Source organism: Furipterus horrens, unplaced genomic scaffold, assembly GCF_987537825.1.
Source record: "Furipterus horrens unplaced genomic scaffold, mFurHor1.1.pri manual_scaffold_5, whole genome shotgun sequence".
Taxonomy (NCBI): Eukaryota; Metazoa; Chordata; class Mammalia; order Chiroptera; family Furipteridae; genus Furipterus; species Furipterus horrens.
Genome location: NW_028327175.1, coordinates 133478703 through 133549970, shown reverse-complemented (window position 1 = coordinate 133549970; position 71268 = coordinate 133478703). Strand labels below are relative to the sequence as shown.

Here is a 71268-nt window from a genome sequence, read left to right as displayed (position 1 = left end):
CTTCGTTAGCCCGCACGTTTGCGGATTTAGCGTTCTGTTCAGATGTGCGTCTCAGGGCTTCTTAAATGTCCCCTAGAACTCGAGAGCCCTGTCTGTCCTGTCCCCCTAAGGGGCTCCGCGGGAGGACGGTGTGATGCGTGGCCGGCCCCACGTCGGGCTCACCCCCCTCACAGCTCTTCAGGCCAAGCCCAGGGAGGGTGGAGCCCACAGGGGCGCAGGGCAGGGCAGGGCAGGGCCGCATCCAAGGGGCTCCAGGGCAGACCGTGGAGCAGCTTTCCAGGCTTCCCTGATACGAAATGTGAAGGTCATCCTTTCGTGTTTTCCAATGAACTGAAAGTAAGGGGACGCCACCAGATCAAACACCAGCGTCGCTCTGCTCCACTGGGGGCATGGGACGGAGCGGTGGCGTCACCACCGGGAGAGCTTCCACAGGGACTTCTGCGCAGACACGTGAGTCCCAGCCGCCCGCATCTGTACGGGTTGGTGCCGCCCTCTCACACGGGGGTTCTGCCCACGCTTCATCGCAAACGTGCCACGGGGACAGCAAAGCTGTCTGCCACTCAGCAGGCTCAGAAAGGAAGGGGCAGCCGTGCGCGTGCCAAGAGGGAAAGTCTGCGCCGTTGCTGTGCGCACAGAACAGGGCCAGCGACCAGCGCAGCGCCAGGGCCGCGTCCGGGGAGGGCATCTCCCCACGAGCCCTCCAGTGAACCCATGATTAGGGACCTCAGCCCCATGAAATGACCTCCTTGTACATGTGAAAGAAAAACACGCCGTGACAGAAACCAAAATATCGGGGACCAGGAAAGTCTATCAGAAATGCAGTTACAGGCATCGGAAATCCCAGGGGAGCGCTCTGTAGCGGTCTCCTCACTGCCGTACCCCGGAAACTAGTGCAGCACATTAAATGTCAACTGTAATGGGAAAGTACAAATTTTTAAATGCAGTTACAAAATTATAAAAAATAAAATAAGTACTTGTAGGAACTGTTAAATCCTTTGTATCTAAAAACCTTTTAATTCCCTAATTAGGGTTTTATTATCTAAATGTCTATATCACTGTGCTTTCTGCTCTCTCTGAAGCATTGTAAAGCATCTTTCTTATTCTAGAACGGTCATGAGCACATCGTAAATTCAGTCTAACAAAGGGAACGGGACGCAGGCAAGAGGTTATTTCCAAGTGCAGGTCTCACTTATCGGAATAATCACACCACACCTGAACTGAAGGGGCCTCCAAGAGGGGCTCCCGGCCCCTCTCTGCCAAGCAGGAAACGAAGGCACAGGAGGGTGACTGACCTGCACCCTAGTTACCCAGGCAGGTGGCGAGGGGCAGAGGCAGGACCGCAGCACCCCTGGCATATGGCACCTCAGCCGTCTTCGCCTCCGGTGCCCTGGCCCAGCGGCCCAGCCTCAGGGGGCCAGACCTCTGCCGGGGTCAGCAGTCCTCACTCGGAGAAGAGGAGAGAATGCCGCCGTTTGGTGGCAGAGAGGAGGGCGTGCTACCGGTCCTTCTGCAGGTTCGCCAGCTACCCCGTCCCACCGGGCCGCCACGTCTGTCCCGGCCCGCAGGCCAGCTACGTATGCCCCGTCCCGAGGGCCTCCCGAATCTGCCGCGTCCCGCGGCCCCCCGCGTCTGCCCCGTCCCGCAGGTTCGCGCACCACAGCCAGGTCTGCAGCACCACAGACCTAACCGACAGGACTGGGCTCTAAGTCCTGCTACTGTCACTGCATCAAGCACCAGAAATGACCCTCAGGCCTGGCAGCAGAAGTCAACAGGTGCAGCCTCCATGAAAGACCCGACACCAGGACACAGGCTGCCTGGCTGTCACCTGCTGGCTCTGGGACAGACTGGGGTGGCTTTTCAACAACCGAGCAGCAGGTGACCTGGCATGGCAGTACCAGCAAGGACCTGAGAGATCAAGGAACCATTTTTAAAATCTTTTCAAGACAGAATTCACCATGAAACTTGATTTTTAAACTAGACTCTTGCATAATTTCATGTGTAATCTGCTAACCACACAAGGAAGAATTTACAACTAAATTTATTTGGAAGCCTGGCGGTTTTCAGGAAGTCACCCTGGACAGGCAGTGAGCCTGTCCTGTCCGCGCCCTTGGTGGCACAGCCGCCTACCTTGGCACGGTCCCTCCTGTGACTCTGAAACAAGTGCACTCAGACCCTCCACAGCACCAAGAGGCATTAAATGCCCAACTGCGCAGCATAGGAGACTGCGGAAACCCAACACCTGAGGGGTGAAATAACTAAAATGTGACAAAGGTATAAGCATCTGTGTGGTTCAGAAAACAGGAGTGACTGTAGACCACAGAACTAGGACTCTCAATTACCAGACACTCCCAGCTGGCAGCGGCAGCAGTGGATGACTACCCCGGCCAGAGGATGCGGCGAGGCCACAGGCCTGGCAGCAGTGGCCCCTGCAGACACAGGAACGCTACCAGCAGCCGGGCACCCAGTCCTCCTGCATGTGTTAGGAAAGCTGCGTGGCCCCAGGCAGCAGGTGGGCCTCAGGGGTCCCTGTCGAGGCAGGGTAGAGGGGGCGTGCTGATCCTGTCCCTGTGCAGGTGAGTTCTGCGGGGCGAAGGGGCAGGGGAGTCCTTTCCTGATGGCTTCTACAAGGCAGGGCCGCGAGGGGTTCCAGGAGGACGGAGGGCCCGGGCTTGTGCTTTCTCAAGCCTGCTGCTGACTCTGTGTGGATCCCTAGGACAGGTGTGGCTGCAACCCTCCTGCGTGTTCACCTGCACGTGCTGTGACCTCTTGCACAGGCCGGCCCTGGAGCTGCGTCAGGGAGGCGGTCCCGTCCCTATAGAGAGCCCTGCGCTGTGAACGCTCCTGGCCCCCTAGCGAGGCATCATCCCTCCATAGAGAGACCACCTTGTTGGTCACTGTTCCTGGCGTTGGGGCCATGGGTGAAGGGGAGGGGCTCTCTGGGGACATCTACCGCAGGGCTGTGGGGCAGGTGCCCCAGCCCACAGGCCCGTAGTGACACGAGAGTCAGGGTCCTCCATGGCCGGACACCATCCTCCACATGTAGAGAGAGAGCCCTGTAGCAGCTCTTCCTGGTGTCTTCACTAATGTATATAAAATTATGAAAAGCTCTTGTATATTACATTGAAAACTATGTCAGCTGCTCAGCTTTTTTCTATTTATTAAAACTTTTCAAGCAGTAAAAGCATTTTACTTGTTAATGAGGGAAAGTGGAGAAATTAATGACAGAGAGCTCAGATCCACCAGGACGTCTCCTCTTAACTGCGCGCAGTTTAATATCCGTGCCGGGCTTCAGTGAGCAAACACAAACCGACTTAATGATTCACATCAGTAGATCATTTCTTAGTTCAATGCCCTCTGACATTTTGGATCAAGAACTCTGTCTTTGGGGGGCTGGTATAATTTCTAGAACTAAAGTTATTAATATTAGTAATATTATGTTACGTTCAAGTGAATTTAGATAAATGTATCATTTGCCCGAAGTTAGATCCACGGTTTCATCTGCTCACTGAGGTGAAGGGAGTGCCCCCTAATGCAGCAGGTGGCGGAGCCGGCAGGCCTCCCAGGTGTGCGGGGCCTGCACGGGACAGCAGCAGGGGTCTCGGCTGCCCTGCGTGCACCACAGGTGGTGAAATTAGAACTCTTCTTGTCAAATACTCATTGAGCTTTTCTGTCACATTCGCAGCAACCTGGTGCTCAAATGAAGAAGAGACATGACTACCCTCAGAGAGACAGAATGTTGGTAAATAATTGAGAGAATAGAAATGTACAAAAGTCACAGAATGGTGACAGGAAGCTCTGGCGTTGGAACACTGTGGAGGATTCCATGGGGAGGAGACAGCGGACCTCATTGTTTTCTTGTCCCAAGACATCCCTCCCCCCACCTGCCCTTAGGCTGAGTGGCAGGTGCTGGTCCCCCAGTCTGACTTCTGATGGAACTGGGGTGGAGGTGGGTGTCTGGCTTGCTCCCAAGAAAGACTTTTCCTCCCAGATAAAATAAGGTGCACGAGCCAGACACGCTCAGCTCCTCCGTCTCTGGACACACCTGTGCAAAGATGTGATTCCAGGTGCTAGGCAGCCATTTTGTGGCCATGAGGGAGGAAGGAGCTGGAAGCACTTCTCTCCCGGTGAGGAGGGCAGGCAGAGCCAGGTGCCCACTGGCCCAGCCCCAGCCAGCCTTCCTCTGAGCACCTGGGTGTGCGCATCACACGGGCCACAGCCACAAGCCACCTGCAGGTGGTGAGCTCATGTTTCCATCTGTTCTGACTGTGAAATGCAGGCTTGTTTTAGCAAATACAGAAAATTACAAAGGCAGTGACAACCACTCATAGTTCTGTTACCCAAGAATAAATCATGAACACTTCAGGGTCGTTCCTCCTGGCTTCCCACCAGCCTGTTTGAGACGGGCTCTGTGCTGGGCTTTATGAGCCTCAGCGGGCCTCCTGAGCTCTTGTCTCCCACAACAAGCGTTGAGAGCGTGACTTCAGAGGCCTGTGCTGAGTGGAGGGGTCGTTGCTTTAACCTGTGGTGTCCTGGGGCCGTTCCTGGTGGCCACGCGCCTCCTCAGTGAGCACCTCCGTGAGCCTGCGTGACCGTGGCCTCCAGGGGCGCCCTCCTGACTGCCTCCCTCTCTCCATGGCGCCCGGAATGCCCTGCTCTCTCCCACGGAGTCATTTTGGAATCCAGTGTGATCATGTGACGCCCCGGGGCGGGAGGGTAAGGTGAGCGCTTAGGACAAGAAGGCCCAGTTCTGACTCTGCTGCCCACCCCCCCATCCTTGCTCTGTGCCCCTGGCTGCCCTGCATGGCCTGCTCTTTATACTGAGCTGAGGTAAGGTGGGCAAGCCACCATCTCCAGTGCTGGGTCCCGGGGTGTGAGGCCTAGCCCTTCACTTTAGATGTATTAGGGTACACCACTTCACCGCTCTGTGCCTCAATTTCCCCAGGCACCCAATGGGGCCACAATAGAATTTTCACTGCCTGGGGTCGTTGGAGGTGTAAAGGAGCCCATCTCGTGGAGCAGGGCCCACCCGCAGCAGGCATGGCCACGTTAGCTGCTACTCCTTGTGGTGGTGCCCTTCCTTCTGTGACCACTTGCTGGCCCCTAACTAGCCTCTGGGTCCCTGCTGCCACCACCTTCCCCTGACACTCCCATGTGCTCCAGCCATTGCCTCAGAGGCCTCTGGGGGACAGTCCCCTGGTGGGGTCAGGACCTCCTCTGCGCTCTGCCAGATGGACTCTTGCTGCGCACTGGCCCTAGGCATGTCTCGAGAGCGTCCTCCTTCAGTGGCGGGGTCTTCTGAGCCCCTGGCCCTGTACCTGCCCGTTGTCCCTTCGTGCCCTGCCCATGAGCCACCGTAAACGCCTTTCTTAATGATGGAATGAACGGTGGGTTTGGGGGCCGGAGTGTTTGTGGCTTCTCACGAAAGGTGATGAGGATTTGGAGGCTGGATGTGGAAATCGCATGAAGTTCAGGGGTTACTGTAGCCCCTGGCCAGGGACTGGGAGGCTGCTTGCTCAGCCTGCCACCCTGGATACTCTCCCCCTGCGCTCAGGGGGGGGCCCTTCTTTTTAATGGAGACTTTCCTTCTGAGCAGCACAATGGAGGGGGAGGTGCAGAGGTCCCCACACCCCTGCCCTGCACATGGTGTGCTTGTTCCCACTGGGGGCACGTGGTGATCCCTGCAGCCCATGGCTTCCGTCCCAGCTCACTCTCGGCGAAGGCATCTGCTTCTTACTCAGCAAAGCCAGCAGCGTTGGAAGGCTGGCTCTGCCGAGTCCAGTTTGTCCTGAGCCACCTTCACTTTTCCACAAAGTACCTCTGTGTCCCTGCAGAGCATTGGGGCCAGCTGTCCCTCGGGCTTTCTGGACTGGGGGACAGTCTGTGATCCTGCCCTTCCTTGCTGTGTTCGCAGCTTCTGCAAAGCATGTGAATGAGGGCCCGTCCTTTCTGGGACGCGTTTTTCCTGGGCATGGCATCCTGTTGTCCGTGGGTTGCCTCTGTGTTTTACCTATCCCTGTTAATCCGTGGTCCCTAGCGCCGGGGAAGGGCAAGGGTCCTCCACGGCCTGTTACCCAAATGCCGGAGCAGCTCACAGAACACCTCCGCAGTCTCCGCAGCCCCACGCTCGCCAGTGAGCCAGGGGAGCCCCTTCAGGCGTCCCAGCGGGTACAGAACGCACGCTGTGCCCTCACTGCTCTCCCCGGGGGCCCCCTGTCCCCCACCTCCTTGTTTAAATGCTGCACTCGCTCTAACGTCTGTCCCCTTTCTCACGGGTGGTGCCTGTCTTGAATCTGAGCTGGTTGTTACAGTCTTCAGTGGAGTTTTTGTTCGTGCTACCAAATCAAATCTGGTCACATCTGTAGGATCCTGACACATTGTTTCAGCATGTGTGTGTGTTGCTGCTGGTGTGTCCACCGTGGTAGAAATACCTTGTAATTCCCTCTGATATTCCCAGTCCTTGAGAACAGCCCACAAATGAACTTGCTAATGAGTTCAGTCGTCGTCGGCAGCCGTCCGTCTCGAGAGACGATGGTGTAGCTTCTTAAGAGTCTATCTGCACCGCCGAGAATGGCTGTGCAGTCCAACTCGGGAGTGACACGGTATCTGTCTCCTCCCGTGTTGAATCGACATCTTGCGATGACGCTGGAGTGTCCTCTCCAGTGAAGCTGAAGCTACAGAGCCTGGGCAGGGTGATATGGAGGGTCTGCTGTTGCCCATGCAGCAGACCCCCCCTCTCTTCGCAGCTGAAGGGTCCAAGGGAAAGACGGAGTCAATACAGCTTGGCTTCAGGTGCGCCGCAGGAGTTGCCGGTGTTGACTACAACGTCAAACCGCCTTAGGGACTCCGGCTCCGGATTTTCTGTCGGGGTTTACTCCCTTAGCCTTTCCCCTGAAGAGGTATGCCGCAAGGCAGCGGAGGTTTTTTGGAGTCAGAGTTTTCCTTCTCTGATATGCCCTGACTGGAAGATCGAACCAGCGACACTTAGCTCGCAGGCCGACGCTCAATCCACTGAGCCAAACCAGCCAGGGTAATGAGTTCAGTAAACGTTAAATAATTAGGTAATTGGTGTTCTAAATGATATAGATCACGCAGAAGTCTTTGCATTTTTATGTAGGTGTTTACAAAGTGTTTTCGTGATAATTGGGGAGGGGGTTGCTTGCGGTTTTTTGATAGAATAGGAACTCATTATTTTTCCCAATTACAATAATGGGGTAGAAACCTCTGCAACGTGAAAATTCCACCTACAGCACATTTCCGGGAACGAACGAACTACCAGGTGTGGGGAGTGCAGGTTGCCTGGGTTCCTTGTTCTCAGTGTCTTTTGCGAATTGGACTGAACTGTGGATGTTCCAAGAGCTCCCAGCTGAGACTCTCTGCTACAGAGAGAAAACTGCATTCGGATGTGGGCTGGGGCCTTCGCCTTCGGTCAGTGTGACTTAGAAGACGTCCTCACGGGTGCGTATGACTACCTCCTTCTGGAAGGTGCTCTGGACTTGCCCTGGACGCGTGCTCAGAGAGAGGCAGCCCACCTCGCTGCCATTGCTGTGGCACCCGTCTGTTCTTCTCCTGCTCATGGGCCCGGGAGCAGGCTGGGTGCACCGGCCGTGTCTTCAGGACTCCAGTCCATAAGTCTCTGAGAAAGTGAAAGCTTATTTGTTGGTGATAAATGGCCAGGTATTAAGGTGGCCCACCTTGGCTAACTGACTGTGATGGAATGGAAGGCAGTCTCGGCTTTTGGCTAAATGTATAGTACAGGGGCCGGGCTTAGTGGCCATGTTATAGGATGCAGATGGGAGGCTTGGTGGGTGTTTTTTCTCTGTGAACTTGTTATCCCTGAAGCAGTGAAGAATATCAGTATTTTACAGCCTGGCCCAGAATTTTCGTGTCTGGGAAACTTAAGGACAGGCCCCAACCCTCCCTTCGGCTCTCTGCCTTTCTGCTGTCCTTGACCTCGTTGCCTGGTGGGAGATGTGACATTTCTGCCTGAGTTAGCTAATTTCCTGTTTTTCCCACTTTAAATGGCGGTCTCTCTCCTGGACTCTGCCATCTGAGGTTGGAAATCGAGTTAAGCTGTGTGACTGGCAGCGCGTCTCCTCTGTGACTGCCTGTGACTGCTGCCCCGTGATGGGCCCGAGGAGAGGTGCCCGCCGCGCCGCCTCCGGCTTTATAGACTCCGCACTCGCCCTTCTGTGAAAACAGAGGCGAGGCAGCATCCACATGAAGTGTGTCTGATCCTTTTGCCCCTGCTCCCTCTCCTCGCCCTCTCTCGTTTTCCATTTCCATCCCGGACACCCTTCTTAGGAGCTGCCCCACCTGCTGCGGGCCCCTCCACTCTGCTCCGGGCATCTGCTCTCGTCCCGTCGCTGGGACAGGGTGCTCACCGTCCTCGCAGTTGGCACTAGGGCTTCTGATCAGCGGAGGGGTGGCTGCGTGACTTCCCAGGCAGCACCCGTTGGGAGGGGGCTCCGCCCCCACACCACCAGCTGGTGTCTTCGTCTACCCCTCCCCATGAGCTGGCGTACGTACCTGCATCCCCGGCCCTACCCCAGATGATGGGCTGGTAACCAGGGTGATGAAGCGAACGTGGCCTGTTGACTGTACTTCGATGGCCTGTCTACCTATGTACTGCAGCTCCAGGCCTTGTTCAGGTGATTGCTCCCAAATATTTAATAAGAATGAATAATTGAATGTACTTTCCTTTTTCCTTTACCCCGGGGTCCCCTAAGATCTTTGAAGCTAAAACTAGTTTGGGCCCTTAAGGGATTTGTAGAAATTAGGTATGTCTGAGAGTGGAAGTGGCTGGCAAGGGGAAGAAATTGAGTCCTTAAGTAATTTGCTGTTCCCAGTGATAATTAGGAGAAACCCCTGTTCTAGCTCCACCTCCCAGGCTTTTTTTATTTTTTAACCATTTTAGGGGTTAGGAGCTCCTGAGGTAATAGCAACTAATTTTTTCCATGTGATCCCACTGTAAAGTAAGTGGCCTTGGTGTGTTGGGTTGCTTGGAGGAGTTATTAAATGGTCAGTTCTGAGAGAAATGTGGGCTCGGAGCACGCTTTGCCACACTTCATTTTAGGTACCAGGGATGTCTAAGAAAACGGAAAAGAGTACATCCTTTTAAGTTTATGATTGAAATGAACACTTTGGTTAGGTCCTTTAAAAAAACTGCAAAGTTTTAAAGTCTTTCTCAAAATATCCATTTTTGCTCTCCAAAGTGGTCCTCACACTGCCCTTAATTTGCCTTTTGAAAGGACAGGGTTTCACGGGACACTCAGGTTCGTGGGGGCAGACAGGCACTGCTCCTGGGACCATTGGCACGCAGGCCTGTGCGTGGCGAGATTTACTGTCCATCCCCTTCACGTCATTCCCCTAAGTATTAATTTTAACGCCACTACTAAGAAACTGAACAAAAGTGGAATTATGAGTTCAGTAGGATTCTATGAAAGGTCAGTTGTTAAAAAGGCAGACTCTGACATTCTGTGATAAAGGCGCCTTCATTAATCATCCTGAGGGGGAGCGTGGCGTGTTCCTGGCTCACAGCGCCGCACCCGGTGGCGGCAAACTCGGCCCAGCATGCGCGTTTCTGTGGAAAAAGAAGGACTTGGTGGAGCCTAAGATAATGTAAGGAATTTATCTTTGCAATGCGAAGATGTGTGCATAATATAAAGAAACCTGATGAGCTACGCTTTGCCACATTGGAAAAGGAAAGACACCTGTTAATTTTAGAGGCACATTGTTATGGAGGCATGGGACGGACCCAGCAGCTCTGTGCAGCATCGCCGGGTGCTGGCTTGGGGAGCAGTGTCCTTCGGGGGGTGAAGGGGGTGCCATTGCCACACGTCCTGTCATCCAGAGGTGCAGACACGCTGTCCCTGTCTCTTCTGTCCTCTGCATGAATGGTTCACCTTTCCGTACATGTGGGTTCTGTCTGCAGAAGCATCAGCCGAGTTTCTGACTCAGCTACTCTCTCTCCACATGTATGGCAGCCGCGTGCCTACTGTGTGCACAAAACTTAGACGTGTCACATCAAATTACATGAGTTCTCTGTGTCCTGCTGGTTTAGGGTTGAAATTCAGTACAGATGCATAAATTATTGGGCAGCTAGCTGGTGGCCCTGCATCTACTGGGCCTGTTTTATCACGGCCTGCTGGCTATTTTCCTTCTGCCATCAAGGCACGGAGTGGTGAGAGCTACAGTCTGCCTGTAGCATCCCTTTGTGTGGCTGCACTGGGATTTCACTGTCAGCATCTGGATGTGGGGCTCACCCAGAACACCCAGTATCTCCTCTCAGAAACAGGTATTTTCAGGAGGTTTTCTAAAGCTGATTTCTGGACACAGAATGCTGCTTTTCTGCCCATCTGGCCGCATGCTATCACAGGGATGTGTTGGGAATGGGTGGCAGCTGTCTCATTGGCCCAGGAGGTCCTTTCTTCCGGGTTTTTGGGGGGGCAGGAAGGTGACCCCAAACATCTGTGTCCAAGTAGTGCCTTTTTATTTTAAAGGATTCAGGAGTGTGTGTCTGCTGTCCTCAACCTGGGATTCTCCAGCCTCATGGCACCTCACTTTCCTTCCTTGGTTATTAGTTCCTCCCTGTCTACTGCAGATGAGATAGGGGGGCCAGGCTGCATTGTGAAGGGGGCGGTCTGCTCTGGAGTCCCTCCCAGCAGCAGGCAGAGCAGGATGGGTCCAGGAGAGGGGGTGAGGCAGAGAGTGAGGAGGGCAGGAGAGGCCCCGACATACCTGGTTACTTGACCTTGGCTGTGCGTGCCCAGAAGGGGCTACTCTGCTACATTAGCCCGAGTGAAGGGGGCAGGAGCTGCCTGTCCGTTACCTGTTCTGTGCTCGCCCGGGGTGTGGTCACGCTGCATCCGCAGGTGCGCAGGCGGGAGCACAGAACTCAAGCCCTTTGCCCCAGTCCCACGTCGCCAGACTACGGGCTCTGTGAATGCAGGCGGTGAGGTGCTGCCCGGTCTGTCGGCAGAAACCCCCACTGCCTGGGGGTCCACGGCCACCGGAGGAGGACGCCCGTGGGGAGCCGGGCTCCCTTTTCCCAAGCCCGCGTGGATTCACGGCTACAAGCGGCATAAACTGCTACGTCTGCAATGTTACAGTCCTCTCCTGATCGTCATAGTCTTTGCTTAGTGGCTGTTCGTGCTACATTGACCAGGCCCATGGGCTGCTTAACATAAATGATTACATTTGCTTACGATTAAAAGCTTCCTCCATTAGCAGCGCCACACCCCGCACTTGTAAATGATTTGTTGCTGAAGCCTTATACTTCATTAGCCACGTCGCCAGCCCTGTGTCATCAGCTGAGCGTTGTCTGAAAGTCAGGGGCACCTGTAATGAGCTGTGTAATGGGGACACTCCCATACAGCAGAGCGTGGTCGTGTCTCCTCCGAGCAGTGTAGCATGCAGACACCATGCCGGGGAGACACGGGGGACCGGCGGGGCTCCATCCGCCTCAGAGTGGTGGGTGAATAAAGCGTTTTATTACTGGAGTAAGACTCGCTGTAAAAGGTTATATACCATTTGTGACCAAAACCCTTCAGGCACTCTGTCACTGTCCCCCTTGAACTTTACAGCTGATGTGGGAAGCATCACACAACCGTCTGCGTGCGGCATTTATACGGTCACCCGGGGGGCGGGGCGGTGCCCCTGTGCCCACCTGGGCACCCTCGCCTGCGCTGGGTTCGACTCTCCCCACTTCTCAGTGATGGGAAGCCCTGATGTCCTGTGTACGGTGACGTGGGGATTATTATCAGAGGACACCAAGCAAAGAGACAGAACTTCCCGGAAAAACTACATTAAATGTGATGAGCACTTTTGTGACAAATGTAAAATTCTTAACCTTGAAGGCAGTTCTACCTGGGCCCGGAGGCTGGGCTAGCTTTTCTCCTCTGGTAGCGGGAACACAGCGTGGCTTCCTTATTCCAGAGGGGCCCCCATCCGCGGTTCCGGTCTCCCAGCTTTCAGATACCCGTGGTCATCCGCAGCCCAGAAGCATCTCCATGTTCCACCCACCCCTCCTCACATTGCGTGGGCACTGTGCCATCCCACGTCCCAGGCTGGGTCCTCTAGTGTGGTGCAGTATTTTGAGAGGGAGGAGACCACATTCATATAATTTTCATTGCAGTATATTCGTATAACTGTCCTACTTTATAGTTACTGTTAACCTTTTACTGTGCCTAGTTTATGAATTAAACTTCATGTTTAATGTATGTATAGGAAAAAGCAGTACTTCTAGGGTTGAGCGTTATCCATGGTTTCGGGCATCCACCGGAGGTCTTAGAATGCACCCCCCGTGGATAAGGGGACAGTGTATCGATGGGACCAGGTTTGCTTTGTGAACCACGCTTGGTGATGGTGATGCTGGCTGGGGCCAGGATAACACTGGATGGGAGGCAGAGAAGATGGGCTAAGGCATCCTGACCCTGCTACTCACTAGATGGGGACCCTGAACGAGGTATATGGCCTGTTCTGCTCACTTTGCTAAAATGAAGTTAAGGCCAAAACACACGATTTGGGGAGGAGCACGCAGGAGCTCAGACGCACTCTGGGCTAAAGCTGCTTGGTCTGCAAGGTCCCCGGTCATCCCCCTGCGAGCGTCTGAGTGTCCCCCATGCTGTGCGTGGTCCAAGTGCCGCATGCAGGGTCAACGTGGGTCTGTGTTTCGGTGGAGTTTGGATTGTGGGGTCGGCCAGCCCCGGGCTTGCAGAAGGACCCGTGGGAGTAGCAGCAGAGTCCCCGTGCTGCCCGGGAGGTCGCGGCTCTCCCAGGTGGGGGCTGTGACCTCAGGCTCCACTCTGTCCCCCGCACCCGATGCTCTGTTGGATGGCATCTCCTGTGTAGGCTTTAAAGCTCTTCACTATTACAGGAGGGCATTTTTAAATCGGAAACTTTGTGGAGGTGACTTCCTTTTAAATGGAAGGAATCAGACACTCTTGTTTCTGTCACCTGTGGGTCACTCACGTGTGGAGAACCGCAGTACAGTTCAAGGTATTAACCTGGAAATTACCTGCACGTGGCTGCGTCTGATCCGCAGGCCCTGCTGGGCTGCAGCCTCAGCTTGGTCGTCAGGAGGATGGGTCCTCCTCATGCCCTTGAGGACAGGCGCTCTCTGGTCCCAGCCCCTGTGGTTGAGGACGACCCTCTGCTGCTGTGCGGTGTGTCACGTGGAAGGTGATGTCCTGACCCTTTGTCTCTCTTTTCTATGCCTGTTGCCCTCTGTACCTGGAAAAGGCCTGAAGCAGCGACCGTGAGGGCTGGGCAGGTTTGGGCCAGTCACAGGGCTGCATGTACTGGAGGCCCAGGGGACAGGAAGGCCTGGCAGCCCACAGAGGGGTGGGGGAGCCGGTTCCTCCCCCTGCTCCCCCTCCTCCCCCATGTCACCTGCTGTACCTCCTCCACCACTGTTGCTCCTCCTTCTCTTCCCCACTGCCTCTCCGAAACCCCATGGCTTGTGCCCCACCAGCCCTGCGCTCCATCCCCTGGAAGATCCCACCCCAGCCCCCACTGTCCAGCACCGCCCCTGCCCTGGCTGTCCAGCTGTCCCTCTGTCCCCGCTGTCCAGCTGTTCCTCTGCCATCCCTCCGCCCCTGCCATTCAGCCGTCCCTCTGCCCCCACCGAGCCAAGCACTGCTCACACCTACCTTCTTGTCTCACTTTGCCCTTCTCATCGTGGCCGCCATCCATCACCTGCTGTCCTTTGTGTGCTCCCCCCTTGCTGTGGCTTCCCCGGGCCCCTTCCGAAGTGCTTTCCCACTGTCTCTCAAGTACCTGATGCCCTTCAAGATACTTCCCACTAGGAAGCCTCTGGGGCCTTTGCTCACACCTGCGGCCGCCCAGCTGTGAGTTCCACCGGGCACAGGTCTGCCCTGTTCTCCCCTGCAGCCCCGCGTTCCCCACGGTGGGGAGGTGCCTGTGGGGGTCACTAAATACTTAAAATGCAAGTGTCTGGCCACTGGCCACACTGGGCCTCGAGGGAGACCGTGTAAAAACTGGACAGTTAGGAACCCTGGTGTCTTCGTGCGCACAGTTGGCCGGCACTGGGCGGCACGGGAAGCATGGAGGCCAGAAGGCATGGAACATGTGGCTCCCGGTGCCACGGGTGTGGGCCGCTCTGTGCTCCCTGCTTGGCGGGCGACTGGGGATCCTGGGGCTGGGGTCCAAGGACCAGCACCGACTTCCTGCAGGAGCTGTGGCAGGGTCCCGTGTCCGGCACGGACTGAGTGACAAGTTCTGCAGTCTGGTGGCCGCGGCGATCAATGCCAGGGCCGTGCCACGTGTCTTCCTGGCAAGAAGTGAGGGACTTACAATGCTGCTTCCCTCGCGTTGTGCCCACATGCATGTCGGGAACCCCCGGCTCCGTGTGAGGTGGTCCATGCAGCTGGCATTTCCAGGTGGGAAACCTGGACAAAGGGTTATGGCACTCTCGATGGTCCCTTTTCACTGGAATCAGATGCCATCCAGTGAACACCAGCCACCACTGGCCTTGACTTCCTTCCGCACGCTGTCTCCCACCCTTCCTCCAGCCTGTGTTTGGCACCCCAGTCTGTCCCCTTGGCCTTTCCTGGCCCCCTAGGGGCACGTTGTCTGCTGCTCCCAGAAGAGTGACTATTCCTAGCCATCTCCCCATCCCCAGCTTGTGTCTCCACCGTGGGCCCGGGAGGAGGGGCCTCTTGGTAGCCAGTGGCTTTGTCCAGCACAGCGCACGCCTGCCAGTGAGCCACAGGGGCTTGGAAGGTGCCACTGAGAGTCCCCGACGCCTTGGAGCCCTCAGGAGGTGCGACATCTCTGAGGAGGTTCCGAAAGCACAGGAGGCATGTGGACACTGGGTGCCCCAAACCGGGGGCCCGGGGGCTGTCTCCCGTCGAAGGCAGGCGAGGGGCAGCCTTCTCGAAGGAAACCCCACTGCAGTCTGGGTGCAGGCTCTTAGTAGTAATAAAAGCCCTTGTGCAGATTTACTGGCGCAGGAGTTTGAATGGTAATACTGTGGAATATGGGTTATTTTGTGTTCAAGAGCTACATTTATCACAAAAATGATGACATACAAATCACTTCAATATCACAAAATGTTCTTGGTCAAAATTTGCTTGAGGCAAGTGATGTCTTTGAGTAAACAGTATATGAAGACCATATCTTAAAATGATAGATCACCTAATTTTGTTCTGAGAGAGGTTTTTGCTGCAACAAACATCTGTCATTGAAATACCAATTCAGAGATATGGAAGCCAAATTGTGGAGGTTTTCTCGGATCTGTCCTCCTGACTTGGGAATGCGGCCGTGCTGCGTTGTGAGTTTCCGGGATATTAAGCTGTGTGCCGTTTAAGGTGTTTAAAACAAAATAAGCGGCGTGGAGCAGCAGCCTCCCTGTAAAGGTAGAGCCACCTTGGACGGCCCGACGTCAGGACGGGGCTGGGGAGCGTGGGCTCCTGGGGGCCTTCAGCGCATGTGCGCACGAGGTTTGGGCCCTGGAGCCAGGCCCCTCGCAAGCGAGACCCTGCACTGCGTCCTCCAGGTTTCCTGTGGGCCCTTTGGTTCTTTTTCCTTTTTTAATGACTTTGATTATAATGTTAGTCCCAACGTGGGAAGTATCACTTTGGTGCCGTCCTGACAGGGAGTGGGGTTCACAAAGCAGGACAGTAGTGGAGTCACAGGGCCATGGGCCTTTGTCTCGGTGCTGTCACTGCCTCCGCGTTGGGAGGTCTTACTTGGAGTCCGGCATGGGGACACATGTCCTGGGGTTTGAGAGAGAGACATTTCCAAGGAACCCACCACAGAACTTACACTGTGCTCCACTCCAGGTTAAAAAAATTGATCTTGGTCCAAAACTTGATATGACAGTTGAAAAGAAAAAAACAAAAAACGAAAAACAAAAAACTGCAGGCTCCCTGAGATGCTTTGGTAGAAATTCTAGAAATTTGCCACCAATGACCAATTTTTGGACTTGTTTTAAAGTCCCTTTCAGAGCCCCCAGGGTCAGGACAGCCTGGGAAAGATGACAGAGCAGCTGCAGCGGGGCTCCCGGGGGTCCTGCAGGGGGCGGGGGTGTCAGGAGTGTGGTGGCGCTGGCCTGCTCCTGCTCGTCTCCCCTCCTTGGCCATTGGGTTACCCTGCCTCCTGACTGAAGTCACCAGGGGCCACTTCCTCCCTGCAGGCGACTGGAGCCGCAGCAGCTGCGTCTGCCTCTGTGGTCTTCCTGTTCCGCTGATCAGATTACACCCTGGAACCAGGTCTCAGGATGTTCTGCTGTCTCCTGTACAGGTCGCTTTTCACACATGGCCTTTGTGCCCTGTCACTGCAGCGAGAGACGCCTGGATGCTGCCCTGGGATCCATCCTGTCCTTGTAGACTGCGAGCCGCAGGGTCTGGCCGCTGGGCCCCGCTCCAGTCCTGTCACTAGCTTGCTTTGGTCAGTTCCATTGTGCCTGCTTCCCAGCGTTCAGACGTCTGGAAGACACCTGGCCGAGAGTGACGGTCACGGGGTCAGTGGCAGTGACCACGGTGGCTGTGCTCACCGCATTTGGCGTTATACTGCGTGCGACCTGAGAGCACAGCACAGCCCAGCCTGGAGGCAGTGGCCCGTTCATCAGGGTTTACAGTGACTGGTTCACTTGTCCAGGTGGAAGGCCAGTGTCCCGGGCGGTGTGCCTAGGTCTGCTGGCTGTTGCCCAGTTGCCTGGACAGCTGGCCCTGCTGCCCTGTGACAGCGCTTGGACAACAGGTGATGGGCACGCTGCTGCCGCCTCCGCTCGGCCCTGTGAGACCGGAGGGACTGAGGTGGACCAGCAGTATCTGCAGATGGGCCTGAAGGGAAGGGTGACGAGGAGTTTGGGGCTGGGCGGGGCCGCTGGAGGCATCCGCTCTTAACAGGGAAGCCCAGGTGGTCAGAGCCGCTGCACCTGATGTGCGCGTGTGGGCTCTGAGTTCCTGTTCAGAAACTTTAAAAGGCAATAAAACACGCACAGGGCTTGCTTTTCCCCTTTTGGTCCTGAGAGGGACAGTGTTAGGAGCATGTCCTTTGTCCCTTCCTGCCGACTCCTCTGCAGCTGAAGCTGAAAGACGTCTCCTTTCCCTGAAGGGGCAGCAGTGGGGGCGGGGCACTTCCGTTTCTCTGTTCCAAGTTATTCCGTCCCCTCCCATCCCCCCCCAGACCACGCCACCCTTCTCGAGCCCCCGCACACTGGCCGCTGCCGTCTGTGCTTCGTTTGAATATCGTCATTGGTCTCCCTGTCGCTAGTAACTAAACCAGAGTTGAAACAGTGTAAGAATCTGAGGTTTGGAGTGGGAACAAAGGGCATTATGTTCCTTTGTATTCTTAACTCAGATTTTTGTTTGGACAAAGAAACCCATCAAATCCCCTTACTTCCGTGGCTTCGGCAGGTGGGGTGGCCTGTCTCCTGGTCTCCTGCACTCGGGCCTTCGACCGGGCGGCTCCAGGGTGGCAGCCCACCTGGGTGTGCCGTGTGCAGGTGCTCGATGCTCAGGCAGAGCCAGCGGCTCCCGCCAAGGTGACCCCGCGCCCAGGGGCCGCGGGACAGGACCTGCGGAGTCTGTTTGTAAACCGAGTTATTTCATGAAATACTGTCTGAACCGATCACTAGTGAAGCTGATGAAGTGAATAAAAATACTGCGGTGAGAATTATTTTAGTGCAACGTAATGAGTTCTGTTTTCCATATCTGGCAGATATTAACTCCTAAATCTAATCTGCAGTGCTGGAAATCATGCCATTTTTTATGATTTGTTTAATTTTGACTGGAAAAAATTGACTATTCATCGATTATTGACCTACAAGTATTGAGGGGAAAATTTAGTTAATAAGAATTTTCATGAGGTGTAAATTTAAATGTATGAGGACTCTGCGTGTTCTGTAGCACTACAGACATTAATTTGAAAATTCTATAAGAGCCTGCGGGCCTGGCCGTTATGGTTGTTAATGGGCAGACGCGTCTGTTTACAGAGCACGGGTGAAGCTGTTGCTGTGTTTCCTCCGCACCCCGGGTCGCACACGGCCGAGGGTGATTAGCGTGTCCCTTTGGTCATCATGTCTTTTCCTGGGACGTGGCCCTCGCACACCTAAGAGTCACAGGTGCGCCATGCGCTCGGCTGGGAAGCCCTTCCACCGCCTAGTCCCCCAGTTTGAAGGGGGCTCCCAAGAAGTTATAAAAAACGAAGGCTTCTAATATTGAAGTTGGAAAATACGAGTGACATTCTTCACACCTCAACTGTCAACATTTCAAATCAAATCACCCAGCCTCCTTCCTTCTTCAGTGATACAGGCAGCATTTCCTGTAATAAAAACCCCAAAGTCTAATGAGAGGCCTTGGGGCAATAATAAATGTATGAATTCATTATCACTGAGCACTGCAGTCTGCGGGGCAGGGCAGCCCACAACCCCGGCTCCCAACTTCACGTGGTCCGGGTATTTTATGACAAATGTCCCCCATTCTGTTTACAGCATGCCACTGCTATTTGAAGTATTGTACATTCCTGTACTACACGAGATGGGCCGCATAATGGAGGGAAAATCAAGGAGGCAATCTTTCATTTTGTTCTTCTATGAAAAATTCAAAAGACTGGAAATGCACCCAGAGAAATTTTGCAAGCATATTATTTTCCAATGTTCTGATCAATTTGTCTGTCAACCATGCTGCGAGGTGGATGGGGCTGGCAAAAGCAATTTAGTGTGTGAGGTCCAAGCAGAAGTATTTCAGGGGCTGTTTCTTTATATATTAGAGGCGCCGTGTGCTTTATTTGCTGGTCGTATTATGAAGAGAAATTGCTATCGATTATCTAGATGAGCTATGAATATCTGATAAAATATTGGTCTTACAGGCGTGCATCAAACTAGAAATTAACCTCTTAATGCATGCCACAGCCTTGCGTGTGATGGCGGGCCCTTGTTAGGGAATTTCCCCTTGAACAGCCCCCCGTGCATCTTCATTGATGGCACCCCAGTGACACTCTTTGGGACTATCTTGCATATGAGCATCACTGACCCTGCCAGACTTTAAGTTATAATCTTCCTACAGGAAGTGCACCTGGGATGGATAAACCTATCCAAACCGTGCTTACAGAGAGAGAGAGAGAGAGAGAGAGAGAGAGAGAGAGAGAGAGAGAGAGAGAGAGTGTGTGTGTGTAATGGGGCCGAGAGGGAAGTTTTAAATAAAGGGCTTTCATGTCATTTCTAGTTAAATTTTTATTTGGGATTTGTTAAGATCAAATTATGTTAGGAGTACTTCACTTGAAGATGAACATACAATTTCATGAAACTTTGTTATGGGAGACCTATAATTCTATAATTACTATGGGTACTCCTAACACTTCTTCACATCTTCAATGAACACATTAAGGTTATTTTTCAGAAAGGGTATAATTCAAGGAAATTAATTTAAATCAGTTGGCTTACAAAAACCTGTTTAAATCGAATTAGCCCACATCAGTCAAAGTCTTCCTCCTGCCGCAGCTTTACTTAGAAGAACTAGGGGTCTTCTGGGTGGCTGGCTGCTCTTCCTGTGACAGCAGCCTCCTCATAGCTCTCCTGCTTCTTGGGACTTACCATTAAGTAACCCAGCTGAGCAGGCTGGAAACTTACTCCACACAGATGCTGATGAATGGAGATAAACTGTAACAAAGTAAATCAGAAGTCTTTCCAGTCAGCGTGGATATTAATGTTAAATTGCACTGGTATGGAACAGGGTCTTGAACCACAGTTGCCAATTAATTGTGACGCTTTGGGGTAGAGCCTGTGCCACCTAATAGCTGATGCAGAGTGCGATTGGGTAGCTGGGGTTTGCTTTCACTGAGTGCCTCATGTTTTAGTGTGTGTGTGTGTGTGCATGCATGCACCACACGCGTGTAGCTAAATGATGGGCTGACATTTCTCGTGTCATATGCAATCTCCTATTAATATGTGTTCAGATTTGTTCAGTTTTTTTGTTTGTTTTGTTTTGTTTTTGGTCCTTGTGTGGTTTGGAGCTATTTCAGGCAACATTAACTATTAATTGTGAATATCTTTATATAGGTATCTTTGTGTACTTGTGCAACTCTATGTAGAACAAATTCTAGGGAGTAGAATTAAAAGTTTAGATGTTTTCACATTATCCACATTAATTTTTGTGTTGTAATTGATGCTGAATCTCCTCTCTCATGTTTATTGATCATTTGTGTTTCCTTAATGAAATGCTTGCTTATTTTCCCATTGGATTGTATCTTTTCCTTATTTATTTGTAAGAACTTTCTGCATATTAAATAGTCATTTCTATTTTGACTTTGTCAATGGAAGATTTTTTTAAGAAAAATTTTTAGGTAGTCAGATTTTATTTTGGAATAATTTTATATTTACAGACTAGCTTCAAAGATAGTAGAGGACGCTCCGATCCACCCTCCTCTGAGGCTCTTTCAGTGGTAACAGGTTACCTGACCGCAGTGCGTTTGTCAAAGCGGTAACAAACTTAACGTTGGTGAAATTGTCCATTTTAAAGTCTGTTTTCTGTGGCTTCTGACGACCATGGAATCCTTACAAAGGCCTTATTTACCTTAATTTTTGTAGCCCTGTATGCTTATTTTCTACCTTTTTTTTTGGTATTTTCATTAGGATTAATTTGAAATGTATTTTATTTTTTAAGGAGTTTGGTCAGAACCCATCTTTCCTGTCATTTAAATTCTTAAAACTTTTCAATATTTTTTAAATTACTCAACTTTTTGTGTATACACAGTTACAAAGACAAGGAAAAAAACTGGTTACTTTAGTAGGTTATCTAATCCTTGATCATATTTTTTTTTTTGGCACTATCAAATGTGTGTATATTTTTAAAAGAAGAGTATAAAGTCTAGTTTATTTAATATTTGCTGTAAGAATTCTAAGACCGGTAGATTAAGATTATTTTTCCTGGATCCTGAATGAAGGGTGGTATAGTTTTGCTGGTTGGATTTTCATATAATTAAGCAATTCTAGGTAATCTTAAAGGAGGCGAAGGGCCCTGAGCAATCCTAGGCCTCAGGTTCCAGGGGGAGCCAATGGCAGTGTGCCCCCAATACCAGTGGGTTAGCATGGCCGCCTCCAGCCTGCGGGTCTCCACCTGCGCTCAGGACTTCGTAGACAAGGAGGACCAACTGTGGGCATTGTTCTGTTGCTGCTTTATGTGAGGGGCGTGGGTGCTTCCAGACTTGGTGTCCGTGGGGCCCCAGAACCACCCCACAGGTGACAAAGGACTGATGACTGTAAAGCCTCCCTGATGCCGAGGGATTGGCTGAACGTGTGGCTTGCCTGCCGCAGGTGACACTGCTGTTCAGGTGCAGCCACTCTCTTCCCCTAGGGACTGTCAGCAAGGAGTGTGGGCACGGCCTGCAGCCCCTTGAACTGCTTGGGAAGTAGCAATGGGAAGCACCCCTTCCGAGGACGTAAACGCAAACTTTCTTCCCCATGTGGAATCAGTAACTGTTAGAGGAAACAACTGACCTGAGCCTCAGTCCGGGCAGAGCAACCATCTTCACTTTTGGGAGATTGTTTATTCATATCTTTTCATATTTTTTCCCCAGCCTCGTGAGGTATAACTGATACAACTGCAAGACGTTGAACCTGTCCAGCATGAAGACTGGATACGCACTTTGAAAGGATTCCCCCATCGGGTTAATGAAGACATCGTTCAGATCACACGTTTTACCTGTTGGTGTTATTGAGAACGTTGGAGCGGTGTGTCCCATTGCTTTGCAGATGCTAAACATCCCGGAATTAAGTCCCCCTTGATCCTGGTGTATGATCCTTTGACTGTTTGGCTGAATTCTGTTCGCTTATATTTTGTGGCAGAGTTTCATTTGTGTTCACCGGGCTATTGGCCCTGCCTTGCTTGGATAGCAGGGTAATACTGGCCCCGTAAAGATCAGTTTGGAAGTGCTCCTCCTCTTCAGTTTCCTGGGAAAGTTTGAGAAGGATCAGTACTAGCTCTTATTTAAATATTGGGCAGAATTCACAAGTGAAGCCATCTGGTCCTGGGCTTTGTTTGCTGGGAAGTTTTTGATCCCTGATTCAATCTTCTCACTACTAATTGTTGGTTTAGATGTTCTGTTTCTCGGTGATTCAGTCCAGGCAGGTTACATGTTCCGAAGAATGTACCCATTTCTTCTACGTTGTTGTCATACAATTGTTCATAGTAGTCTTTTATGGTCATTTGTGTTGCTGTGGTATCGGTTGTAATATTTAGTCTCCATTTTTTATTTTGTATCTTTTTGTTCCTTGGTTAGTCAGGCTGAATGTTTGCCTTTGTTTATCTTTTTTAAAAACCAGCTTAGTTTGTCTTTCTTATTTATTTTTTTCAATCTCTATTTCGTTCATTCCTGCTCTGATCTTTATTTCCTCCCGCCCAACATTTTGGCTTAGCTCTTTTCTCTGCTTCCTTGAGGTATAAAGGTGAGTTAAGTGCAGCTTTCGTTTTCCCCACGTAGGCGCTTATTGCTATAAACGTCCGTCCTAGGGCGGCTTCTGCTGGGTCCGGCAAGCTTCGGTGCCTTGTATTCCTGTTCCCGTTTCTCTCAGATGGTTGGTTTGTTTGTTTTCCTTCTTTCTTTGTTGACCCGTTGGTAGTTTATTAGCATGTCATTTAATCTCCACATATTTGTGAAATTTTCACGGTTCTCATAGCTGGTTTTTAGTTTTATACCTTTACGGTTTTAAAAGACACTGGATATGATTTGGCTTCTTAATCTTACCGAGACGTGGCTGTGGCCGAGCATATAGACCAGCGGTTCTCAACCTGTGGGTCGCGACCGCCTTTGGGGGTCGAATGATCCTTTCACAGGGGTCGCCTAAGACCATCGGAAAACACATATATAATTATTGTTTTGGGGATTAATCGCTATGCTTTAGTTATGGTGGGGGTCACCACAACATGAGGAACTGTATTAAAGGGTCGCGGCATTAGGAAGGTTGAGAACCACTGATATAGTCGGTCCTGAGGACTGTTCCAATGAGCTCGGGAAGGATGTCTGTGCTGCTGCTGTGGGCGGACAGTCCCTATATCTGCAGGCCCTTCCATCTGCCGTCTGGTTCCAGCCCAGGGGTGGCTTCACCCTGCCCAGATGGTCTCTCCTTTGTTAGAAGTGAAGTCCCCGCTATGACTGTACTGCTGTGTTTTCCCCTTCAGATCTGTTGCTTTTTGCTTTACATATTTAGGTTCTCCTTTGTTGGGTGCATAAATATTTACAAATTTTATATCATCTTGATGAATTGACCTCTTATTATGTAATGATGTCCTTCGTCTCTAGTATAGACCTTGACTGAAAGTGTTTTGTCTGACCTAAGAACAGCTGCCCTACACGCCTGATTTCCACCTGCACGGAACACCTTTCCCTCCCTGCGCTGCCGGCCTTCCTGTGTCGCCAGAGCTCAAGCGGGTCCCTTGAAGGTGGTGTGTAGTTGGTTCTTGGTTTCTTTTTTTTTTTTAAAAACCCATTTAGCAACTCTGTATCTTTTGGAGAATTTAGTCTATTTACATTTAAAGTAATGACTGCTAGAGATAGACTTAATGTTACCATTTTAATTGTTTTCTGATTGTTTATTTTTAATTATTTTTTTCCTCTCTTGCCTTTTTTTATGATTTGATGATATTCTTTACTGGTGTGCTTAGATTCCTTTCTCTTTATCTTCTTGTATTTATAATAGTCTTAAGTTGATAACTCCATTTTTGAAGTTGGATTCTAGTTGATTATAAACTTTATACTTCATTGATCATTTTTCTGAGAAATCTTAGAAAACTTTTGCGAGGACATTGGTTATTTACTATTTTGATTCACATGGCTTGTGCCATATTTTGCAAACAGGATTTCAGTAGTTTGAATATATACACACATACATCATTGTTTGGGGTAAAAGGGACATTTTCCTCTGTAATAATATCAGCAGACAGACCCAGGTTCTAACCCTAAGTCCTGCCCCCATCCAGCTGTGCAGCCTGAGGCAGGTTATCACAGGAGTGACTTGTGTGGGCTGTTGGAGGTCCTACTGCGTGCTGCTCTGATGCTGTGCGGGCTGCTGGAGGTCCTACTGCATGCCGCTCTGATGGTTGTTTGTAGACATAGCACCTGCCGCCCGTTATCATGACCCTCCATAGAGCAGTTGTTCCCTTAGCAGCTTCAGAACTTGTGAAGGTTGGTTCACCTCCATAGCTATTTCGAAGCCAGCTTTTCCTCTGATTCCGGTCAGCTCCCCTACTCCGGGGCTCTCCCTCCCAGCAGGTAATGGTTGTGCCGGGGGGCAGGCCGGGGACCCCTCGGGTCCAGGGGGAGTGGAGAGCCGGGAGCATAGGGTTGGGAGCGCGGTCCTGCCGCAGCCGCAGACTCGCGTCTGGCCTCGGGGCCTCCAGTCCCTGAAAATGGCAAGTGTGGTCCAACTATAGTTCAAGTCAACTATAGTTCAACATCATGAAAAATAAACCCATCATTGAACAGATACGTGATATGTTTATATTACAGATAAATGTCTTATGATGAGAAAAAGTATTTTCTATAAAAATGTGCTGCCTTGTGTGTACATTATTTCATATTTTTGGTATTGTGTCTTTGGGAACAATACTAGAAACATAATTTCCAGGTCAAAGGTAATTGCATATATACATCTGCTGGATATTGCCAAATTACCCTCTGTAGGGGTTCTGACAATTTGTATTCCCATCAACAATGTGTGAGTTTGGCCGATTCCCCACAGCCATGCTAACTAAATAGGGCTGACACTCTTGAATGATACCAATCTAAAAGGCATGAAACCATAGGTTCTTGTACTTATAGTTTGTTTCTCATTATTATTGTTTCAGTCAAGGTCCAGCCAGGAAAAAAAGACACCAGACGAATTATTTCAATAGTTAACAAAATACAGGTAAAATGTTAAACACAAATTGGTGGACTAACAGGCAAAACAAACAAGCCATGGGATAACAGAAAGATAGTAAGTCTAATCAGCTATATTAAAACTTTTTATATTTGAATATATAGAGTGACTTTGGTTTTTTAACTGAAGCCTAACTTCTTTCCATGACTGTCCACAAATCATCGTATTGCCCCCCACTGACTGACCGGCTCAAATTCTGACATTTAGCATTTTAATCGCACTGAATAGAGAGGCTTCTTCTATCCTACGTAACCCATTTAGATTGCCTTGAACATAAGGTTACAGCTAGGTAGAGGGTCTTCACTGAAATCTGAAAAAGATATTGATTTCACAAGCTTTGTTTAAATCAGCATGCCTGTCTCAAGTTCCTAAATTTAAAAAAATTTGTTCCTGAGAGGTCTCTTGACAAATTAGGAGGCAGGGTAGTACACTCCACAAGCCAATCTTGTCCCAATTTCAGAGAGAATATAGAAAACAACCCTGCTGGGACTTTGGTCTTGGGATTCTGGCTTCCAGAACTGTGAGAAAAATCAACGCCTGCTGTTTAAGTCTGTGGTATCCTGTTATGGCAGCCCAATCAGACTAATACACTATCTAATATGTATAAAGCACCTGTCACAGAATGGTGCAAATTAATTAATTTCCTTCAGTATCTTCCACACTTCAGACACAAATATCAGATTTCCTCTTACACTTTTCCATCCAGATATTATACCATCACAAGCATCTCAAGATCAGCGTTTTCTAAGATAAATTATTCATCTTTCTCAAACTTCCTATTCACCTAGACTAGAAAACTTCATAATTGTATTTCCTTTCTTGTTTGCACCTCAAATCTGATATGTCTTCAGGTCTGTCCATTTTGTCACCACAGTATTTCTTCTGGACCCTACTTTAAACATTTCTTCCTACTTGGATATTCTAATTGTCCTCTTGACTTTCAGTAACACCAAGTGGTCTCCTTAATACAAGTCTATCTTTCAAATAATTTGGAAAAGTTTCTCTAAATTACCAACTTAAAATCTCTTCCAAAAACATCATCAACTTTCCAATTTTGGCAGATCTGGAATTGTTTGGTCATAAACTTGATATATTTTTTAAAAATGTGTGTTTAAAAGCTTGCAATGTCCTGAACGCACTCCAGATGTGGTTTTAAAGAGAAAAACCGAGTTTGGGGCCATTTGAAAGTTGGAAATGACATTAGTTTTCTAAAGTTATATACATTCTATGTGTATGTATTTTAGAATTCAAAGAGCAAAAAAAAGAATATGGGTCGTTGAAAAATAATCATTCAATTTAGGGGAAGGTGAGGTAAGTGGCTTTCCAGGTCCCTTCAGACCTGGTGCCATTTTATACATTTACTCTTTCATTAATTACTCAAGTCACTCAATAAATATGTACCATGTGCAAGGCCAAAGAATGAATTATTCAATGAGCAAGGATCTCCAAGAGAATAGAAAAGATTGAAGAAGAGGGATAAGGGTGGCAGATGGGGGAAGTTCTAGGTGGAACTCTCTTGCTAGGTAGGCATAGTAGCTGACAGCCAGGCTGGGAACTTTCTAGAACTACTTACTGTCAGAACATGGAGGCAGCTGGACTGTCCATCTGAACTTTTGATGTATGCAAATAAACTATGCAAATTAACCTGGTCCTAGCCACTCCCATAGGAAATAAAAATGAACTTTTGCTCATTTCCCAAAGAAATGTTGATGGACCTAGCATGACATATTGACTGGTCTGGTGGGGGAAAAGCAGGGAGATGTAAATAACCTGCTGAATGTGTTGATGGGTAAACTCACCCTAACCAAAATGTGTGTTTAGCAAAGTGTGGAGATGGCACCTGCAGACACACAGGTAAGCGATTCCTACGGACCTGCGTGTGTGATTGGGAATTTCCATTCCTGCTTCCTTCCCCCTTTCTGCCTTCTCCTTTTCTCTTGCTCCTACAGGCCTCCATGTGTGACCAGGGGTCTCCACTCCCCCTACTTTCCCTCTCCTCTTTTCCTCTTTCCCCTTTCTCCTATGAGCCCTCAAGGTGGACCAGGAGTCACCTTTCCCCCACTTCCCTTGCTCCTACAGGCACTCAAGTTGGTCCAGAAGTTTCCTCTTCCCTATACCCTCTTCCCCCTCAATAAACCCATTGTCTAATCTTACAGTGGTTTCTGGGTGATTTCTCAGAGCAAGGCTACCTGACATTCACCTCTTTCTCTAACTTTCTTCGGGTCCTTCCTCTTGGCCTTTCTCCATTAAAACTTTCAATTGAATGACTACTACAAGCCAAGAGCTCACAGTGTAGTAGTAGAGAGGAAGGAGAGACTGAAACATGAATCACTACAATTCAGTTTAAAGGAAGAACATCTAAAGAAGGTTCAAGGCCAACTTCCTGGAAGCCTAACTCAGAATATAGTTCAAAGCAGAATAAGCAGTTACAGAGCAGTTTGGAGTTGTTGTCATTCAGTGTGAGGCAGGGAATGAACCCCAAAGCAGGAGATAAAACCCTGTAGATCCAATTAACAAAGTGGGTCTGTTCTGGGATAGTTTTTCTTCTAGCCATATGGTTATTTTTCACTGGATCATCACCTTTTAACCTATGCTCTAAAAACCTTCCTGCACCCAATGATATTTAAAGCTCTCCTGGAGGCCCATTCCAGCCTGATCTCCCACAACACTCTCAGATGAAACTGGAATGCTAATAAGACAGCTACTTGCTGCTGTTCCCTGAGATTCTTCTGTGCTTCGCAGCTTCCACTGCATCATATACTTCTGCCTCTCCCCTTGTTTCTTCCTGCTGCCCACGACCCCCACCTCCTCGACCCCCTTGCACACAGTTACACACAGAACCTTTTTGTACTTAAAAATCTAGTCCAGGTGTGGCAAGATGATAAGAAGGGTTGGGACTTTTAAAATCTGGATTTCTGGTTTCTCTTGAAAAATCAAAAGAGCTGGCATATGTGTGTCTGAATATCTGTGTGGCAAAAATTGGCTGAAACTGAGTCAGGTTATTTTAAATGGACAGGTGCATTCCAGTTTACATGACTCATTTACATTAGCTGCCTGGCCTCACCAGCCTTTTGGGTTTGTATTCTCTAACCTAATAATGTTAAATAAATATCATCCCCTTTTTAAAATTTTACTTTTTAATCCTCACCTGAGGATATGTTTATTGATTTGGGGGGAGTGGTGGTATTGATGTTAGTTGCCTCTTCTACATGCCCCGATCAGGGATAGAACCTGCAACCCAGGTAAAGTATCACCTTTTTAAAGATCCCTTCCTTCTTTTCTGTACCAGATGTTGTAAGTTATTCCTTTGAAAGGCAATCACACTGTATTCATCACATTTTAATGTTACTTTGAGTATAATTTGCCTTTTCTACCAGTTTTTTATATACATGGCGGTGCTCAACAGATATTTATCATACTTCTCAAAAATATGAAATTATTTTACCTCCCTAACATGGGGAATAAATACTGTGTTTGTGGCCATGGACTTCTATTTTTAAGAGATACTCCTACCTGTCAAAAAATTCATACAGGTTTTTAAATTTTCCTTAGAAACTTATTAGGTGATTCTTGGCCTTTATAAGTATCCCTAAGAATCCTGACTCAGCAAAAACAAAATCTCACCTTTAAATTTATGGGAAGTAGTACTTTTGCCACTTAACAATTTCAGATTTGATTTAATAGCTTTCTCTGCCTCTCATGATCTAACCTGATCAGTAAATTCTAAACAATGTCCAAACACATGCTAAGGCTTCTACCTGCATTAGGTCATTTTAATTCCCTCCACAACTCAACCATAGGTATCTTAACCAATTTAGTCAAGAACAAAAATTCAAATTGCCCCGTTGCTAGATAACCAAGATGTAAATCCAAGTAGGTTGACCCTCAAGGCCCCAAATTCTTCATCATTAAATCCTGTCCATCCTTATCAAAGATTAATATTATGTATGTATCTCGGACACCATTTCACATAAGCACATCACTGCTCTCAATAATGGGTTATAGCAGTGGTTCTCAAAGGGTGTCCTGGACTAGCATATCACCATTGCCTGGGAGCTTGTTAAAAATATAAATTATTTTATTGTCCAGACTTACTGAACTAGCAATTCTGGGAGTGGACCAGAAATCAGTATTTTAGCAAGCCTTCCAGGTGATTCTGATGCACGCTGAAATTGAGAATCACTGGGTCAGAGGTCCCTCCTTTGTGCCCTCATAGTACCCTCTGCTTTACTCATTTACATAGTTTTCTAATTCTTCTACTTAATTACACACTTAACCTAAATTCCTTTAAGCTAAGGCTGTCTTGATCAGTTATATATCTACCACACTTATTAGGTGATTGAATAAATGAAAAGAACATGGAAATGAAGAATTTTTAACAACCTGTCTTACTCATTGGTGTAGGACAGAAGAAATTTCAGCAGTACAACGACCTTGAAGCTTCCCTCCCCCTGCTCAATAAGACATCCAGAGATTGTATAGAAAAGGAGCCAAAACAATAAAGGAATTCAGCTTGGTATACCTGAGTTATGGGTGGAAATTCAGCACATTAAGGGGCAGCATATTTTCATACAAGTGTATTCAAAGAAGTAGTGCGTATGACTCACATTCTACTGTTACTCATTTCTAATGGTGCAACATTTCCATTCATTCATTAATTTAGAACAGCTATAATTTTTTTTCTTCCTTAAGGTGGTCCTAAAAGGAGTGTACGGCTGCACTGCCACATGCTGTTACCACAGAAGGCTACTACAAGTGTACTGACCTATTTACTCCCAGTTTTATGACTTTTTAAGAAGAAATGAAAACCACAAACTGGGAATACATCAAAATCTGAAAGTATCTGCTTCATTTTTATAGTGAACAGAGAAAAAGTCTATTCAGGATAAAAATGTAAACTATAAGATCTAACAATATATAGGTCTTTCTGTAGCAGGACCCTGTGTGGCTGATGTAAAAATTGCAAAATTCGTTATATTTAAGAAAGTGGTATTAGTCCCAGTCAGAAGTTACTCCAGACATAAAACTGCTAAAAATATCACTGATTATAGATCCTCAAAATGGCTCCTTAGCCACATCCCTGCTTCAAAGTGCCTTGGCTGTGGTTAATAGGACACTTGCTAAACAGCCAAAGATCAAGTCTTCTGTAAAATATAACTGTACCCTGGCTGCTGTGGCTCAATGGATTGAGTGCTGGCCTTTGAACCAAAGGGTTGCTGGTTCAATTCCCAGTCAGGGCACATGCCCGGCTTGCTGGCCAGGTTCCCAGCTGGGGGCACATGAGAGGCAACCACACATCGATGTTTCTTTCCCTTTCTTTCTCCCTCCCTTTCCCTCTCTCTAAAAATAAATAAAATCTTAAAAAAAAAAAAGATAACTGCAATTACCGCATACTCACAAAACACTTTTGTGGATATCCTGCTAGATGAAACTGTTGTCAGTAAGGGCATGTTCTATGACACTGCCTTAAGTACAAGGCCAGGAGGCAGGAAAAGTTCAACTCTGAGGAAATCAAAAACAGGCAAAACAAGCGACTCTTCCAAAGCTGTGATTTTAAATGTTGCCTAAATCATTAAAACACTTTCCCAGAAGAAAAATAAATAGAGGTTGGTAGTATGCAAAATATTGCATTTATTTTTGTGAATAACTGTCATTAAGACACCGGCAACTGGCATGATTATAAAAGACACAAAAAAATTAGAAGAACGTTAGCATTCAATAGAACTAGAATCTGAGCTGAAGGCTGCTGATCAGAATGTCAGACGCTTAGCACTGTTCTGATGGTAGCTGAGACATATGTTTGCTAAACTGTAAATAATTCACATAATCAGAAAAGGTTAACTTCGATTTCTAAATCTACACATTAAGCTACAACACACTGACATCTGCATTAAATAATTTTTGCTGTTGACAAACATTTGTTTAGGGTTACCTAAAGCTCTCAAAAGAGAAAGCAGGAAGGTGTGTAAATTGTAAATTTTTTAAGTAAACAAGTTGAGATTGTTTTGGTAAAATATGTTTTAATTACTTATTCTTGTAGATCTAAAATGCTACCTCAGTTTGTCAGAGCACAAGAGAATGCCAAAAGAAGTAAAAAAGCATAGGGATGTATCAATATAAATCCATTCCAACTTATGGAAAACAACTGACACAGTGTGAAATTCTCTTAAAGAATAGTGTTAATAGGAATAAGAGATTTACGGTCTAATTCAGTTTTCACTCTAACTTCTAGTGTATCTCTAAGAATTTGGAGAAAAACAGGGAAATTCTATTCCTTTAACAACTGTCTATAAGAAGGAAAGAAACAGATGGACTTTGTTAAATTAACAATTTGTGAACATGAATACATTTTAATTTAGTGAATCTTAAGTCATACTTACAAACCAAAGATTAATATACTACAAAACTTTACAATCATAAAATCTCACCTATTACAGAACTCCAAAAGCAATGGGATTAACTTCCCTTTTAATTATTCCTTCAACACAAAGTCTTAAATATGAGTAGTCACTGAAATTCCTTCATTTTTACATGCCATTAAAACATGATTGTTTTTGTCAAAATTTTGCATGAAGCACTTTCAGACAAGGTCAAGGATCTCACAGTCTCTCAAAACATATTTTCAGTTCTTTGTAGTTCCAAGTTACATTAAAGAAATGAGAAGGCAGTTGGACTCATGTAATTTCTTTCTTCCCAATGTCATTAAACTCCAAATGTTTCCATGCTAGGAAAGGATATGGTATTTAAGTGCTCTATTACAAAGTATCTCTAGTTCTAAAAGAGTGTTTTTCTTCTTCTTTAACAGGGCTGAAACAGTGCCTCTTTAGCGAATACTAGCCACTGGCTTCCTTCGTGTACCAGCTTTCCAAGATGATAGTAAGTGAGTTTTTGACCTAATAATTTTGCCCGGAGTTTTGTGAGGCTTCTTTTCTTTGTGCACCTTCATGTGCTGCCTAAGATGAGAGCTCTGGCTGAAGCACTTGCCACATTCACTGCACTGGTAGGGCTTCTCCCCTGTGTGGGTTCTCTGATGCTGAATAAGGTGGGAACTCTGGCTGAAACATCGGCCACACTCATCACACTGATAGGGTTTTTCTCCAGTATGAATTCTCTGGTGCTGAATGAGATTTGAGCTCTGTTTAAATTTTTCTCCACACTCATCACATTTATATGGCTTTTCCCCAGTATGGATCCGTCGATGCTGAATGAGATTAGAGCTTTGAAAGAAACTTTTCCCACAATCAGCACATTTATGGGATTTCTTTCCAGTATGGATCTTCTGATGTTGAAAAAGAGTTGAGCTCTGACTGAAACTTTTTTCACATTCAGTACATTTATAGGGCTTCTCATCCAAGCTTCTTCTTAATCTACTTAATTTTGAGTCAAACCGAACAGTCATTCCCCATTTCTGCCGCTGCCGGCCTATTTTGCGCTGGTTCTCAGACGCCTTTCCTTGGCTTGAGCTCCAAGAAATACCTCCCTTAAGTTTACCTAACCGCATGGTGAAGAGCCAAATGTAATCTTAACAAAGTCTACTCTCTTCTTCTGAACTAATGTTTCTCTTCCCAGAGCTACACAGCTCAGAATTTTCTGGGTGTAGAAGAAAAAAATAAAAACAAATTACAGATGATATGTTAATAATTCAACTTTATATCTCTTTAGATCCATCAAAATTGCATCCATTTTTAAATTAAAAATGTATTCAATACATATGAAAACAAAAACAATTCTGGGGAAAAAAATACTTACAAAATAATTCTAATAATTCCAGAGTTTAAACTTGATATTACCAAATAAAAGTTTTAATATTTACTCCCGTATTAAACTTCAATTCACTGGCGACTAATTAAGGAGTCCAAATTAGAAATAAATGAAAAAACATACTACTTTATTAAATATTTATCATCTGTTTAGCCATTCTACTTTCACAGCTATAAATAACAACTTAGCTCTTTCAGCATAAATTTTTTGAAAGTAGGAACTACTTTATAAGGAATGGTAAGTTTCTGTGAGGTGATAAATGCTGGATGAGAAAAACATCAATGAAGAGATGCTTTATTATGTTTTTCTAGATCTGAATGATCAAAGAGGGCAATTCTTTGAAAACCTGAAACAAGACTGTTTTTTGAAAGAGAAAGAAAAATTTTTAAAGAACTTTTATAGGATAGTGAAATAAAACAGTAGGAAAAAGGGTGGTTAAGTAGAACATAAGAAAAGGAGGAGGAGGAAGTTTACATGTAAAAATAGGTATGGAGTTAAAAAAATATCCAAATGCTGCAAAAATACAAAATTTCAAGTAAATTAATTTCATTTCTTTACATATCGTCGGCAGCCGTCCGTCTCGAGAGACGATGGTGTAGCTTCTTAAGAGTCTATCTGCACCGCCGAGAATGGCTGTGCAGTCCAACTCGGGAGTGACACGGTATCTGTCTCCTCCCGTGTTGAATCGACATCTTGTGATGACGCTGGAGTGTCCTCTCCAGTGAAGCTGAAGCTACAGAGCCTGGGCAGGGTGATATGGAGGGTCTGCTGTTGCCCATGCAGCAGACCCCCCCTCTCTTCGCAGCTGAAGGGTCCAAGGGAAAGGCGGAGTCAATACAGCTTGGCTTCAGGTGCGCCGCAGGAGTTGCCGGTGTTGACTACAACGTCAAACCGCCTTAGGGGCTCCGGCTCCGGATTTTCTGTCGGGGTTTACTCCCTTAGCCTTTCCCCTGAAGAGGTATGCCGCAAGGCAGCGGAGGTTTTTTGGAGTCAGAGTTTTCCTTCTCTGATGTGCCCTGACTGGAAGATCGAACCAGCGACACTTAGCTCGCAGGCCGACGCTCAATCCACTGAGCCAAACCAGCCAGGGCTTATTATTTAATAGCTACTAGCATATTCATAACCTGTGGTAGAGAATATATTCTACAACCTGCAAATGCCTTGGCAGATCCCTGTTTTCTTTACATATAAGGTTATTTAAAATGACCATAAACAAGCCACAAATGTGAAAATGTAAGAGGAGCTAGGCTGCAAAATTAATAAATTGTTGTAACTTCTTTCCACATCATATGTCAGGAAGTAGACTTTAAAATGGGAATTACTCTGGCTCTCTGCAAACAAGCTTCTAGAGCAGATCACTGAAAACACAAATAACATCATTGTTCTGCCATTCCTTTATCTTACTGTATAAGAGACTTTTCGGGCTTGCTAGATTTACCTGGATATTTAACAATTACATTTGCTGCAATTATGGTATCAGGAAGAACAAACTGCATACAAAACAAAATTACAGCGCTTTCACTACTCATTCTTTAACTTTAGTAAGTATTTATAGAACATCCATTACAAAGAGACATTTGTTAGGTTCATGGTGTTAAAAGTTTTTAAAAATTAGCACACTTTTTAATACTATGGAAGTCAGATAGGTAGGGGCTCAGAGACTACTATATCCACCTAGAACACACTACAGATGAGGAAATCATACTAACAGCTTGCATGGCAGGCACCGTGCTAACCTACTTGACTTGACTCCCACAGTAGTCTGACCGCTGGGCCTACGCTCTCAGTGGCAGAACCGATATGCTGCTACACTTCCAACGCCAAGTTCAGCACAGGGTTTGGGGAGCTGCATCATTCCACTCAGGTGCGAGTATGACGGTAAGCTTGAGTGATGGGAGCCGCTAGTAGTGGGAACATGGGTAACTGGAATGCGCCTGTTTTTCATATGTTAAGTCAGGATGACAATAAAGCAGCTACGTCAAACGGGTTATGAGTTCTAAGTGAGTCAATATTTGTAAATCCCGCAGAACAGCCCTGTGTGGTACCCAAACATCTGTTCTATGTTTTAATCCTGAAATGCGCAGCGCGACGAAGGTCAGGAGGCCCGGGCCCGCCTGCCTCGGGCCCCAATTGTCTCCCGTTAAGGCCTCCACCCTCCCGAGGCCTCCTACGGCAGCTCCTCACAGGCCAGGCCCGCCCGCTTTTTCCGCCCCCAGCCCGAGGCCGCGGCCGCCACTGAGACAGCCGGGGTCGTGCCGCCCCACTGCAGCCAGCTCGCGCCCTGCGGCTCCTCAGCACACGGCGGGACCCCAAACCCAACTCACCGTTCTCAACCCGCCACCTCCGTCGCTTCCTCGGTGGGCGTTCCAGTCCCGAGTCACCGGAAGTGAAGGCCCTGCCAGTCGTCCGCACCGCCGCAGTCGCTCTAGGAACATGGCGGAGCGCCCCTCTATGGTCCTAGTCCACCGGACTGAAGAAACTGTTCCAGCCGTTTTCTTCTAGGGAGCTTGGGAAGGCGTCCGGGGGCCGCTTCCTTTGTGGCCTGCGAACCACAGCCAGCGTGGTGCCTGTCACTCTCTGGACCTAAATGCCAGCCTGCCCAATTCAAGAGTTCTTTATGCAAATATCGAGCACTTACTAATTTTAAGGGCTACTTTTGGAGAGCCTAAATTGTTCTTGATCTTTTTCATGAGTCACCTTATTTTACTATAACCAAAAAGCCTCCGCAAGACCGAAATGATCATACTCATTTTACATATCAGGAAACCAAGGCTTAGAAGAAGTTTGCTGAAGTTTACAGTATGCAACTGGATGACCAAGGATTGGAACAGGTCTTTCTCTGAAGTCTCCTGATTTTCAACACACCCACTGAATCTTCAGCCTTGCTTGGATCCTCCTCCTCAGCCGTGCTCGCCAGTGCTGGGTCATCTGACCTCATCCCTGCCAGTAGCATGGCTTCAGGTACCATCTTAAGCGCTGAAGACTACTGAACTAGTAACTCCAGTTTCACCCTGAGATGCAAATATTATTGAACTCCAGATTTGTATATCCAGTCGATTACCCGGTACTATTTGCATGTGTGATGAACACTGCAAACTTAACATACCCCTGAATGAATTTACAATATTCACCCAACCTACTGCTTCAACAGTCTTCATTGCAGCAACTAATGGCAACTCCATCTTTTCAGTTGCTCAGGCCCAAAATCTCTGTCATTGTTAACTCTTTTTCATGCAAAACCCAAATCCAATCCATTGAAATTCTGTTGGCTTTATCTTCAAAATATGTCCAGAATCAAGCCACTTTTACCTCCACTGCTATAACCTCCAGCAAGCTGCTATCATTTCCTGCCTGGACTATTGCAATGGCTTCCTCACTGGTCTCCTCAGAGTCTACTCACAGCCCCAGAGTGATCCTCTTAAGACTCAAGTCAGATCATGACATTAATTTTGTTCAAAACCTCCACAGGTTTCCCATGTCATTAAAACAAAAGCCCATGGCCTCACAGTGGTACACAAAGCTGTCATGGTCTGTTTCTTGTTCTTTGTTGTGTCTGCATTGCTCAGCAGGTAGCAGGTGCTCAGCAAGTATTTGTTGAATGAATGAATTTATAAGATGCCTCATTGTTTAGAAAGTGTTTTTACATCTATTCTCTGGCCATTCATCTTTACTATAATCTCATGATGCAGAGGTCATTATATCTGTTGTACAGATCAGTAAAAGGAGGCCGAGCGAGGGAGACTTGCCTGAGGTAACACAGTCAGTTGATGGTAGAGGCCAAGGTAACTCAAACCAGTTTTCTGCTCTGTACGTGGGAAAGCATGGAACTGACTAAGGCCTGGACACAGAATGTCAACCCAATAACCAAGATAATAGCTAGACTGCTGTAAAAGTTAAATGAGATATTTTAAGTCACTTAGCACAGTACATAACACATAAATATGAGGCATTGCTATTACTTTTATTATTTAATTATTATTAGAAGTTGGAGGGGGTGGGAGTAGCAGGCAGTGGCCAGAGATAGTTTAGGAAAAGTTGTGTGGACCCTGAGAAAGAAGTTACCTACCAAGAAGGGCTCAAGTTATTTAACTGGGCTCAAGTTTAAAAGCAGAGCCTAGCAGTCCTTTCTAAACATGGACCTTTAGTGCAAGCCATACTTCAGGGAGAAGCCTCCCATGAACTGCCTGCCTGCATTGTATTTCTGACTTCTGAGTGAGCCCTTATAAAGGAGTTGCTAGAAATGTATTTCAGCCAATAGGACTGAGGCTCCCCCCCCCCCACCCCGCAACCAATCAGCTGTGTAGCTATATTCCCCCTCCCCCATCAACACCTTCACTGACCAATTATAGCATTCCCATTTTGACCAATCAAGACAGTGTTTTTTAGACCAAACTGCAAGGATTTGGAGTCTTCATTTGCATGAGACCAGGAGTGGGGACTTCTGTCTATATAAGTTAGCTCCCCTCTGGCTGGGGAAGCACAGTGCCCCTTCTACCAAAGATTGAAGGCTGTGTTTCCTCTGCTGGTGTGCTGAAACACTGAAGAACAGCAGAGCTGAGGGAAACAGTGCAGAGCTGTCTAACCCCAGGGTCAACTTGCAGCCATGCTATTCCACAGCCATGCTGCTTCATGATTGAGCTATAACAACACTGAGATGTTGCACACCTGTGTTCTATCACAGTTGAGCTGCTGGCACTGAAAAAATTGACGCTAATGATCATCGCTTGACAGTTTCGATAGCAAAAATGACCGGCTGGGACTATTGTTCTATGTACATTAAAATAAAGCAAAACTTATCTGAAAACATTTTATTAGTAAGACAGCCATTAATTAAACCTTAACTCCTTTCATGTCACACAGAAACGTGGATTATCCCTTTTTCCTGTACATGAAAACAATTGGGCCAGCTATAGAAGGACCAGAGATGTGTAGAGTAGAGAAGTAGAGAAGTGGGTAAAGAAACATAAATTTTAAAAAGGAGAGAGATGAAAGTCATGAAATAAAGGGGTGTGGGTAGCCAAGAGTCAACAGTGTAGGAAGTAAGGATGGAAAAACACAAGAGACAGAAAAGGATATGGGGTGGAAAGGAGGAGGATGATTACAGGGAAAGGAGAGAGTACACAGGCAGGGTTTTATGCCTTTGATTTATTAGTAAATAATAATACTGAATGCTTATTATATGCCAGGCACTGTTTGAAGCACTTGTAATATCTCATTTAACATTCCTGTGGTATGGTTCCTGAGTATATGCTCTGACCTTCTTAGATTTTACATCTCTGCCTATTGCTGTGTGACTTTCAGTGTTTCTTAGCGAACTAATGTTGACTGTATGTGTGAATAGCATTGGCTAGCTGCATGTGAGTAGACAGGAAACTTTGAATCACTGTTTCTGCACCATTCTGTTCTTTCCCTCTGTCTTGAGAATACTGTGTCCCAAGTAGCGGCTGGTCCTTCAGTCTAGGGCCCAAGAGTGAAGACATATGGAGCAGAGATACATATGCCTACCTGCAGCCACCTATAGTCACATGTAACATGAGAGAGGAATAAAGACTCTGATTGTAGTCACTGAGACTTTCGGTGTTATTCATTACTGTAGCAAAGCTGACTAATATATCTCCCACAACTATTAAGAGATAGGAACTGTTATTATTCTCATTTTACGGATGAGAACATGGAAGCAAGTAACTTGCCTAAGGTCACAATTCACATGGCAGAGCCAGGCTTTGCTTTTAACTTCTACATAATACTGTCTCACACATGGGGTTCCAGGTTGCTTTTAAACAAATCACAGTAGTCCCTCTCTATATCGCGGTTCACTTATCGTGGCCTCACTGTATTGCGGGATTTTTAAAAATATTATATTTGATTATTTATCGCAGATTTTTCATTATATCACTGGATTTTGTGGTACTGTATACATATGTTGTTAAAGTTATGTAGGTTTAAGAGTGTAGAATATGTTTAAGAACATAAGTAGTTTTTATAAAAGTGTGGAAAAGGTTAATAAGGGAGTGGAAAAGGTTAATAAGGGACTGAGAATGGTTTATAAGTATGTGGGAAGGGTTTATAAAGCCTTAAATATATATAAATACTAAAATAAATGTAAGGTTCCTACTTCGCGGATTTTCACCTTTCGCGGGGGGGTAGGGGGCGGGGCGTCTAGAACGTAATACCCGGGATAAGTGAGGGAATACTGTAGATTATTGAAAATGGGTACACATATTTATAAAACACAAGGAAAAGGGGGAGAGAGTGGAAGGGATGGAAACAGGTTATGCCACCACCTCCTCCTAACAGCACATCTGTCTAGGGAAACTGGGCCGAGACCAGACACCTTGATGACTGGGGCTTCTCTGGAAACAGTACCCAGCAGTGTGTCTCTGAGTCCCGTGGTATTTTAAAGATTCATTCTAAAAAGAGGCTTCTGGGCTGAGAAAAGTCCTGGCAAGAAAGCTCCCTTTTACTATGGTTTCATCCTCTGCATACCCACTCCCTTGCATGTACATGCGCGCGCGCACGAGCACTGGCTGAACTGGGAGCACTGCTGCCTTGGGCCTGCATTTGGAAACAGTGTAAGGGATGCTGGTCACAATCTGGCTCAAGTGCAGTAACAAGAGTAGCTCATAACCCGAACAATGTTTCTGTGCACGAAGCCTGAGACCCACCAAGCCTGAGACGTTGCTTTGTTTCCTTTGAGTTCCATGGGAAAGGAAACTCTAGGAATTCCCATTTTGGGGCTTGCAGAAAACATTTCAGTTAAAACTCCAGCCAGGAGGGAGCAAAGCCCCACCTATCCTGCAAGCTGTGAGTTCAGGAGTAGGTCAGCAGCTGGTTTTCTCCCAGACAACTGCAACTTGGGGATCTAAATACAGCGTGTGCTTTTAGCTGTTTGTACACTTGGAGCAGGTTGGCTCTGACTGCGCCTCCTGCCTGATAATGGTCGGGGGGTGAGGGGGGCTGCTGCCCACCACGACGCCTGCCAAGGATATATTGCTCTTACTCTGCAACTGCAGGGCACCTACACCCCACCCACATGGGGCACATTGTGGCTTGCCAGGTCCTCCACAAATCACCTGGTAAGACTGGATAAGCCCTGTGCTTTGTTTCCTGAGACTAAGGGGCCAGATGTTCCTGGGTGAATGGCAGTTCTGACAATGAAAAGTTCTTTAATCCATTTTCTGGTAAACATCCCAAGCAGGTAGCATGTGATTGTCACCATGGGAAAATCAAGGTGTTTTTCTATGCCTTTCTATTTGTTCTGGTCAAACCACCCTGTTTTTCCTGAGTGCAGTTTTTCTTTTGCAGTTATGTTGATTTCATTGTGTGTTAATTATTTTTTCTGATTCCTGAGCCCTGGCCTGGGAAGACAGTCCTGTTTTAGGAGACAACACAGTCTCACAGGAATGTTTACTTTATCTTTGGATACATGTATTACGTGAGATGCTAGTTAGTGAAGGAGCATCTGAGAAATACTGTATGGTCTGTGGAGAGAGTAACCTGGAGCTCCGGTAGAAGCTAGCGGAGGAAGTCTGAAACTGTGGCAACCCAGTGAGCTGAATTAAGCAGATTTTTAAATTCCCTCTGAAGAGCATTGATGAAAAGAATGGGTAAGTCCTCAGAAGTGGACATTTCCCATTTTTTGTGCATCTTCCCTTTTCCTGTGCTAGTGAGTTTCTTAGCTATAATATCCAGAAGTAAGTTTTGATAGCATTTTAAAGTGACACTTATCTAGACAAAGATTAAATTAAATAATGTGGTAAAAATTGCAAAACAAAAACACCCTCACCCCACTCAAAAAACAAGCAAACAAACAAACAAGAACAGTGAGTGCTTACAGAGGGGATCCTGATCCCACAGCATCCTGTGTGACAGGCCCTGGCTTGCTCCTACTGGCAAGTGCCTCTTGGGCTGGAATGCCAAACATAGTGTTAACTACTCAGGCTCAGTGTCCAGCCTCCTTCAGGAACCTTCACTGGTTCTCTGCTCTGCTGCTCCCTGACCCTCATGGTGTTTCGAGTGCTTTTCCCAATGAGGAGACCCTAAACATGCGGTGGCCTGTGGCTCTGTCTTTGTCCTTCCAGGGCTGAGGAGAAGCCTTGCAAAGGAAGTCACTCAATTACTGCTAAACAATGGATGGCAGTTGTCCTAGACCCGAGGCTATAAATATGGGCTGGGGAGTAAAAGGATCTGCAGAGGCCTGTTTGATTTGTTTTCTACCCTCTCCTAGGCCTTGCTGCCATCCCACATGAGTCCCTACCTGGAAGATTCCTAATGCTGAGAATCTGTGATTTGGAGTGACCCTATTGTTTACTGTCAAGGCTGCCCACAGACCTCCACCAATGACTGACTCTTCCACACCCTGTGGCTGCCTGTGTCCTCAGGTCCCATACCAATCCCCAGGATATGCACAGAAATAAAGGAGTTATGTTAGTGTTAAAAGCAGTGCTGGGGCTCAGCTGGGGCTTGTCTGCCAAATTCAGTTTACACTGCGCAAGGTAAGAGTCTCAGAAATTAGAGCAGGGGCTCAGGGTGTACACAAGAAAGTGAAAAGAAAGCTTGGTCCTGACTCTTTCTGTTCAGTAGAGCACATCTTTATCAGGCACTTAGGAAACTGTGCTGCCACAGGAGGGCAGACAATAGGAACTGCAGCAGGGCCACCACGTACCTCTCTGCATGTCTCTGTGACAGTGAAGATGGGGGGACACAATCCTGCCTAGAGCTCACCCTGAACAGTGTATCCACACAGCATGTCAGGCCCAAAGCTCTGCTCTTCATGTGTGCCAGTGAGGAGCTGCTGCTGGAAACAGAGATGGAATCCCACCCATATTTGGAAGCCATTGTGGTTCCTCCCCTTTAAGTCTGCTATCCATAGGCCACAGTGGAAAAAGCATTTGGTCTTCAGCTTGCTGACAAACACCACATGACTGACGTAAACTGTTTCATAACTTTGTAAAGGACTTCTTGTTTTAGAAATTCTCTATCAGCTGACAAACCCAAATTGTTCGGTATCTCACCCCAGGAATTCAAAGTCCTTTCTCCTCAAACTGACATTCTCCTCATTGCACCCTTTTGATGGGAAGTACTTAGAGCAGAGGAACACAGCCCAGAGAGGGGCAGGGGACATGGGGACTGATCACTGCCTTCTCAAGCTGCTGCCAGGCAGTCCCTGGACCCTGGACTCTTGCCCACATGGGGTGTCATACTTCCAATGCCATGTGGGCCACCTCCTCTATGTGATCAAATTGGCATACTTTTTGCAGCGAGTTCCTTACAAGAATTCCTTCAGGTCTTGCTGCAGAAGTTCAGAGTTAGTGTTGCAGAGAGAAGACAAGATGCCCATGGCCTTATTCCTGGTCTGGCCTCCACCTCCGAAACACTGGGCTGTGTGAGGCTTATGGGTGACATCAGATGCTTGGAGGCTGTGGTGAAGTGATGGCTGGGAGCAGGGCATATTCCATACCTGCAGGCAGCCTGTTTTTTTTCCCAGTGGAGCTCCTGCATGGCAGCATGAGGTGAAGACAGACAGGGATCTTGTGGTTCATGTGGACAAGGGCTCTGGCCCTGTGGGAACTCTAAGCCAGGCACTGGAAAAACAGATGGAGCCCATGCTCCAGGGGCTTGTGTAGGCTACTGCTCTCTGAATCAGGAGAGGTGTGGCATAAGCAGAACTAATGACACCATCCAGCCACATAATGTGGCTGGTGCCAGAGTCAGGGCTGTTCCTGCTGCTCATGCCTGCATCTGGGTCCTGTGAGCATTCACTATGGAGCCAAGAGACAGGAATATGGGACTCACGGGACTTAGGCAGGTGGAAGCATGGGCGCACAATTTCTCAGGTATTGGCCATCAATTAGGGCCTGGTCACTGGCACTCAGTATGTGCTGGCTGCTGATGGCTTTCAAAGAGGCAGGCACTAGCTGGCTACTTGGCCTCCACCAGCTGCTCCAGGCACTGCAGCATTGTCAGACACAGAGCTTGGAACCTGGAGGGAGACACAGCAATGTGGACTCACTGACACTGTAGGGAAAGGGGTGCAGGGGATGGGAGCAGAGCAAGGAAGCCACAGACGCTCAGGCTGGGAGACACAAGGTTCCCAAATGGCTGGTTAGTGTCACCACCTGTCTTCTGCCAAGGAGAGGAAAGAGCCAGGCCCATACCCTGAGGGACCACTGGCTACCAGAGGCAGTCAAATAGGCCCTTAGACACTGCCAAGCTTCAAAGCTGAATGCTGCCTTTTCTATTCCAAATACTGTCCAGTATGGATAGAAGCATGCTGGGATGGAGAGGACACAGAGCTGGGATCAGGAGCTGGGCTCTGTAATAACCTGTGCTGCAAGCTTCCTCACCTTGGGCCTCTGTTTCCTTCCTATACACTGAATAGACTGACCAGGTGGTCCCAGGTTCTTTCCAGATCCAAAATCCTGTAGTGACACCGCATTGCACACTGTACTCTATTATTGGAGTCTATGCTGATGGCCTGCATGGGAGTCAATTGTACAGATCATTCAGCCAGATGCCAGAATCCAAGTAAGTCTTCAACTTTGGGCCCTAGCAATGATCAGCCTCCCTCCTTCCCTTCCTAAGGGGGAGGAGCTCTGACTCTGGCCCTCACCCTGGCTGAGCACCTCCCATGTGTCCTTTCCATGCTTCACCTTGCAGAGAGAGAGACAAGTCATTGGGATATAGAACCTGGCTAAACTCACACAGCTGGGCCCTGATACAGCTTCCACAGGAACTGGCAGGTGACATCTGCTCACCTTTCCTTTAAGTGGTTTTGCACCTGAAAACATGATGCAGGGAGTTCTAACAACCACTCCTTTTCGGCAGGCTCAGATTCCCGCTGCCATGAAAGGCCCAGACCAGGCTGAATGTTCACTGAGCAGTCCGTCTCTTTGTTGCTCCTCCAAAGCTGTATCACCAGCAGAACTTACAACCTGGTCCAGTGCCCACCCATGCTCTCCTGCCTGACTCTCCTGTCCAGCTTTTAGCAGCTTGTGTCCCTCCAATGCTGGTAAGGTGGGAAGGCTGGATGGGTGGTCAGGGCTGCACCCTGCAATTTTGGATTTTGGCAAGCTGTCAACCAGCTTGATATCAATACCAAAGAGTGGCCAGAGGGCCATGCCAGAAGCCAGGGTTACCAGGCTCCTACACCATGCGGGGGCATTGGGCACATCTGGAGGAGAGAGAACATTCCCAGCCCTGGCCCTGCAGACCTGCCCTGATGGTCAGGACCCATGATGGCCCTTTAAGTGCTACTTACTTCATGGTCAGTTTGATTATTTCTCTTTGCTCCTCTTCTTTTAATTTTTCAACAAAACTGTCCAGCACTGGCATTTCAAACTTAATGTACTGAGCAATCTAGAAAATCCAAGAACATTTTATTGTGCTTTAAATTAGAATCCAAAAATATGTTTCTTTTCCTCATGGTTTCTATAGTGGCCAATTCAGCAATGTCTTATATCCATGGAAGTAGTTGACCCTCTCCCCATCGTCCCCAACATTGCTCTTGTGTCCCAGGATGGGATGATGGGCCCCATCTTTCCTCAAAGGCAACTATTATCTCTGGGAGGAAAGATTAAGCTAAATATTAAGAAAAGCACTAAACAGTGATCAGAAGCACACTGGTGTTCTCTGGGGTGAAGGTGGGGAGTGGTGGAGATACCACTATTTCTAACAATGGAATGAAAATATATGGGTCTGTGGGACACAGGGTCACCAGGTCTTTTCCTTGTGGTCCAAACCCTATAGGCTTTTTCTTGTCAGGTGAGTTTGGAAATGTACTCATTACCTGACTAGGACTCAGGCTGTGATAAGACTTAAATGCCTGGTTCACTTCCGCAGGTCCTAGTTAAGAAACCCTTCTGTGGGTCTTTAGTATAATGACAACAGAACATACTACAATGAAGCGTAGGCAATGGTTTCCTAGAACTCAACTTCTTTTTCCTCTAAACCAGCTGTTGGAGCTGGTAGTGGCTGGCAGGCACAGGGAGGGCTGGAGCCATTATCACACCTTGCTTGGGCCCTTCAGGACAGCATGTAGCCCCTGGAGACGATGTCCAAGAGGGCTGTGGCCAAGGTCACCTTCGGAGCCCCTGAGAGTCCCCATGCTGTTAAGCCTCTACCTCAGGTGCAGGCCTCCCAAGCCTTGGCCCTCACTCACATCATGGGGAACTTCCTCGCCTAAGTCAGCTTCCATCAGGAATACACTGGCAATTTTCTCACGTGGCCCATGCAGGATTCTGGAAATCAGTGGGTACTCATAGTCTTTTAATTTTGTCTGCTCTGAAAAAAAGGTGATTTACAAAATGCATGGAGCATTAAGATTGCCTCTCTTTGTTCCAGGACAGTCACATGTTGGAAGACAGATATGCAGAGGCCCCAGGGAACCTGCTCCAGACCTACTGAGAACATTGCCCTGAATGTTGTGTGATCATGTAATTCAGCAACGGCCTAATGGATAGGAAAAGTCTCTGAGGGAGTGGGAGAGAGGAGAAATTGGATGTGGGGCCACTGGGCTGCTCAGCTGCCATACTGTGCCATGCAAGTGCTACAGAGAGGAATGTGCAGGCTCTGAAACAGCACTTCTCAGTGGGTGCGGGGCTGCAGCTCCTCCTTGCAGACCCCAATACCCCCAACCCTCCCAACTAAGTGAGGCTGGAGATGGTAGCTTCCCATGTGTTGTGGAGGGATTTTGAAAGGGATGTCAAGTGTGCCTTGGTTTAGGCTTGGGAGAGGCATTTGTGGTGGAGGCACAGTAGGTCCCAAGGCCAGGAAGGCAGTTGCCCCAGGCCTGCCACACCAGCCACCACAGCCCTTAGTGAAGGAACATGATCGGTGAGAATGCCTAATGGACAGTCTTTTGTTTTTATGATTTGGAGCAAAGGCAGACACTTACCCCCAGACTCATGAATGATATAGAGGGCAAATTCACTGGGGCTATTTTCCACCTGCACCAGCAGAGACAAGAAGTCAGACCATGTTTTTCAAGACAAGAAACAAAAAGGAATCCCTGGAAGTAACCACACACCCAGTGCCCCTCGTACAAATCTCCAGCTTTCATCAACCCTCTGACACACACACACACAAAAGCGGGTAAACCACCCTCACAGAGACAAGGCCACTCACGGCTGGACTTACTCGGAACTTGTTCAGCAGCAGGGTAAGCACCTGCAGGGTAGTCATGGTACTGTTGACCCTCACGTTGGTCATGGACCCATATGCAGGAGTAAACACAGAGGTCTGTACAGGTAGCGGGGAAAGTTCAGGGCAGGGCCAAAGGGGACACAGGGTTGACATCATTCAGGATCTGGGCACACTGTCCGTGAGACAGTGCTGAGGAAAGTGGAGCAGCAAGTGAACTGGGAACACTGGTGCCTGTTCTTTCACAAAGACCCACTTAAAATTTGTGCCCATATCTGGACACACTCAGAGAAGCTGTAACAGTTAATTTCTTACTAAGAAAAATGCCTGCAAAGCTATAAGGGCCAAATCTCTGATTCTAAGAATCACAAAATGTGTGTGGGGGGCTGTCTCTCCCTCACTCTATCCATCAATTCACCGAGTGTTTGTTGATTATAAGGCAAAAAGTTTTCAAATCTATCCTCTCCTCTCTATTCTCCCAGTGGTGCCTGAATAAATGCCCTCAATTCACACTGCATCAGATTCCCAACTTTTTGCCTCTTAGGCTCAGCCCTTTCCATCTATTCTCCACACTACTGCCCAAAGGAATAACCTTTTGAAAACCTTGCAGCTCAAAAGTGTGTTCTAAACCAGCTGCTCCATGTCCAGCCTCAGGCCCTCTGAAGCAGAATATGCATTTTAAGGAGAAAGACAGGTGATGCTATGTGTAAAGTATAGTTTGAAAAACCCTGCCTTAAATAACAGTTCTAGGTAAAAGTATTGAAGGCTTCCCCCTGTCTGCACAATGCTATCTGCAGCTCCTCTCACTGTCATGTACATGTGACACGATGATTCCCTCTCAGCACCTGGTGCTCCAGCCACATGGCTTTGCCACAGTCTGCGGGCCCTTTATATTCTTGCAGGTATCGCCTTCGCCTATGAATACAGCATATGAAGCCAACAGGGGCCCTGCCTGAGGCTTAAGTCCTCAATGGACAATAGCTAGGTAGTAAACCTACTAAGCACTTTTTTTTTTTTTTTTGCTTTTTTTTTTTTCCCCCAGCTTTTCTTTATTGATTATATTGTTACAATAGTTCCAATTTTCTCCCCTTTACTCCCCTCCACCCGGTATCTCCCTCCCCCAGCAATCCCCCCCCAAGTCCATACCCATGGTTCGTGAAAAATAACTATCCCTCCCTCTCAGATATTAAGACCCTTTGTAATCTTATAAAGGACAATGGGCAAAGGTCTCAAGCTCCTCTAGCTGCTTCAAGCTGGACATGGTCATCGTCCTACCTACCCTTGGGTCCAGAAATCCCTAATAATAGTGGGGGTGTGGAGGGGAGGGTGGCCTTCCCACATGGGGAAGGATTGTGCAGACTCCAGGTCAGTTGGCTGTCTCCGGACAACGGCGTGCTTGGTTTAACAGGCTGGCATCCTTGTTGTGTTCTGGGGGCAGCAGATTTGGCGAAAAGGGTTAAAAGACATCATTCAATCCATAACTACTAGGTGACAAAAGGCAGGGATTAATTTTTCAATGTTCCACATTAGAAAAAAAAAAAAAAAGGGCTTCTTTGGAGGAAGGTGTGCTAGGCACATCTCGCCTGTCCAAAACCCTTTTGCCCATTATACTTAGTTTGGGCTGAGGGAAATAGTTTATGTTTCCCCCCCTCTCAGACCTCTGGGCCCTTTCTGTCCAAGCCATTAGGATAGAAAAGAGAAACCAGTTTTAAAGTGAAGCCCACAGACCACCCCATTCTTCACCAACTCAGCCATTTAGTTCAGCCAAACTGTTGAGTCTCAGGAGGCAGTGCTGCAGAGAGGATTAAGTGAGGCTTATGCGTACAGACAATCACTCAGGTAATGCAGTCATAGGCTTATGCCCTTTGAAAATAGAAAACACATGTTAATTTATGTAACATAACCCACAAACAAGTCTCTAAATCTGTAAGACTGTCTTATTGGGAAGACATCCAGTTGCAAGGCACTTGACATTCTACTTGCCTGCAACTTGAATCTCTTTGGTGATATCACAGACATGGTTTAATTTTCAAGTGAAACCATATTTTAAATGAGAAGAAACTTTTAAGATGGTTAGCTGCCCTACTTTACAGTCTGCCACTGATCATTGTGATTTTCCTTGAATAATGATTTTTCCCCCTAAGATTACCCTCCTTGTCTTTAAAGGGACTACATTAAGTCCATTTTTAATTTATCCTGTTCATTTGCATAAACATAACAAGAGCAGCAAATGATCACTTACGATCTTTAGTTCTGCTTTGCTGGAACTTACCCAAGGAACATTTAGGGTGACCCTCAGTCTGCTCTTCAGGGCACAGAAGCTGGGCCACATACCTGGCATTCATCCTTGCCTGTACACACCTGTCCTTTCCAAGTCTTTCTGGTTTTCCATTGTGCCTTAAGGTCCCTTCTAGCCATCTTTCAGGAAAACAACCTTCGTTCCTTCCCTGGAGAGATTGCTGTGGACCGCACAACCAACCATGGCAGCAGGCCTTTTATCTCGCAGGCTTTTATTACCTTTGAAAGTCATTCCCAGTTCTTCAGGGATTTTTGGTAACAACCTGAGCCCAAGCATGTCTCCTTTAGGCTTGACATTCCAGTCAAAGGCTTGGTCAAAAAAAAGGAACCTCTGTTAACAACTGGTCTTATTAGTTCTATGCAAAGAAACTTAAGTCATTACTTACTTGTTTAGAATGCCAAACTCTGGAGAGATCAAATAGGGAGAAAAATATACAACGTGAAGGAAAATCTTTGTCCTAATATTCACTGAACTGGCATTTCCATTCTTCATATTTTCATTTTTCCCCCACTAAAAAAAGTTTTTTGTTTGTTTTTCCATTACAGTTGTCTCACTTTTTTTTTCCCTCTTGCTTCCCTGTACCCTGCCCCTCCCTTCCCCCACATTCAGTCCCCACTCAGTTGCCCATGTCCGTGGGTCATTAATACATGTTCTTTGACTTGACACTTCCCCTTCTTACCCCCTTCTCTCCATCCCACCTCCCCCCTTGTTACTGTTAGTCTACTTCTTGTTTACATAGCTCTGGTTCAATTTTGCTCATTTGTTTGTGTTGTTCATTAGTTTCCTGTAATAGGTGACAGCATAAGGTATTTTTCTTTCATTGCCTGGCTTATTTCGCTAAGCATAATTCTCTCTAGTTCCATCCATGTTGTTGCAAATGGTAGAAGTTCCTTCCTTCTTTCTGCTACATAGAACTCCATTGTGTAAATGTACCACAGTTTTTTGATCCACTCATCTACAGGTGGGCATTTAGGTTGTTTCCAGCACTTGGCTATTGTAAATAGTGCTGCTATGAACATTGGAGTGCATAGGTTCTTTTGAATTGGTGTTTCAGGATTTTTCAGATATAATCCTAGCAATGGAATTGCTGGTTCAAAAGGCAGTTCCAGTTTTAGTTTTTTGAGGAAATTCCAAACTGTTTTCCACAGTGGCTGCACCAGTCTGCATTGCCACCAGCAATGCACCAGGGTTCCCATTTCTCCGCATCCTCGCCAGCACAAGTTGTTTGTTGATTTGTTGATGATGGCCATTCTGACTGGTGTGAGGTGGTATCTCATTGTGGTTTTTATTTGCATCTCTCTGATGGCTAGTGATGTTGAGCATACTTTCATATGTCTATGGGCCCTTTGTATGTCTTCTTTGGAGAAGTGTTTGTTCAGGTCCTTTGCCCATTTTTTAATTGGGTTGTCTGTCTTCTTGGTGTTGAGTCGTATGAGTTCTTTATATATTTTGGAGATCAATCCCTTGTCTGAGATGTCATTGGCGAATATATTTTCCCATATGGTTGGTTTCCTTTGCATCTTGCTGATGTTTTCTTTAGCTGAGCATAAACTTTTTAGTTTGATGTAGTCCCATTTGTTTATTCTTTCCTTTATTTCCCTTGCTTTAGGAGATATATCAGTGAAAATGTTGCTACGTGGGATATCTGAAATTTTCCTGCCTATTTTTTCCTCTAGGACTTTTATGATATCATGGCTTACATTTAAGTCTTTGATCCATTTTGAGTTTATTCTGGTGTATGGTGTAAGTTGGTGGTCTAGTTTCATTTTTTTGCATGTCCCTGTCCAGTTCTCCCAACACCATTTGTTGAAGAGGCTCTTTTCACTCCATTTGATGTTCTTTCCCCCTTTGTCAAATATTAGTTGACCATATGAACCTGGGTTTATTTCTGGGCTCTCTATTCTGTTCCATTGATCTATATGTCTGTTTTTATGCCAGTACCAGACTGTTTTGATTACTGTGGCCTTGTAGTATAGTTTGATATCAGGTATTGTGATTCCTCCTACTGTGTTCTTCCTCAAAATTGCTGTGGCTATTCGGGCTCTTTTTTGGTTCCATATAAATTTTTGAAGTATTTATTCTAGGTCTGTGAAATATGTTGCAGGTATTTTAATAGGGATTGCATTGAATCTATAAATTGCTTTGGGTAGTATGGACATTTTAATGATGCTGATTCTTCCCATCCATGAGCATGGTATTTGCTTCCATTTATTTGTATCTTCCTTAATTTCTTTCTTCAGTGTTATGTAGTTTTCTGAGTACAGGTCTTTTACCTCCTTGGTTAAGTTTATTCCTAGGTACTTTATTTTTCTTGTTGCTACGGTAAATTGAATTTTTCTTTCAGTTTCTATCTCTGAGTTTTATAAGCACTTTACATATAATCTTTGATTTATATCTCTTTGCAGTACCTGTCACTTATCCTCTTTTCTCAGAGAGGGAATGGAGGCTTGGAAAGGTCAAGCAGCTTGTTGGAATCACCCCCCTAGGAAGGGGAGAGTTGCCTGAAGCCTCGTGCGTTACCCCTGTGGCACTGGGCCCTCCTCGTGTGTCCGACTGCCTTGTGGGTAAGCTTCTTCTTGCTTTCCAAAACCAAGTTCAAATTTGCACAACCCGTTTTCTGGACCTAGCACAGCTTTCCTCAGGATGTAACTGAGACTTAACGTGTGCAAGGGACTTGCTCTGTGTCCCCAGGTGGTTCCCACGTACCAGAGCCACACTCAAACCTAGACCTATCTTCTCTGCAGTTAGGATGTAGAATGACTCTGGGTTACACAGAAAGCCAGACTAGGTCTTCAGTTCCCAATAGATAGGGAGTAGAGAAGCCAGGCCATTTCCAGGAGAAGAAAGGTTCTTGTCAACAAGACATTGCTAGTGCTTCTTCTTTCTGAAGCATTTCTTAAGATGATACTAAGTAGCTCCAAGTAGGAAGGAGAGTCCTCGGCAGCGTTCCCTTCTCCAACCATAATGCTTTCTCTCTGTTTGAACACATTTGAATCTGACAGGCCAGGCCAAAGCAGGGGGAAGTGTACCATGTTTTTGCCCAGTATGAAAATCAAACCAACATTACTGTGAATCAGAACAGCTTTGGAAAATGATTGAGTGAAGTAATAGTACACAGTTCTAAGAAATAAAACTTGGAATAACAACTCCGGGAAGTCAATTCTAGGAATTAAAAAAAAAAAAAATTGTTGCCTGTGGCTCAAATATTCTGTCATCTGATGTCTAAGAGCACTAATTCTGAATGGATCTCGGCCAAGGTAGAAAGAGGGCTTTGCATGTGTTTCTCTTTGGAGCCCTTTCCTCATCTAGAAGTTGTGAATCAACTGCCCAACATGGCTGAGATACTAGTTTATGCCCTGGAAGGAGGTCAATTTGTCTGAAAGAACAGACCCCCCATTCCATAGGTAAATCTGTTACTGGGAGGGAAATCTGCCCTGCTTGGTTACAGGCCAATTCTAGGCTGGCTGGCTGAGGAGCCCTTCTTGGCAGTGGCTCCAGTGGACATGGAAGGCTGTGATGAGAGCCCTGCTGCTCATTTCTGTTCATTTCAAAGGCTACAGATTGTTCAGACATCTCCATGTCCCTGTGACATTTGCAATTGCTAAAATAAGGTTTAATGAGCTAGACATACCACTCACAGTTGAATAACTCCCTTAGAGGAGGGGTAAATGTACCAAAGATAAACCACACTATTTGGCACCTATAGTTGTAGAGCAGAAGATTCCTTTTTTTAGGAACAAAGAACCAGAAAGAGCCTAAACCTATGCAAATCTATTTTTTTAAGTTTTGAATAATTCCTTAAAATAGCTATCACTATATATTCTGATACTTTGGAACAAAATTTAAAGGATACCCAAATCCTTAGAAGGATTTAATATAGGTAGTGCTTTTGCTATCAACCATTCTTAATTCTGCGTAAGTTCAGCCCTGGCTCCCCCTTCACTCTTTCAAGAAACTCTACTCTCAAATAGTCCTGGGTTCTCCTGGACTGAGCAAAGGTAACCTGTTGTCACTCATTAACACTCATGGCAAGCCTAGCAGGGAGTGGCTGGGAGGTCCTGATAATAAAGCAGGGTCCTATCAGCTTGCCTTGCTGAATTCTTCGTCTTGCAGTCCAGGGCACCCTATGAGTGGCAGGCCTGACCTGTGTTGCTGTTCTTCAGATCTGACCCCAAGACCTTCCTTCCCTGCCCATTAGTTCTTGCCTGTCAAAAAGGGCTGCTGCTTACACTGGAAGCCTCACTTCCATTTCCCAGAGCTGCAGGATGTGGCTCTCTTACAGGACACACCATCCAGGGCCTCACCCAAACTGCCACTTGTGCCATTTGCAGTGACAATCAACCTCTCCTCTTATAGTTCAGTTTGTTTATGGAATGATGCCATTTGGGGAAGGAGATCTTTTCCTGAGGTCAGTACAACATATACTTGGACAAAAGGCCAAGTGCTGGGAATAAGGAGCAGTGCAAGTTCTCTGGACACAGCAACATGTGCCCCTGGGCAAGCCTCAGCCTAGTGGGCTCAATCTACCCAGCAAAAATGCCATTAAGGTTCATGATATTGTCATGAAACTGAGCTCTGATGAAAACCTCATGGGAAATTACCTAACTAAAGATAAACCTGGCATAGACTAAAGATAGACTTGTGAGAAATCCATACAACTTATGAGGATGGATTGACAGTGAATCTGTGGTAAAAAAAAAATCTATATACCTGTATCTATATCTATATTTATCTCTCTATTTATAGGCTTTTGGGTCATGAACTGGCATATTATTTTGATGTGACTTTGGGCAGGATATTTTCCCCTCTGAGCCCTGTTTCTCCACATGAGAATAACCACAGCTGCACACAGGGAGGTCATGAGGGTAAACTCTGACATAGCTATCATGGGCCCTAGACCCAGCTTGGGCTGGCTCCCTGTGGCCTCAGCTTCAGGGCCCAGGGGGGAGACAAGGCTGGGACATCACCTTGTGGTTGTAAAAGTGCCCATTGGTAGAGAACCGGTGTTGCTGGATCTCTGGGTCTCACTGGGTGTGCGGCACCTGGGCCTCTTCTGGATCACACAAGCTGCATCACTCTTGGTACACATCAGCTGTGGGGTCTCCCTGTCTTTCTCCAGGAGCTCTGCAGTAAGAAATGATGACAGGGTCAGGCCCAGGTAGAGTAATGGTGACAGAGAACTGTTGTGCTCCAGCAGTTGCGCCGTGCACGGGGCTCAGCTCCCTAGAGCCCTGTGGTAGCACCACACTGCAGCAGAGGGTAATATGAGTGCTGTTCCTGTGACAGAGGGGGTCCAGCTTGGGTGATGCCCAGTTTTCAGACAGGAAAGGCGACTCCTAGATAGGATAACCTGTGTTACCATATTACACTGCCATAGCCTGTGGGCCTCCGTCTCCAGGCACCCAGGGCAGGCCAGCTGTATCCTCTGAACAGGTCCTTCATTGAGTATGAAGGGAGTGCATGAAGAGAACAGACAAGCAGTTATGAATCCCAGAGTGTGAGGAGAGGTCGTAGAGGTCTGTGAGGTTAGGAAGTCTCCAGGCCCTCTGATAACTTTTCGTTCATTCTATAACAGCATGATGCAAGGGAATCAGGTCACTAACAAACTACGTCACTTCTGCAAGCCTCTGCTTCCTTTTCTGTAAATGAGGCATCTATGAGAAGGCCTCGTGTTGCTCCTGATGACAAATGAAGCCACTCTGCAACTTCACAAAGCTGTTCTTCAGAGATGGGGACTGTAAACCAAGCCCTCCACTCCCACCCTAGGTGAATGAGACAGGGCTCTGGGCAGCTTGTGGTTCTGCTTACCTAAGCTGTCTCTGGAACTCTCAGCCCTGTGCTCAGAGAGCTGAATGTTTGGCCTCTGGGCAGGGACTCTGCCATCCTGAAGAGGTGGCTCCTTTCTGAAAAGACAAAAGCATTATGGTTGCAGATAAAAGTAGCCGAGGCCAAACGGAAGAGACAGCTGCTTCTACAGAGAGGACACAGGCAAGAAGCAGAACAGGTTGAGTTGAGGCTGGGATTTCACACCAAAAGAGTCAATGTAAAATATTAAAAGAAAAGCAAGTATTGCCACAGTGTCTGCTGGAAAAAGGAGGGAGTCTGTTCTGAAGATCTAAACAGTCTCTGCTTTGCCACACTGCATCGACACATGGATGCAGCAGTGTGCACACGCACCTGGGCACCGGGCTGAAGTGGGCCTGTGTCTGCTGCCATGTCCCAAGTGGGCTCTGGTGTGCCTGATGCCCGGAGGAGAGTCAGGCAAGGGCAATCTTAAGGAGGCCAGCGCTGGGCCTCTCACATGGAGAAGGAATAAGTGTGATGGAAGTCAGCCCCATAGCATGAAGGAGGGAGAGAGGGGCAGACAGGAGTTGAATCCACACTGAGAAGTTCCTCTGAGGTTCCTGCTGTCTGTGACGGCTTTAACCCTGAGAATGGGAAACAAGTCACACCTGCAGCCTTTCTGAGCCCATTTGAGTGAACTTTATGATTTAAGTCTGTGTTGCTCAAAATTTTCTGAGTGTCTAGGAACACCTGAGGATGCACCAGGGGTGTCAATGTGCTAAGGATACTCAGAGCAGCAACTGTGTTTGAATATTTGAAGAGAAAAATGATATCAAATTTTAACAAATTCATAAAAATAAATTCTGATATTAAAATAAAAGCAGAGCAGTAGGAGGCTAAATTTGTGTGAATTTTTAAGCTAGAACAGGAAATGCTGAGAAATGTTCATCTTGCAGAGGAACCTCCTATCTATAGCCCTCTCTTCTTGAAGACAATGTGGTTCATGTGAGTGTTTGAGAAACAAAACTGGAGGTGATAGGAACCTGGAACAATCTTCAGGAGGGAAGTGATCTGGGTACCTAAAAAGACTACTTTGTGGTGAGGCTGCACATCGGCAGGTGAAGCTGTGGCTGAAGCAGTCATGAGGTGACAGGGGTGAGACTGAGTGATACTCCCATGCTTGTGCCCCATACAGGAACAGGGCTTTTCCCACCAACACCCCAAACAGTATACTCAGGTTGAACAAGTGTCATGGAGGCCACCTGGCCATGTCCCAACCAGCCCACACTCATGGGTGGTAGCTGGGCTGTCCCAGCACCCATGATGCTGAGGAGAAGTGCACTGGCTCCCTGTTGTCCTGAATCTGTAGCGGGATGGGCCGCCTCAGTCCCCAGGCAATGTTGAGGAGCCCCTGGATGATCAGAGCCCCTTCTTCCTGTGGAAAGCTACACAGGTTAGTTGTTTTCCCAGAGCAGCCACCCTCAGGAGCCAATGCCTACCCTCCCTGGGCCCCTCAGGACCCAGCCCTCTGGACATGGAACTTCCTGGACATAAGCCCTCAAACACACCTCCTCCTCCTAGGGGTCCTGCCCTGGGGGAAACCCATAAACTTTTACATGCTCCAAGGCACAAGGCCACAGGCCAAACCAGATGAGCCTGAAGCACATCCTTCCACACCTGGCCTGGAGCACAGCCAAGGTCAGAGTGGCTGAGTCAGGTGTCCGACAGGAATCCAACTGCTGTCTGATGGCATGTCCACACAGGGAAGGAAACGTGGTCTAGAGAAGCACAGTGGGTCAATGTCAAGGCAATGCAGGGTGCCTCTCTACCCACAACCATGCCTGGGTCAGGGTCCCATGGTCACCAGGTCCTACTGGAACATGTTGAGGGTGCTGGATTCTACGCATACCAGAGCAGAGGTGGCAGCTCCTCTGAGCTGGGTCCCAACCTCACTCTTCGCCCCACAGTGTTCCCATTAGTGACTCAACACACTCCCAGATTTCCAAGCTGGCTTCTTTTCTAAAGGCCAGTCTTGCCTTTCTCACTAACTGAGACATGGCCAGCCCCACGTCCCTCATGGGCACACACACTCAGAATATCCTTGTTAGCTGACCCATTGGCCCATGTACAGTGGCTGAGTCAGTCCTTTGACACAGTAGCCAGAACTGCTGTACCCTTGTTCAAACCCCGCAGTGTCCTTCCACCCCCTCTAAGTGAAAACAAGATCCACACAAAGGTCCAATGACTTCCTCCCACATGGGCCAGTCATGCAGGTCCCTTGCTATCTGTCTCCTGAGTGTGCCAAGCACACTTCTTCTGCAGGGACTTTGTTCATACTGCCCCTTCCACTGGGATCACACAGCTTCCATCTGTTCAGATCCCTACTCAATATTTCCTCTTAGAGAAGATATTCCTGACCGCTCTGCCACAGAGGCAACTGTACTTTTCTTTGCAGCTACTATCAGTACCTGAAATGACAGCACCTACCCACTGAGCATGTGATTGTCTCCCTCACTGGAAGGAAAGCTCTAGAATAGTTACTTTGTTCACTGCTATGCTCTCTGTACCTAAAGCAGTCACTAGTGCACAGGAGCACTGATTAGATACCTGGGAACAAAGAAACAAACAAGTTCTCACTTGGAAGTATTACATCTGAGCAGTAGCAAAACCAGGATCCTGCACGCTGCCCTTGGTCCCAGACCAAGGTGGGCACATCTCACTTTGGAGCAGGCTTAAGTGTCTCGGCCTCAGCCACCTCTAGGCTAAGCCCTGTGTTGCTATATCTGGCGAGGCCTCCTCATAGGCCTCCTCTGGGCTTTGCCAGAACCAGTGCTAGGCTGGAATGTCTCAGGGTCGCAGGGTGGTGGTGTAACACAGTGGGGAGTGCTTCTCGGTGGTGGTGGCAGATCTTAGGGCTGCCTCTCAGCAGCCTGGGCCTGAGGTACTCAGGAGTTGTGCCCAAATCCCATCCCCCTCCCCCTCCCCCTCCCCCTTGCAGAGTGCAGAGTAAACATTCCCAGTGTCTCCCACAGGCACAAACACTTGCTCCAGGCTGGCAAGCTGGGCCAGGCCCCACCCACCAAGCTGTTTTCCTCTGAGAGCCTTCCTGGATGCTGCTATTTAGGGCCCTGGGGATAGGAATTGATGGCTATTGAAAAGGTATAAAAGCTGTGGGGCCTCAAGCTTTGCCAGATAGCTCAGGGAGGCTTCTGCTCTGGACTGTGGCACATCGTCCTCACTGTCCTCACTGTCCTCACTGTCCTCACTGTCTTCCTCCTCATAATCTGACCCCAGACACAGGGCTCCAACTGCTGGACCCACCCCTCTGAGCTGAGGTTCCTGGCAGCTTCCCTCGGACTGTCCTTGCTCATCCAACATCTGTTACCTCCAGGTCTCCTCAGTTACAGGTAAGAGAGAACAACTGCCCTCTGGTTTGAGATAAAACAAAAAGGCTTTGTGTGTCATCCAGGGCAGTCTTCAGCCTGGGACCTGCACAGCCTCAGTGTGGCTTAGAGACTGGGGAGCAGTCAAAGGCAGTGACAGTAGCTAGAGGGGGCTTTATATCCTCAAAGGAGTTCACATGAAGTGTAACTCATGTGTTTCTCACAATACCGCAGTGAAGCGGGTATTCACAACTCCATTTTACGGATGAGGAAATAGAGGCTTGGAGAGGTGACACATTGCCAAAGGTCCCAAGTCAGGACATGGCAGAGCCTAGTTTTAAACCTAGGTTTCCCCTCTGACTCCAGTCTGTTAGGCTAGGTTCTCTTGTTCGCACAAGTTCTTAAATAGCAGTAATGATAGTCTTAAATACATGGGCTTTTAATGTCGGCAGAAAGGAGAGGCCAAGGAGTTTAAGCCTAGTCTCGGATCTGTAGACTTCAAACTTCTCAGGCAGCCTCAGCTGGGGCAGGGGTTGGGGAAAAGAGGAGTGGCATGATAGACCCTTACGCCTAGTTCTCTGTCAACCAACAGGTTGCTGCTTCCCTGTTGTAGGCAGCCATGAGGTCCCGGCTTGTGCTTTCTGTGGCCCATCTGCCCACAATCTGGGAGAGCTGGGAGGAGATGCTGCCTGCAGGGCCTGGGCAAGAATTGCTGGCTTCCCCTAGCCTGGAAGACTACCTGAGGTCTATTTGTCAGCTGGCGCAGCCCACCTCAGTGCTGAACAAGGCTGTTGCCAGGGCCCGACCCAGCAGAACTCACTGGCCAGCCCAGGTATGTGAAAAGAGCTGCCACACTGGGTCCCTATAGGACACCACCACTCACTTCAGCAGCCAGCATCCCCCACTGCCTTGGGCCAGCACTGCCGACCCCCTGGACTGGCTTTTTGGTCAGTCCCAGGAAAAGCAGTCAAGATGGAGGGACCTGGCAAGGAGGACTGGTCCCTCTGCTGAGCCCTGGGGTCCTCATAGCAAGGCCCGGGGGGTGCCCAGAAGGAAGCTCTGTGATCCTAGGGCACCTGGGCACTCTCTGGTGAGACTGTTAAGGGACTGGCACCAGGGTTCTCAGGCTTCCCAGCAACCCATCTGGGCTGCAGCCTCCCTGCCAAGCTCCTGCCCCAAGAGTGTTCTCAGAACTCTGTTTGCACCTCCCAGTTACCCATGAACTCTGACCCCTCCCCAATAAAGGTTTCTGCACAGAACAAGCTGGTGTGCATCACCTCTCCATTTTCCTTTCCCTAAGGTGAGCACTGCCCCTGGCAGGTCTCTGGGAGGGAAATGAGTTTCTGTAGAGGCTGCTTGCTCTGACAATTCACAGTGACACCCTACTCTGAACATGGTAGGGTCTCACTGTGATGTCGTGTTACAGGTCCCATCTGCATTGCTCCTTACAGGCTGATCACCTTGGGCAAGTTACTTAACATCTCTGTTCCTCATAGGTAAAATGGGATTAATTCATGGGATTGCCTCCTAGGTTACTCTGATGAGTAAATGGGATAAAACTCAAATATATCATGGGGCAGATGTTACAAGCTCATACATGAAGAAGCTACTGCCTGTGTGGGGAAACGAAGTTGGGGGATGAGGAGAAGCAAGATCTCAGCCTCTCAGTGATTTTAGAGTGAGACCTTGGGCACTCCCAAGTCAGCCCCCAAGCCCCCGCCTTCAAGAGTCCAGGTTCCATGAGGCCCAAGAGAAAACATGGGGTCTCAGCAAATGCCCTCACTGCATTTCACAGGGACCTGTCACTGCTGCATTGGGGAATAACTCAATGGCTCCAGCTTACAAGTCATGTTGTATTATCAGGAGAGTTTTCCCTGGGTTAAGGGCCAAGACAGAACCTGTACCAACTCAGCCTGCAGGGTGCCAAATAACTAGTTCCCTCGCATCTCTACCCCTTCCTGCCTCCACACAGGGACCTCAACTGTGGGGTGCAGGGTGTTGTCTAGCTACTGTGTTCTCAGGCAAGTCCAGGGGTCAAGGCCTCACTCCACATATCCTTAGGCCCAGGCCATCCTGGGCCAGTACTGGGTCCCCCCAGAAACTGGAAATACCCCATTTCCTCAAGGCATTTTGCAAGCAAGGAGGTGAGGGTGAATATTAGGGAAGAGGGAAGATTTCCCTCCTCAGAGAGACAGGTGACACATCAGAGAACTCAAAAGAATCAGGCCTGAGAACCTGTCACCCTGTTCCTTGGGGCTGAGCCATAGCTGGCTGATCCTGGTCAAGGGGACGGGGATGGGGAGGAGAGGAGGACAGAGCTGGGGCTGCAGATAAGCTCACAGACTGCCTCAGCTTCCTCTATTCCTTGCTCTTTGGACTATCAAGCTTTCTTTTCTTTCTATTTTTAAATTGTTCTGGACTTTTAAAATGTTATCTGTCTTCTTTTATGTGTTCTGTGGGGAGGCAGAATGTAAACCATACATTTGAAAGAAAAAGTTTCAGGCAAGCAATTTCTTAGTTTCCTTATCTTTTAAATGGAGACACTAATGTCTCACCTTTACGCCTTATAGGAGTTGGGGAAACTGGACAAAATAACTTAGAGATGGAGTTATAAGCACTGCACACAAATGTTTGCATTTGTCACACCTGCTGTGTCAAAAGTTGGCTCAAACTTCTCTGGCAAAATCTGTTTGGAGTGCCTTCCTTAGGAGGTAGAGGGGAGGGTTAACCTACGGAGCGGGTGCCTGGCTGGTGACAGGATCAGGGCTCGCTGGGCGTAGTCTCACTGCAGCCCCTCCATGAAGCAGGGTGAAACTAAGCAGAGGGAGGGAATTAGGCTGACTTGGCCAATTACCCCCAAGCTCAGGGACCCAATGCTGTATTTGGGGTGATTAGACAGGGGTGAGGAGACCCTTGGGGTCTGGTCCCCTCTGCTAATATCTCTCAATGTGAAAGAAATTAATGGCACCTTCAAAAGGTGCCAGGAAAAAAAAAGAATGCAGGGTTTGGGAAGAGTTCTGGCATGCAGTGTCCCAAGCTCCTAATTTCAGCACAAAACAGCCTTGGGAAAGTTCTCGTGGTCAGGGAGAGCCTACAGAGCAGTCTCACTCTCCTCCCACCACCTGTTGGAGGAGAGAAGGACACAACGTCCCACCCGGGGGCGGGGGCGGGGGCAGGCTGGAATGGCTTAGGAGCTCCCAGGGAACATGTCCACGGCCAAGCACTCACACAGGAGCCAGTAGTCTGTCAAAAGCCTATCATTACCTTTCTTAGGCTGAGTAGGGACTTGTGGTTGAGGATGGAGACAGGGAGTGGTGCCTGACCAGGGCTACCAGGGAGAGCTATTAGCCCACTGAGAAAAGAGCACAGGGTTGGGTCGAGGGCCAGCTCTCAGATGGGCCACACATGCACACACCAGGACATGAGGATCCTACTGCCTCCTGCCCACACAATTGGTAATTAGTGATGAATTTACTCACAGGTTGTCCATTTTTCTCTCTTGAGACACCAACTAGCCTGGTTAAAATGCTTTGCTATCTTTAAAAGGTGCAGATTGCACCCACTTTTCATTATCCCAAAGACAAGTTTCACAATAGAGGAAGCTAGTGACTTGGATTCCCAGCTTTTCAGAACATGTGCCCCAGTCATGGCCTCTGGCCCCTGACTACTGACATATTTCATCTCTCCAAGTTCTATGGACCCTGGATAGAACAGTGGAGAAGAAGTTGCCCAAACTGTAGCAGTCAGGCCACAGTGGCTCTAGGGGAGGCTCCATGACAAAAGAGGGGTCTTCTTCAAGGGCTCCACATGGCTCTTGTGAGGGCACTCCCGGAGCTGAGCCGCTTGGCAGCCGAAGGGCACCTTAGATGCGGTGCCCCTGCTTAATGCTGGTGGTGGTGCTGCTATATTGTAAACATCATGCTCAGGCATTGAGGCCATGCCAGCACCTTTCACTTACTGCCACGTCACCTTGCTTGACAGGCTCAAATTCCGAGAGCTTCAATATCTGTCTGGGCACTCCTATGGTGTCTCCCATGCTACAAAGCTCTTGTATTACAAAAAATAAAAAAGACGAAGTGCCTGGTGCCTGTCTGCCCTGCCCCCAGGCCTGTAGTGCTGTTTGTGGCTGTTTGACTAGCTAAAGAAAGCGAAGATTAATGAGCAGTGGCTTCCAACTGGATGAGGTATCTGTGGGTTAATGGGGATTTGAACTGCCTATTCTCACGTCCAACAACAGAAGGGGAACTCAGAGGCTGCTAGCTCTCATCAGACACTGACAGGCTGGAGAAAGTCCAGGAATCACCTGATCTCAATCTCGGAACCCCCCCAAATAAAACCTTAGCATAGTAAGACTTTACAAATAAACTGAATCAGACCAAGGTGTGGGTCCAAGGTTCTAGATGGTGGCAAGACCGAGCCTCTACTCGATCTGCTCAGTGAGGAGCTCCCGAGCCTGGGCCCTGCTGGCCATTCCCGGAGTCCTACAGACATGTTTTGTTTGTCCCACATGGGGTTTTGAGGTTTCAGAAATTCCACATGTAATTCCAGATAGCTTGCTTCTTTTGAAATATCAGAAAGGGTCTGAGTGTGCCAGGCCACATTCCTGCACAGCATCATTGGGTTTGATCGGATGGGCAGCAGTGGTGTGCAGATGGGATCCATGCTCCCCTGTGTTCTCCACTCCCCATGCCAGCCCTGCCTTTCTTATTCGGACCTGCCTGGCCCTGGGAGCATCTTTTGGGGAACTCTCCTCCATTTTAAGCCTTTCCTCTTATGTTTATTCTGATTGATGATTGACAAGCACAGAGACTCTTTTCATGCCTTATGGCCTTATGAACTAGGGCATGCCAGAGCCCTGTGCTGAGTTCCTTGTGCTGTGGAATGGGTGGTCTCAAAGATTTCAAACTCCAATGTCCTGGCAATTCATCTAGACAAAAGTTCCAGCTGGAAGGAGAAGGTCCACAAGATGATTTCCACTTACTCTGTATTCTCACAGGGATATTCGAACCCTCTGTGCCCCATCCAGAGACCTCACGAAGAGATCCTGGCTGCTGGTTACCTGGTTCCCAACTCAGAGGATGATGACTTCATGATTCATTACCCAAATATTTTTCTTCTGAGAGTAAAGGGGATGGTTTTAATAATTACCCTGGTATAAACTGGGACTGTTTTCTGAAAATGGTAGATAAATGATGACTCTATGAATAAAGAAGAGAAACATGCCTTACCTCTCGCTGTCTCAGCTGAAAGCTTCTGCCCTCGTGGTAGCAGTTGTAGATTTTCAGCAGGCTTAAGAGCTCCGACCTAATAAGGGAAAGACACACACATACTTTTGGAGTGTGGCCAGGCCTTGGACAAGGTGTTTGTCTTCAGTGGCCTCAGTTTCCTCACTTGTAGAATGGGCATAATAGTACATGTCTTGCTGGCCACACATAATTGGTTGAGAGACCAGACTGCCATTGGACACACACCCTTCAGTCTACTTGAGGATTTCACTCATCCATCCTCATGGAAGGCATAGCAGTGGGAATTAGAGGGGGGTGAAACTCACAGATGGATCACGTCATTGCACATCTAGGCTGTTTGCACACTTTCATTATTGTGGATAAATGTTCGTGACTGCCTCTCCGTATGTTACTTCTGAGTCACTTCCTCAAATAAATCCCTGGGGCTTTGATTACTGACATTTTAAAGCCTCCTGCTTTCTCCCCGTATTATCAATATTTCCTGCAATGGCCTGGGAAATTCCACATGAAATTTCAGATAGCTAGCTTCTTTTGCTTGTGGGGGCACCATGAGGGCAGCCTGCCTCTTCCCCATCCCAACTTCCTCGATGTATGATTAAGGGATGAAGATGACAGCAGTGAGTAAGATCCTGAAGGCCCTAGGAAGGCCACTCTGCCCAAATGTTTTCTCCCCAGAATAAAAGGCGAAGTCACACTTGTGCCTTGGCTGATGTGTGAGAGAGAAAAGAAAACAGCTTCCTGGACCCAAGCTGGGCTCTGTAGAGTGGCCCCATCCAATAGACATAAAATGTGAGCCACAGGTATAATTTTACATCTTCAGTAGCCACAATACAAGGGAAAATAAAACAGGTGAAATATGTCTAAAATATTGTCATTTCAACATGTAAGCTATATAAAAATATTAATAAGGTCTTGCTTATTATTTTATTTTGTAAGAAGTGTTTGCCCCCTGGAGTATATATATATATATATATATATATATATATATATATATATATATACTTTATTGATTATGCTATTACAGTTGTCCCAATTTCTTTTCCTTTTGTTTCCCTCCACCCAGTGACCCCGCTCTCTCCAGTTGCCCCCTACCCCTTAGTCCATGCCCATTGGTTGTGCATATAGTTCTTCTCAACATCTTCCTGTCTACTCCACTCCCTCCTACTATGCTTCTTAATTCCTGTACCATCCCCTTCCCTTTCCCTCATTTTACCTCCCTGCTGACCTCCCCCCAAAATGTTCCCCATACCTATAATTCTTTTCCAACTCTTGTTGCCTACTTAGTTTGCCTTTTTTCGATTCCCTAGCTTCTGTTGTTTGGTTGTTGTGATATAGTTTTCATTTTAATGTTCATAATTTTGATCCTCTTCTCTGCCCTTCTATTCTGAATGACAGCTTCACTGGATAGAGTAATTGTGGTTGTAGGTCTTTGCTTTTCATTACTTTGAATATTTCTTGCCAGTCCCTTCTCACCTGCAGAGTTTCTTTTGAGAAATCAGCTGATAGTCTTATTGGGACCCCTTTGTACGTAATTCTCTTCTTCTCTCTTGCTGCTTTTAAGACTCTCTCTTTATCCTTAATTTTTGCCATTTTGATTATAATGTGTCTTGGTGTGGTTCTCCCTGGGTCCAGTTTATTTGGACCTCTCTGTGCTTCCTGGACTTGTAAGTCTATTTCCTTCCCCAAGTTCGGGAAGTTCTGCTTCATTATTTCTTCACATAATTTTTCAATTTCTAGTTCTTCACCTTCTGGCAACCATATGATTTGGATATTGGCTCACTTGTAGCTGTCACATAGGTTTCTGAGCCTCTCCTCATTTTCTTCACTTTTCATTTCCTCTTTCTGCACTGGTTGACTGTTTGTTCCTTCCCTATGTTCCGATTTGTTGATTTGATCCCTGGTTTTCTTTCCCTCACCACTAGTTTCATATGTGTTTTTGTTCATTTCAGCAGCACTAGCCTTCATTCTGTCCTCGTCTTGTTTAAGATCTGCTGTTAGGTCTGTAAGCATTTTTTATAACCAATCTTTCTGTGCTTCAGAAAGATTTCCTATCTGCTGCTTCATTAGATTAGATATTTGCTGTCTGGTCAGCTGCGTCACCAGGATCTCTATCATGATCTGTGCCATCCTGACAGTTTTGTGTTTACCTTTGCTTCCTGGGGGGAGCTGTCACATCTCCTATGCTATAGGGGGCGGAGCCCCATGCACTCATCACTACCAGGCAACCCTTTTCACCATGCTGTGGCGTTTTCTGTGGGGGTGGGTGTCCAAGATACATTCCTGCCATTCACTCTCTGCTGAGAGACTGGGAGCCTCCTCTTCTCTCCCCACTCTCTCCGGCCTCACAGTCCAAGGCAATGGGGGTCTGCCTTCCCTGTCATTGGAATCGCAAGCTGACAGGTCTGGTCTGCAGCTGGGGGTGCTCCCCAGATGCTTCTCACCTCCCCTTAAATACGGGTGTGTGTGCTTTCCGCCGTCCCGCTGCCGTCGCCGCTGCTGCTGCTGCCAGCACAGCTTGACCTCTCTGCCCCAGCTTCAACCCTCCTACCTGTCAGGGTGAGCACCACTTCTTTATAACATCATACATTGGACTTCCATTTATTTTCTGGAACTTCTGGTTATTTCTGGTTTTGCAGTAGTTGTATTCCTTCTTAGTTGTGGAGGAAGATGGAGTGTGTCAATCTAGGCCTCCATCTTGGCTGGAAGTCTCTGGAGCATCTTTTATATTAAAAACACCTCTCCAGTCACAGGTCACATGCTCAGCAGCCACACCTAGCTGGTGGCTCCCCTGCTAGACAGTGCAGCTCTAGAACTTTCTCAGGTAGCAGGTAGCACCCTCACTTGGGCTGAAACAACCCCAAACTGTGGATGAGCAGTGTGGGAGTGATGGTAACTGACAGAGGAAGTTATTTACAACAACCTCATTGGCAGCAACAAAGCAATGTTGCACGTTCACTGTGCTTAAAGTATGTGAATGCTGAAAACGAAATTATTAGGATATATGTATATAAAATTAATCATGTTGTGGTAATTATGACTTTTCCCAAAGTGATATTTAATATTGTCCTTATAAAATTTAAATAGGAAAAATGATGGTATGGGTATCATTGTGAAATGATACACAATGGAATGCCAACTGTTTTTCTTAGGGTCTCTAATAGGAGGATCCCAGGGTGCAGGGCCCCAGGGCACTAGTCTATGTCAAGGAGGTGACTTGTCTGCAGGATGGTAGAGAGGAGGTCCTCAATCAGAAAATATTTAGACTCAGAACTCAAACGTTTTTATGATGAGACATAGAGTTAAAAAAAGTAAACAAAGTTAAAAATTATTATGTCAATAAAATATACTTTTCCTATAAAAACTGAAAACCAGTTTTGACGGTTTTTTTCTTTAACTGTTTAACACAACAGTAAGAGTATTAGTATTGCTCTAGTTATTTTTGTTTGTTTTTCAGTATTCCTCTAGTTTTTAAGTAAATACCATTTCTGCAGAATCACAGCAAGCATTGTCCACTCTTCTGCTTTTTTAGGCCAGAGGGGCAGAGGTCAAAAACACAACATGAAGAGATCCTTGATCTCCTGTAGATTTAATTGTGATCCCGGACACGCAGATAATTCCAGCAAGCAGAATGATAAAAACGATCGGGGGGCTGCAGCACTCTCTGGCAGTCAGTGGAGAGCATGAGACCCCACTGTCCTTTTATTAGGATTTCAAAAGTTACAAAAAATAGGAGAAACAAGATGGCGGAGGAGTAAGTGGAAGCTACACTAACTTCCTCCTAGAACTAGTCTGGATTTACAATGTAATTTTGGAGAAATCATCTGGAATAACGAACCGAACACCAGCTGGAGAGAAGTCTTATAACCACGGAGAGACAGAAAAGGCCGCTACATCACAACGTGACCGGTAGGGAGTGCGGAGACGTGGAAGGGCTGGCTGGGCTCCCACGGGTGGCAGCTGAAGGGGCTGAGAAACAGCTCAGCAGCCGGGGATTCCCCCTGAGAAGGGCAGGGTCTAAACCCCCAGCTGGGCTTCCCAGCCTACAGCGACAGAGTGGAAAGTAAAATAGTATCAGCTGTGAAAAGCGAAAAGCCACAGGCTTTCTTGCTAGCCGGAGAGAAACAGCAGGAGAAAAAGAGCTCTTAAGTGGATCACATACGAAAATATTTTGGCCACCACTTACCCTGGGCTCAAGCAGAGGGAGGGCAGAGAGGACTGGAGACACTTGGGGAGAGTTTGGCACGGTGGCTTTGAGGGGAGAGCTGGAGGAGCGGCTGGCTGGGTCCCAGTGCTGACTCATCCCCAGTGCTGCGGGTGGACCATTCCCCTCCGGGTGGCGTCGGCCTGAGGGGAAGCAAAAGCCCTGCCTACAGGAATTAAGCTGCCACACCCACAGTCCTTAAGCCTGACAGCTAATCACAGATTGAATAGATTAACAATCAAAGAAGACAGACAACAGCAGTAGATCCCTGGAAGTCTCCAACAGGCTGCCTAGGGCCAGACTGGTACATGATCTGACGCCACCAGAAGCAGATCCAGGAAGTGCAGATCATTCCAAGAAGCACCAACAAACAATAGGAGTCAAAAAAATGGGGAGACAGAGAAACAACCTCCCATCAAAAGGAAAGGTAGAATCCCCAGAAAGAGTGCTAAATGAAATAGAGGGGAGCGAACTATCAGATATGGAATTCAAAACATGGATTATGGAGAAGCTCAATGAGCTCAGCGGAAACTTCAAAGAACTCCAGAAAAACTACAAGGAACTCACAGAAAATTACGTGAGCATGAAAAAGGACATAGAAGCTATCAATAAGAGCCAGGAGGAAATGAAAAATACGATCTCTGAATTGAAGAACACAGTAGAAGGAATTAAAAGCAGGCTAGAGGAAGCAGAAGATCGGATCAGCGAGCTGGAGGACAACCTACACAAAAACTCCCAGACAATGCAACAAAATGAAAAAAGACTGAACAAGACTGAAGAGGTTCTAAGACAGCTGCAGGACAACATGAAACGTAATAATATCCGTATCATAGGAATTCCAGAAGGAGAAGAAGAAGAGCAAGGGATAGAAAACCTCTTTGAAAAACTAATGACAGAAAACTTTCCTAACATGACGAGAGAAAGAGTCACGCAAGTCCAGGAAGCACAGAGGGTCCCAATGAAGATGAACCCCAACAGGCCCACTTCAAGACACATCATAATTAAAATGCCAACATTCAAAGACAAAGAGAGAATCCTAAAAGCAGCAAGAGAGAAACAACTAATAACATACAAGGGAGCTCCAATAAGGCTATCATCAGATTTCTCAGCAGAAACACTACAAGCCAGAAGGGAATGGCAAAAAATATTCCAAGCAATGAAAAACAAAGGCCTACAACCAAGAATACTCTACCCAGCAAGGCTTTCATTCAAAATGGAAGGTGAAATAAGGAGTTTTCAAGACAAAAGAAGGCTAAAAGAATACATCTCCACCAAACCAGCATTGCAAGAGATGCTAAAGGGTCTGCTTTAAGAAGATGAAGAAACAGAGAGACAGAGAGGAACACGAGTACAAAGGGGGAAAATGACAATGAATAAGTACTGAAAGAAAGAAGGAACTTCTACCATTTGCAACAACATGATTGGAACTAGAGAGAATTATGCTTAGCGAAATAAGCCAGGCAACAAAAGAAAATTACCTTATGCTGTCACCTGTTACAGGAAACTAATGAACAACACAAACAAATGAGCAAAATTGAACCAGAGGTATGTAAACAAGGAATAAACTAACAGTAACAAAGGGGGAGATGGGAGGGAGAGAAGGGGTAAGAAGGGGAAGGGTCTAGTCAAAGAACATGTATGAATGACCCATGGACATGGACAACTGGGTGGGGACTGACTGTGGGGGGGGGGGCAGGGTGCAGGGAAGCAAGAGGGAGAAAAAAAGTGAGACAACTGTAGTGGAAAAACAAACAAACAGAAAATTTTTTAGTGGGGGGGGGAATAAAAATATAAAGAATAGAAATGCAAGTTCAGTGAATATTAGAAGGACAAGGATTTTCCTTCTGATAAGACAGTCCTACAGATTTAGAGACTTGTATGTGGGTTATGTTACATAAATTAACATGTGTTTTCTGTTTTCAAAGGGCATAAGCCTACAATCTCATTACCTGAGTGATTATCTGTATGCATAGGCCTCACTTAATCCTGTCTGCATTGCTGCCTCCTGAGACTCAATGGTTTGGCTGAACTAAGTGGCTGGGTTGGTGAAGAACGGGGTGGTCTGTGGGCTTCACTTTAAAACTGGTTTCTCTTTTCTATCCTAATGGCTTGGACAGAAAAAGCCCAGAGGCCTGAGATGGGGGAAACCAAAAATATTTCCCTCAGTCCAAAATAAGTATAATGGGCAAAAGGGTTTTGGACAGGTGAGATGTACCTGGCACACCTTCCTCCAAAGAAGCCCTTCTTTTCCCTAATGTGGGACATTGAAAAATTAATACCTGTCTTTTGTCATCTAGTGGTTACGGATTAAATGATGTCCTTTAACCCTGTTGCCCCCAGAATACAACAAGGATGCCAGCCTGTCAAACCAAGCATGCCGTTGTCCAGAGACAGCCAACCAACCTGGAGTCTGCACGATCCTTCCCCTTGTGGGAAGGCCACCCTCCCCTCCACATCCCCACTCTTATTAGGGATTTCTTGACCCACGGGTAGGTAGGACGACGACCATGTCCAGCTTGGAGCAGCTAGAGGACCTCGAGACCTTCATCCATTGTCCTTTATAAGATTGTAAAGGGTCTTAAGTCTGAGAGGGAGGAATTGTTATTTTTTATTGTTAAAATATTTAACTAATTAATTAATTAATTTTAAAAAAAGAAGAAGAAGAATATATGAAAGGGTGAGGCGGGAGAGCTTGTATGTACGACCCATGGGCATGGACTTGGAGAGGGGATTGTTGGGGAAGGGGGGTGCTGGGTGGAGGGGAGCAAAGGGGAAAAAAAATTGGAACTATTGTAACAATATAATCAATAAAATATACTTAAAAAAAAAAAAAAGTTACAAAAAATAGAACGGGGGGGGGTGGCTCTTCAGCCAATAGTGAAAGAATTCTTATAATGTATCATTAACGTGTAAAATACAGCTAGGGTAACTTATGACTTAGATAGCACCTATCAAGGATACAAAGCAGACTGGCTAGTCCTCAAGGCCAGCTCCAATTAAGACTTTATTTACAAGGAGGCAGATGGAGTACTTAACAGACTTCTTTGTTCTCAGGATTCCATGACTCAGTGGCCTGTACAGCCTAAAGCCACAGGCGGAGACAAGGCCAGCTTATCTCCTGAGCCACAGGACACCTGGATGGAAGAGCATGTAAACATGCCCCTACCCAGCGATCTGAGTTCCTGCTACAATCTCCAAAGAGACAGGCTTCAGAGACAATAACAATGACAATAACAACAATGTGCTCCCATCACTGTCCCTGGGGCAGGCACACCTCATATCTATGAAAAGTGCCTAGAATCCCTCCACTCAAAAGCTGCCCATGGTGGGGGTGGGGGTGCGTGACACAGGGAGACCCGCAGGCATATAGCACTCCTAGCACAAAGGCTTACTTCAGAATGGATTTTCTGTCACTGATGGGCATATGAGAACTGGGTGGACAGTCCTCCTTCATCTTCTCCTCCTGTCTACAGACTCGGAAGTTACCTGCTAGAAAGACCAGGAAGGGTAAGCAGACAGGTGAGTGGGAAGAGCACTGGCTAGTGCAGTACCCAGAACCCTGGTGTGGAGGCTAGCAGCCTGGTCTCACCTTGCACCTCCCCATCCTCCCAATCCATCATTCCTCATTCCTCACTCACTCCTACTCCCTGGCAGAGGATGGCCACAGCTGAAGAGTTAGGCCTAGACGGGACTCACACACACATCAGGCAAGTGCTCCCTACTGGGCCAAGGTCAGAACTGCCGAGTCAGCTGTTTCTAGCCCTATCAGCTCCAGTCGAAAAAAACCTCTCCACAATCCCTAAACATTTCAGATCAAGTGTTTCCTTCTCTCTGCTAGGACACCCTGAATAATGGTTTCTGTCTCAATTATTCCTCCAAACCTCCTAAGAAGCAGAGGCCTACCTCCTCCATTCCCACTGAGCCCACAGTGGGTGGTCCCATGGCTGCCATTAGGGTCAACACACCTGGGCCAGCTATCCTACTGATGGGTTAATAGGTACCATGTTCACTACTTGCCATAATCTGTGTAGAACATTTTCTATGAATTACAGCAGGTCCTTGAATAACACCATTTCATCTAGTTCTGTTTTGTTTACAACACTGATGAGATGCTGTAGGAAGTTCACTCCTGTTTATATCATTTAGCCTATTGTGAAATTTAGATGTCATTTCACTTAAAGTCACAGAACCTATTGCCAACATTAAGTGCGGCCTTACTGTATTTCATTTACTCCTTACAACATTATGAGGTAAATACCATACTATTCCCATTTTATGGATGAGAAAACAGGGGCAGAAATTAACCACTTTGTCCAAGATTCCCAGTGAATAAGAGGCAAAGCCACTGTTTGAACACAAGCACGTAGAGCCCATATTCTCTTCTCTTAAGCTCTCTTCTATGATATATTGTTCTTGGACATTGACTTAACCCCCTGAGGAAAGAGTGAAGATAGGAAATATATAAAATGAAATCACTTTACCTGAGCTGTGAAAATTACTAACATTATGAAGGTTGAGGCATGAGGAAAGACTCTACTCTTTTTCTAACTAGCTTGGGAATTTAAACTTTTTGG

At 47.2% G+C, this 71268-nt stretch overlaps 3 protein-coding genes across 3 annotated transcripts; 1 reads left to right on the top strand and 2 right to left on the bottom strand.

Moving 5' to 3' along the window:
* Nucleotides 1–30491: 30491 nt before the first annotated feature.
* Nucleotides 30492–35226, bottom strand: ZNF22 (zinc finger protein 22). The gene is made up of 2 exons (XM_090279228.1): nucleotides 34966–35226; nucleotides 30492–32470 (listed from the first exon to the last, which is right to left on the bottom strand). Exon 2 carries the CDS (start codon nucleotides 32379–32381, stop codon nucleotides 31704–31706), a length of 678 nt encoding a protein of 225 aa, XP_090135354.1. The 5' UTR covers nucleotides 32382–32470; nucleotides 34966–35226; the 3' UTR covers nucleotides 30492–31703.
* A 2582-nt stretch (nucleotides 35227–37808) lies between these two features.
* On the bottom strand, nucleotides 37809–70163 carry RASSF4 (Ras association domain family member 4). The gene is given in 11 exon segments (XM_090277837.1): nucleotides 37809–42623; nucleotides 43902–43999; nucleotides 44802–44923; nucleotides 45537–45588; nucleotides 45779–45880; nucleotides 53048–53094; nucleotides 53097–53204; nucleotides 53889–53983; nucleotides 55151–55299; nucleotides 62476–62551; nucleotides 70087–70163. Coding segments are annotated over 11 exon segments (972 nt in total). The 5' UTR covers nucleotides 70149–70163; the 3' UTR covers nucleotides 37809–42562.
* DEPP1 (DEPP autophagy regulator 1) lies at nucleotides 57867–58476 on the top strand. The gene is given in 2 exon segments (XM_090277836.1): nucleotides 57867–58447; nucleotides 58449–58476. Coding segments are annotated over 2 exon segments (609 nt in total).
* Nucleotides 70164–71268: the final 1105 nt, after the last annotated feature.

Excerpts from the sequence above, each read along its gene's own strand:
- ZNF22 (XM_090279228.1), bottom strand. The coding sequence starts at position 32,381 with ATGCGGTTAGGTAAACTTAAGGGAGGTATTTCTTGGAGCTCAAGCCAA.